This window comes from Engystomops pustulosus, chromosome 4 (assembly GCF_040894005.1).
Source record: "Engystomops pustulosus chromosome 4, aEngPut4.maternal, whole genome shotgun sequence".
Lineage (NCBI taxonomy): Eukaryota > Metazoa > Chordata > Amphibia > Anura > Leptodactylidae > Engystomops > Engystomops pustulosus.
In genome coordinates, this window is record NC_092414.1 from 212,263,187 (window position 1) to 212,335,275 (window position 72,089).

Consider the following 72,089-nt stretch of genomic DNA (forward strand, 5'->3'; position numbering starts at 1 on the left):
ATTTGTGTAATGAAAAGTTATACAATTTTGCAATATACTTTCTGTATCAGTTCCTCAAAGTTTCGTGGATCTCTGCTTGCTGTACTTCTATAGGAATCTTTTCTATTTACTCCCAGTAGATAGAAATGTATCCATGGTCTTGTGATGGACATACAGGAGAATGAGCTGTTATATCACAGAGAGGATCTCCCCTGTAAGAGTCACTCAAAAACACAATTCTAGTTACATACAAGATGGTTTTTGGCCGCGGCCTTATTGCAAATATGTATGAGGATTATTCAAGTCGATGTTGATGCGAGTGAAATCAGCCGGCAAATCGATCTCGTTGATAGTCGGAAAGTGTATATGTCCTCCAGATTTTATGGGACCATACAGTATATACAGAGATACGGCTTAAGTGACTTGAAATAACTACATTTTGGATGATAGGAGGGGAGGGGCCTATACAGTTATTACTAAATTTAATTCCAAATCAATCTCTTAGGCTGCATTCACACGAAGGTTTGAAAATGGCCGTATATACGGGTAGTATACGGCCCCATTCAATTCAGTGGGTAATACGGCCATCCATTTACATTTACCGCTCCGAACCGTAAGTGAGCCGTATAAAAGTATAGAGCATGTCCTATTTCCCACCGTATTTCCGTTCCGTACGACCCATAGAAACCAAAGGGAATGCACAAAATACGGGCTAAATACGCTCTGCATATATGCATACCGTATATACGTGCAGTATACAGAACCAGTGGGAGGAGCAATATGTCAGTCAGCCAATAGTCAGCCATCCATCATTTACCTGCCCACAGTATTTTGTACATATTGGGGCAGATTTACTTACCCGGTCCGTTCGCGATCCAGCGGCGCGTTCTCTGCGCTGGATTCGGGTCCGGCCGGGATTCATCAAAGCAGTTCCTCCGACGTCCACCAGGTGGCGCTGCTGCGCTGAAGTCCGCTGGAATGCTTCGAAATACACCGGCCTATCCAGGATGATGGTGAGTGAAATTTTCGCGACACAAATTTTTTTTTTTAAATGCGGCGGTTTTTCCGAATCCGTCGGGTTTTCGTTCGGCCACGCCCCCCGATTTCCGTCGCGTGCATGCCAGCGCCGATGCGCCACAATCCGATCGCGTGCGCCACAATCCCGGGGCAATTCAGCTACAATCGGCGCAAATCGGAAATATTCGGGTAACACGTCGGGAAAACGCGAATCGGGCCCTTAGTAAATGACCCCCATTGTCTCTATATATTTTTAGCTTCTTTTTTATTAATGTTGTTGTATATTTGAAATCAATATAAAAAAAAAAAAATACATTTCTAAAATTTTTTTTTTTTTGCTGAATCCCTGTTAAGAGAACTTTACTTTCAAAAAAATCTGGTGAAATACAAAATCTTTATTAAATGCATATAAAAGATCTAAGTACATGACAGCTTCGAAATTGTATATTTTATCATTGTAGTTCCAGACAAAAATATTTTTGCCCCGGTGACAATTGGAGTTTCACACTTTTTTGCTGTGATTGGATCAAGGATTATCAATAAAGCTTCATTACAGACACCTTACAGCTGATCATTGTAGTCTGGGAGTATAGTAACAATCAGAGAGGTCACCAGAGGTCACAGGGGTCAGAGGGGTCTGTCTGTAACTAGGGGCTGTCTGTAAGTCAGGTGTTCTTAAGTAGGGGACCACCTGTATATATGTATATCAATTTACTATGTAACATAGAGATAGTAGATCATATTTTGGGCTTCTTTAACTTATTTTAGCGGGTGAAATATATGGCATCTGAGCGAGTTGACTTTCGAATTTTTCCGAAAAAATTTGGGGAGTCTTGGCCTCCCCCATACCATTCTATTACCCACGTCTGCTCGGGACTAGAACCTATTTGTGCAAAAATTTTTGACTTTGTACCAGGATTGTGCACAAATTTGCAGCGTTTCCATATAACCACATTCTGCCTGGGAATTTGCAGAGCTATAGAGAAAGACCAGATTTCGGGCCCCGGGTGCAGGACTGATAGCCGACTCCATAGTTTGCAGGAACCTGGCGTAGAAGCAGAAATAACCCCCCCACCATACAATCTAGTGCAGTCACACACAGTGCAATCAGCTGAGGATGTACAATCTTATAGGCAGGGGCGTAACTACAGCGGTAGCAGCCATAGTAGCTGCTATGGGGCCCACTGTGTCATGGGGCCCCATCATCCAATCTGACAAACTAAAGAATGGAGGATGTACCCCATCAATATGTGAGCATATCAATATGTATATTTTTTAAGGGAGAAGGGGGCCCCATTCAGAAGTCTGCTGTGGGGCCCTGCCTCTCCTAGTTACACCACTGCTTATAGGGATGAGCTGAAGCTCACACCAAGGCAAACACTGAACTGAAAATTAAGGTAAATAGTTACTACATTCACTCATCCCCCAGTAACCCCTCAGATGCTGCAGGGAATAAATAATCGCATCTAAGTGGTTAAACACCCAGGGTGTATGAAGGTTATTACCAGTGCTCGGTTATGATGAGACCACAGAGCACATTACCGAATGACTAAATCATCTCCAATAACCTCCTTCTCCTTATACTCAGGTCTCGAATGTCTTAATGGAGGAACGTTAATAGGAATAAAGTGTGAATGTCTTCCAGATTTTATAGGACCACAGTGTGAGGAAGTCGTAGCCCGACCAGGTACAGTATATACAGAGATTGTACAGTATATAGATACCCAAACCTAGAGAGCAATTTATTTTTGGTAAATAGGGGCAGTATTATAGTAGTTATATTCCTGTACATAGGAGGCAGTATTATAGTAGTTATATTCTTGTACATAGGGGGCAGTATTATAGTAGTTATATTCTTGTACATAGGGGGCAGTATTATAGTAATTATATTCTTGTACATAGGGGGCAGTATTATAGTAGTTATATTCTTGTACATAGGGGGCAGTATTATAGTAGTTATATTCTTGTACATAGGGGGCAGTATTATAGTAGTTATATTCCTGTACATAGGGGGCAGTATTATAGTAATTATATTCTTGTACATAGGAGCAGTATTATAGTAGTTATATTCTTGTACATAGGGGGCAGTATTATAGTAATTATATTCTTGTACATAGGGGAAGTATTATAGTAGTTATATTCTTGTACATAGGGGGCAGTAGTATAGTAGTTATATTCTTGTACATAGAGGGCAGTATTATAGTAGTTATATTCTTGTACATAGGGGCAGTATTATAGTAGTTATATTCTTGTACATAGGGGGCAGTATTATAGTAGTTATATTCTTGTACATAGGGGCAGTATTATAGTAGTTATATTCTTGTACATAGGGGGTAATATTATAGTAGTTATATTCCTGTACATAGGGCAGTATTATAGTAGTGATATTCTTGTACATAGGGGGCAGTATTATAGTAGTTATATTCTTGTACATAGGGGGCAGTATTATAGTAGTTATATTCTTGTACATAGGGGGCAGGATTATAGTAGTTATATTCTTGTACATAGGGGGCAGTATTATAGTAGTTATATTCTTGTACATAGGGGGCAGGATTATAGTAGTTATATTCTTGTACATAGGGGGCAGGATTATAGTAGTTATATTCTTGTACATAGAGGGCAGTATTATAGTAGTTATATTCTTGTACATAGGGGCAGTATTATAGTAGTTATATTCTTGTACATAGGGGGTAATATTATAGTAGTTATATTCCTGTACATAGGGCAGTATTATAGTAGTTATATTCTTGTACATAGGGGGCAGGATTATAGTAGTTATATTCTTGTACATAGGGGGCAGTATTATAGTAGTTATATTCTTGTACATAGGGGGCAGTATTATAGTAGTTATATTCTTGTACATAGGGGGCAGTATTATAGTAGTTATATTCCTGTACATAGGGGGCAGTATTATAGTAGTTATATTCTTGTACATAGGAGGCAGTATTATAGTAGTTATATTCTTGTACATAGGGGGCAGTATTATAGTAGTTATATTCTTGTACATAGGGGCAGTATTATAGTAGTTATATTCCTGTACATAGGGGCAGTATTATAGTAGTTATATTCCTGTACATAGGGGGCAGTATTATAGTAGTTATATTCTTGTACATAGGGGGCAGTATTATAGTAGTTATATTCTTGTACATAGGGGACAGTATTATAGTAGTTATATTCCTGTACATAGGGGGCAGTATTATAGTAGTTATATTCCTGTACATAGGGGGCAGTATTATAGTAGTTATATTCTTGTACATAGGGGGCAGTATTATAGTAGTTATATTCCTGTACATAGGGGGCAGTATTATAGTAGTTATATTCTTATACATAGGGGGCAGTATTATAGTAGTTATATACTTGTACATAGGGGGCAGTATTATAGTATTTATATTCCTGTACATAGGGAGCAGTATTATAGTAGTTATATTCTTGTACATAGGGGGCAGTATTATAGTAGTTATATTCTTGTACATAGAGGGCAGTATTATAGTAGTTATATTCCTGTACATAGGGGGCAGTATTATAGTAGTTATATTCCTGTACATAGGGGGCAGTATTATAGTAGTTATATTCCTGTACATAGGGGGCAGTATTATAGTAGTTATATTCCTGTACATAGGGGGCAGTATTATAGTAGTTATATTCCTGTACATAGGAGGCAGTATTATAGTAGTTATATTCCTATACATAGGGGGCAGTATTATAGTAGTTATATTCTAGTACATAGGGGGCAGTATTATAGTAGTTATATTCTTGTACATAGGGGGCAGTATTATAGTAGTTATATTCTTGTACATAGGGGGCAGTATTATAGTAGTTATATTCTAGTACATAGGGGGCAGTATTATAGTAGTTATATTCCTGTACATAGGGGGCAGTATTATAGTAGTTATATTCTTGTACATAGGGGGCAGTATTATAGTAGTTATATTCTTGTACATAGGGGGCAGTATTATAGTAGTTATATTCTTGTACATAGGGGGCAGTATTATAGTAGTTATATTCCTGTACATAGGGGGCAGTATTATAGTAGTTATATTCTTGTACATAGGGGGCAGTATTATAGTAGTTATATTCTTGTACATAGGGGGCAGTATTATAGTAGTTATATTCTTGTACATAGGGGGCAGTATTATAATAGTTATATTCTTGTACATAGAGGGCAGTATTATAGTAGTTATCTTCCTGTACATAGGGAGCAGTATTATAGTAGTTATCTTCCTGTACATAGGGGGCAGTATTATAGTAGTTATATCCTTGTACATAGGGGACAGTATTATAGTAGTTATATTCCTGTACGTAGGGGGCAGTATTATAGTAGTTATATTCTGGTACATAGGGGCAGTATTATAGTAGTTATATTCTTGTACATAGGGGGCAGTATTATAGTAGTTATATTCTTGTACATAGGGGGCAGTATTATAGTAGTTATATTCCTGTACATAGGGGACAGTATTATAGCAGTTATATTCCTGTACATAGGGGGCAGTAATATAGTAGTTATATTCTTGTACATAGAGGGCAGTATTATAGTAGTTATATTCCTGTACATAGGGGGCAGTATTTTAGAAGTTATATTCTTGTAAATAGGGGGCAGTATTATAGTAGTTATATTCTTGTACATAGGAGGCAGTATTATAGTAGTTATATTCTTGTACATAGGGGGCAGTATTATAGTAGTTATCTTCATATTCTTGTACATAGGGGGCAGTATTATAGTAGTTATATTCCTGTACATAGGGGGCAGTATTATAGTAGTTATATTCCTGTACATAGGGGGCAGTATTATAGTAGTTATCTTCATATTCTTGTACATAGGGGGCAGTATTATAGTAGTTATATTCTTGTACATAGGGGGCAGTATTATAGTAGTTATATTCCTGTACATAGGGGGCAGTATTATAGTAGTTATATTCTTGTGCATAGGGGGGGCAGTAATATAATAGTAATATTCTTGTACATAGGGGGCAGTATTATAGTAGTTATATTCCTGTACATAGGGGGCAGTATTATAGTAGTTATATTCCTGTACATAAGGGGCAGTATTATAGTAGTTATATTCTTGTACATAGGGAGCAGTATTATAGTAGTTATATTCCTGTACATAGGGGGCAGTATTATAGTAGTTATATTCTTGTACATAGGGGCAGTATTATAGTAGTTATATTCTTGTACATAGGGGGCAGTATTATAGTAGTTATATTCCTGTACACAGGGGGCAGTATTATAGTAGTTATATTCTTGTACATAGGGGGCAGTATTATAGTAGTTATATTTCTGTACATAGGGGGCAGTATTATAGTAGTTATATTCCTGTACATAGGGGGCAGTATTATAGTAGTTATATTCCTGTACATAGGGGCAGTATTATAGTAGTTATATTCCTGTACATAGGGGGCAGTATTATAGTAGTTATATTCCTGTACATAAGGGGCAGTATTATAGTAGTTATATTCTTGTACATAGGGGCAGTATTATAGTAGTTATATTCCTGTACATAGGGGGCAGTATTATAGTAGTTATATTCTTGTACATAGGGGGCAGTATTATAGTAGTTATATTCTTGTTCATACGGGGGCAGTATTATAGTAGTTATATTCTTGTACATAGGGGCAGTATTATAGTAGTTATATTCCTGTACATAGGGGGCAGTATTATAGTAGTTATATTCTTGTACATAGGGGCAGTATTATAGTAGTTATATTCCTGTACATAGGGGGCAGTATTATAGTAGTTATATTCTTGTACATAGGGGGCTGTATTATAGTAGTTATATTCTTGTTCATACGGGGGCAGTATTCAACTAGTCGAATATATATTATTATGATGGCAATTAACTTTTGTCTTTGTTTTTTGGCTCAGGGGAATGCCCTCCTGTCGGTGGTACGCTTATTGATGGGGTTTGTGTATGTAAACCAGGATTTTATGGCCCAGCTTGCGCAAGTACGGTGACTACAACACAAGGTATTGCCTTTTTAAAATTAAAAAAATTATAATAATTGTTTTTTTTATAGGCCTAAACATTTTTTTTCTGTAGAATGGCTTTAATAGTTAGTAGTAGTTAATCAGTCCAATTTAGAGCAAAATTAAAAAATTGCAGTCAGAATAAACATAATTGAAAATTGTATACAGTTTAATATCCTTTAATAATTGTTACCTTTTTTCCTGGCTGAATTATTTGTTCACCAGCCCCCACCATTCTATAACATCAATGCCTTCTCCATTGTGGTATATGGTAATTGGTGTCTCTATTGTCAGCTGGGAGGTCCTGGGGGGGGACAGGCTGGATCCACACATTGCACTGGGTCTAATGGACTAATTAGAGTACTTCACAGGGTTGCGTGCCCGGGAATGGTGGGGTCTAGAGAAAACAAATCCATTCCTGCCATAATCAGAGGAACATTGGGGCATATTTACTTACATTCCCGCTTTAGTTCACAGAAAGTACACTGTCCGTGTATAATGCCCTGTGCCGCGATTTACTAAGATCCTGCACCCGATATCCTGCATGTGTCGCTTCCCCGCTCAGGTCCGCCCGGGTTCATCTTCTTCTTCCTGGTGCATGTAAGTGCATTGTCCGTGTATAATGCGCTGTGCGGGGAGTCACTAAGATCGTGCACCCGATATCCTGCATGTGTCGCTTCCCCGCTCAGGTCCCCGGAGTTCACCTTCTTCTTCCTGGTGCATGTAAGTGCATTGTCCGTGTATAATGCGCTGTGTGGGGAGTCACTAAGATCGTGCACCCGATATCCTGCATGTGTCACTTCCCCGCTCAGGTCCCTGGAGTTCACCTTCTTCTTCCTGGTGCATGTAAGTGCATTGTCCGTGTATAATGCGCTGTGCGGGGAGTCACTAAGATCCTGTGCCCGATATCCTGCATGTGTCGCTTCCCCGCTCAGGTCCCCGGAGTTCACCTTCTTCTTCCTGGTGCATGTAAGTGCTTGGGCTTGTGACACAATTTGAAAGTAAAAGCCCGCACTCAGTCTGAATCCGTCGGACCGTCCAACGCCATTTAACTAAATTGTGTCCCATGGAAGCAGCGCAGCTGCGCCAAACACAGGTTGTGCGCGCCAAAATTCTGGCACAGAAACCTGTTAAATACCTATGCAAGCCATGTAATCCCCAAAAAAGGTGCACAATCTGACAAAAGTGAGCAGCACGAAAATTATTGAATGACCCCCAATGGGGCAGATTTACTTACTCGGTCCATTCGCGATCCAGCGGTGCGTTCTCTGCGGTGGATTCGGGTCCGGCCGGGATTCACTAAGGCAGTTCCTCTGACATCCACCAGGTGGCGCTGCTGCGCTGAAGAGCATCGGAACGCACTGATCTTCACCAAGCCGGACTGAGTGAAGGTAAGCGCGAATCCAGCAACACCTTTTTTTTTTAAAAGCGGCGGTTTTTCTGAATCCGTTGAGTTTTCGTGCAGCCACGCCCTCCGATTTCCGTCGCGTGCATGCCAGTGCCGATGCGCCACAATCCGATCGCGTGCGCCAAAATCCCGGGGCTATTCAGGGGAAATCGGCGCAAATCAGAAATATTCGGGTAACACGTCGGGAAAACGCGAATCGGGCCCTTAGTAAATGACCCCCAATGTGTTGTACTTAGGGGCTTATTTACTAAGTGTCGCAGATTGCACTATTGTCTGACATTTTCGTGATTTGCACAGCTTTGACAGGTATTTAACATTTGCCTGCGATTGTCTCGCACGCGATCCGATTGTGGCGGCGCTGCTTTCATGCGAAAGAAATCAGGGGATGGGCCGTCGGACAATCCGACTGATTCGGGCTGAGCGTGGGATTTAACTTTAATATTGGGTCGCAAGCCCAAGCACTTACATGCAGTGGGAAGAAGAAGGTGAACCCCGGCGGACCTGAACGGGGAAGTGACACATGCAGGATATCAGGTGCACGGTCTTAGTGAATCGCGGCACAGCGCATTATACACGGACAATGCACTTACATGCACCAGGAAGAAGAAGGTGAACCCCGGCGGACCTGAACGGGGAAGTGACACATGCAGGATATCAGGTGCACGGTCTTAGTGAATCGCGGCACAGTGCATTATTGCAGGATAATGCACTTTCGGGGAACTCACTGGACCGGGTAAGTAAATGTGCCCCATAATGTTTGGAGCTGGATCTCCAGGGGGCGGTGAAAGGTGTTTACTAAAAACAATAGAACATTCTAACAATCTTATTATTAAATCATAAAATGATGAACACAATGACGTCTTTTGTACTCCTGAACTTAACTCCCTTGAAGTCTAAGCAATAAATGCTGTGCTCGGACGTCAGTGATAGCGCACACAAGCATCGCGCCTGATAATACAGTCCTGTTACCATCCGGGATATTCTGTAAATAGCCGTCATTGCTGAATTCCATAGATTATCACATCATAAACATTGTATATGAAGGAATGGATACACCACACAGCAAACAAACAAAGATACACAAATGGAAAAACACTGAAAAAAACTGCCAAATAAACATCAGAGATAATATAAAGGTGCATCAAAATATCCCGTATCGTAGTGTCTACTGCTTAGGCTCCGTGCACACGACCATATGTGGTGGCCGTCAACTGGGCGCACAAACTACATCCGTCTCCCATCCTCCATTATACAGGTCACCTCATTGTGACTGAGCGCGGCCTCACGGCCCCCTATGGAGGCTGGAGAGTTGGAGAACGCTCAACACTCCCATCCTCAATGGGCCACAAACCTCCCCGATTTTCAGTCCTTAACCTTACATATAGCTTGAGGCTCCAAAATATTTATAAACTGTGTAAGACTACCCGCAGAAAGCCTACACAGGACCTTACACCACTTCAACATATAAAGATGAACATAACATAATGTAGGGGGGCGCTACGAGGTGCAATGAAACTTAGAATTTTCTTTCTAGCCCCCACAGTTGCTGAGATATCAGTAAAGACATTTGACCATTATAATCCTCTCCACAGTCAGAGAGGAGGTGCTGGAGAAGAAGAGGGGGTGTGTTATCCTAATTCTCTTCACAGTCAGAGAGGAGGAGCTGGAGAAGAAGATGGGGTGTGTTAAATTAATTATCTTCACTGTCAGAGAAGAGGAGCTGTAGAAGAAGAGGGGGTGTGTTATGCTAATTCTCTCCAATGCCAGAGAGGAGGAGCTGGAGAAGAAGAGGGGTGTGTTATATTAATTCTCTCCAATGTCAGAGAGGAGGAGCTGGAAAAGAAGAGGGGTGTGTTATATTAATTCTCTCCACTGTCAGAGAAGAGGAGCTGGAGAAGAAGAGGGGTGTGTTATATGAATTCTCTCCACTGTCAGAGAGGAGGAGCTGGAGAAGAAGAGGGGTGTGTTATATTAATTCTCTCCACTGTCAGAGAGGAGGAGCTGGAGAAGAAGAGGGCGTGTGTTATATTAATTCTCTCCACTGCCAGAGAGGAGGAGCTGGGGAAGAAGAGGGGGTGTGTTATATGAATTCTCTCCACTGTGAGAGAAGAGGAGCTGTAGAAGAAGAGAGGCGGGGGGGGGGAGTGTTATCCTAATTCTCTCCACTGCCAGAGAGGAGGAGCTGGAGAATAAGAGGGGTGTGTTATATTAATTCACTCCACTGCCAGAGAGGAGGAGCTGGAGAAGAAGAGGGATGTGTTATATTAATTCTCTCCACTGTCAGAGAGGAGGAGCTGGGGAAGAAGAGGGGGTGTGTTATATGAATTCTCTCCACTGTCAGAGAGGAGGAGCGGTAGAAGAAGAGGGCGTGTGTTAATCTAATTCTCTCCACTGCCAGAGAGGAGGAGCTGGAGAAGAAGAGGGGCGTGTTATATTAATTCTCTCTGCTGTCAGAGAGGAGTAGCTGGAGAAGAAGAGGGGTGTGTTATATTAATTCTCTCCACAGTCAGAGAGGAGGAGCTTGAGGAGAAGAGGGGGTGTGTTTCCCTAATTCTCTCCAGAGTTAGAGAGGAGTAGCTGGAGAAGAAGAGGGGTGTGTTATATTAATTCACTCCACTGTCAGAGAGGAGGAGCGGTAGAAGAAGAGGGGTGTGTTATATTAATTCTCTCCACTGTCAGAGAAGAAGAGCTGGAGAAGAAAAGGGGGTGTGTTATTCTAATTCTCTTCACTGCCAGAGAGGAGGAGCTGGAGAAGAAGAGGGGGTGTGTTATCCTAATTCTCTCCACAGTCAGAGAGGAAGTGCCGGGAGGGCGCGTGTGTTATGATAATCTTCTCTGCCCCTGCTCCAGCGCCTCCTCTCAGACAGTGGAGAGGATTATCTGCTGTGAGCGATAAAAAGCAACTGTGGGGGATAGAAAGTCCCCTTGAATCTGTGTAGGATGAACATTATGTTGTGTTCACCTCTAAATACTCTTCAATATAAATCAAAAATAAAAATGTATTTATAAAAAAGTAATATGTACCAAAGCTACTTTTGACGCCCTCTAACATCTTCAATGATAGAAAAATAATACTTAAGTGAAAGTTGGTGATTGTTTTTTTTTCGGGAAAGTAGTAAAACAATGGGGCAAATTTACTTACCCGGCCCATTCTCGATCCAGCGGCGCGTTCTCTGCTCTGGATTCGGGTCCGGCCGGGATTCATGAAGGCAGTTCCTCCGCCGTCCACCAGGTGGCGCTGCTGCGCTAAAAGTCATCTCATCGCGCCGGAATGCACCACCTCGGACCAGGTGAAGGTAAGCGCTCCCCAAGCGACACTTTTTCATTTTTTAAATGCGGCGGTTTTTACGAATACGTCGGGTTTTCATTCGGCCACGCCCCCCGATTTCCGTTGCATGCATGCCAGCGCCGATGCGCCACAATCCGATCACGTGCACCAAAATCCCGGGGCAATACAGGGAAAATCAGCGCAAATCGGAAATATTCGGGTAACACGTCGGAAAAACGCGAATTGGGCCCTTAGTAAATGACCCCCAAAGACTTCCTAATAAAAACTTACATTAGTGGTTATGACGTGGACTTGTAGGACCTGCAGGGTAACTTACTGTAAGTAGTCAGCAAGGGCAGAGAACTACTATTGCTACTATTGCTACACAGACAGAAAGAGAGAGAATTTTTTTCTAAACCTGTAAAAGTAATGTAAAAGTTCTATTCTTTTATCTGTGCAGCAACAACCGTCAGATCAACAACGAAACCATCTACAGCCGAGAAGATCCCAACCGAACCGGCCACCAGAAACACTGGCACCGGGTCCACCAGTACAACTGAGGCTACTACTCATATAACAAGGACTGCAGCACAGTCCACTGACTTACCTACTACAGAATCTACTCACTTACCTACCACAGAATCTACTGATTTACCTACCACAGAATCTGCTCACCTACCTACTACAGGGTCTACTGACTTACCTACCACAGAATCTACTCACTTACCTACCACAGAATATACTGATTTACCTACCACAGAATCTACTCACCTACCTACTACAGGGTCTACTGACTTACCTATTACAGAATCTACTAACCCGCCCATAACATCAGACACAAGTACTGAGTATACTACTGACTCCATAACATCAGACACAAGCACTGAGTATACTACCGACTCCATAACATCAGACACAAGCACTGAGTATACTACCGACTACATAACATCAGACACAAGCACTGAGTATACTACCGACTCCATAACATCAGACACAAGTACTGAGTATACTACTGACTCCATAACATCAGACACAAGTACTGAGTATACTACCGGCTCCATAACATCAGACACCAGCACTGAGTATACTACCGACTCCATAACATCAGACACAAGCACTGAGTATTCTACCGACTCCATAACATCAGACACAAGCACTGATTATACTACCGACTCCATAACATCAGACACTAGTACTGAGTATACTACCGACTACATAACATCAGACACAAGCACTGAGTATACTACTGACTCCATAACATCAGACACAAGTACTGAGTATACTACCGACTCCATATCATCAGACACAAGTACTGAGTATACTACCGACTCCATAACATCAGACACAAGCACTGAGTATACTACCGACTCCATAACATCAGACACAAGTACTGAGTATACTACTGGCTCCATAACATCAGACACAAGCACTGAGTATACTACCGACTCCATAACATCAGACACAAGCACTGAGTATACTACCGACTCCATAACATCAGACACCAGCACTGAGTATACTACTGACTCCATAACATCAGACACAAGTACTGAGTATACTACCGACTCCATAACATCAGACACAAGCTATGAGTATACTACCGACTCCATAACATCAGACACCAGCACTGAGTATACTACCGACTCCATAGCATCAGACACAAGTACTGAGTATACTACTGACTCCATAACATCAGACACAAGTACTGAGAATACTACCGACTCCATAACATCAGACACAAGCACTGAGTATACTACGGACTCCATAACATCAGACACAAGCACTGAGTATACTACCGACTCCATAACATCAGACACAAGCACTGAGTATACTACCGACTCCATATCATCAGACACAAGTACTGAGTATACTACCGACTCCATAACATCAGACACAAGCACTGAGTATACTACCGACTCCATAACATCAGAAACAAGCACTGAGTATACTACCGACTCCATAACATCAGACACAAGTACTGAGTATAATACCGACTCCATAACATCAGACACAAGCACTGAGTATACTACCGAATCCATAACATCAGACACAAGAACTGAGTATACTACCAACTCCATAACATCAGACACAAGTACTGAGTATACTACCGACTCCATATCATCAGACACAAGTACTGAGTATACTACCGACTCCATATCATCAGACACAAGTACTGAGTATACTACCGACTCCATATCATCAGACACAAGCACTGAGTATACTACCGACTCCATAACATCAGCCACAAGCACTGATTATACTACCAACTCCATAACATCAGACACAAGCACTGAGTATACTACCGACTCCATATCATCAGACACAAGTACTGAGTATACTACCGACTCCATAACCTCAGACATAAGCACTGAGTATACTACCGACTCCATAACATCAGACACAAGTACTGAGTATACTACCGACCCCATAACATCAGACACAAGTACTGAGTATACTACTGACTCCATAACATCAGACACAAGTACTGAGAATACTACCGACTCCATAACATCAGACACAAGCACTGAGTATACTACGGACTCCATAACATCAGACACAAGCACTGAGTATACTACCGACTCCATAACATCAGACACAAGCACTGAGTATACTACCGACTCCATATCATCAGACACAAGTACTGAGTATACTACCGACTCCATAACATCAGACACAAGCACTGAGTATACTACCGACTCCATAACATCAGACACAAGCACTGAGTATACTACCGACTCCATAACATCAGACACAAGTACTGAGTATAATACCGACTCCATAACATCAGACACAAGCACTGAGTATACTACCGAATCCATAACATCAGACACAAGAACTGAGTATACTACCAACTCCATAACATCAGACACAAGTACTGAGTATACTACCGACTCCATATCATCAGACACAAGTACTGAGTATACTACCGACTCCATATCATCAGACACAAGCACTGAGTATACTACCGACTCCATAACATCAGTCACAAGCACTGATTATACTACCGACTCCATAACATCAGATACAATCACTGAGTATACTACCAACTCCATAACATCAGACACAAGCACTGAGTATACTACTGACCCCATAACATCAGACACAAGCACTGAGTATACTACTGACTACATAACATCAGACACAAGTAGTGAGTATACTACCGACTACATAACATCAGACACAAGTACTGAGTATACTACCGACTCCATAACATCAGACACAAGTACTGAGTATACTACCGACTCCATAACATCAGACACAAGCACTGAGTATACTACCGACTCCATATCATCAGACACAAGCACTGAGTATACTACTGACCCCATAACATCAGACACAAGCACTGAGTATACTACTGACTACATAACATCAGACACAAGTAGTGAGTATACTACCGACTACATAACATCAGACACAAGTACTGAGTATACTACCGACTCCATAACATCAGACACAAGTACTGAGTATACTACCGACTCCATAACATCAGACACAAGCACTGAGTATACTACCGACTCCATATCATCAGACACAAGCACTGAGTATACTACCGACTCCATAACATCAGACACAAGCACTGAGTATACTACCGACTCCATAACATCAGACACAAGCACTGAGTATACTACCGACTCCATAACAACAGACACAAGTACTGAGTATACTACTGACTCCATAACATCAGACACAAGCACTGAGTATACTACCGACTCCATAACAACAGACACAAGTACCGAGTATACTACTAACTCCATAACATCCGACACAAGTACTGAGTATTTTACCGACTCCATAACATCAGACACAAGTACTGAGTATACTACCGGCTCCATAACATCAGACACAAGCACTGAGTATACTACCGACTCCATAACATCAGCCACAAGTACTGAGTATTTTACCGACTCCATAACATCAGACACAAGTACTGAGTATACTACCGACTCCATAACATCAGACACAAGCACTGAGTATACTACCGACTCCATAACATCCGACACAAGCACTGAGTATACTACCGACTCCATAACATCAGATACAATCACTGAGTATACTACCGACTCCATAACATCAGACACAAGCACTGAGTATATTACCTACTCCATAACATCCGACACAAGCACTGAGTATACTACTGACTCTATAACATCAGACACAAGTACTGAGTATACTACCGACTCCATAACATCAGACACAAGCACTGAGTATACTACCGACTCCATAACATCAGACACAAGCACTGAGTATACTACCGACTCCATAACATCAGATACAATCACTGAGTATACTACCGACTCCATAACATCAGACACAAGCACTGAGTATACTACCGACTCCATAACATCAGACACAAGCACTGAGTATACTACCGACTCCATAACATCAGATACAATCACTGAGTATACTACCGACTCCATAACATCAGACACAAGCACTGAGTATACTACCGACTCCATAACATCAGACACAAGCACTGAGTATACTACTGACTCCATAATATCAGACACAAGCACTGAGTATACTACCGACTACATAACCTCAGACACAAGCACTGAGTATACTACCGACCCCATAACATCAGACACAAGCACTGAGTATACTACCGACTCCATAACATCAGCCACAAGTACTGAGTATACTACCAACTCCATAACATCAGACACAAGCACTGAGTATACTACCGACTCCATAACATCAGACACAAGCACTGAGTATACTACCGACTCCATAACATCAGACACAAGCACTGAGTATACTACTGACTCCATAACATCAGACACAAGCACTGAGTATACTACCGACTCCATAACATCAGACACAAGTACCGAGTATACTACCGACTCCATAACATCAGACACAAGTACTGAGTATACTACCGACTCCATAACATCAGACACAAGCACTGAGTATACTACCGACTCCATAACATCAGACACAAGTACTGAGTATACTACCGACTCCATAACATCAGACACAAGCACTGAGTATACTACCGACTCCATAACATCAGACACAAGTACTGAGTATACTACCAACTCCATAACATCAGACACAAGCACTGAGTATACTACCGACTCCATAACATCAGACACAAGTACTGAGTATACTACCGACTCCATAACATCAGACACAAGTACTGAGTATACTACCGACCCCATAACATCAGACACAAGTACTGATTATACTACCGACTCCATAACATCAGACACAAGTACTGAGTATACTACCGACTCCATAACATCAGACACAAGCACTGAGTATACTACCGACTCCATAACATCAGACACAAGTACTGAGTATACTACCGACTCCATAACATCAGACACAAGCACTGAGTATACTACCGACTCCATAACATCAGACACAAGCACTGAGTATACTACCGACTCCATAACATCAGACACAAGCACTGAGTATACTACCGACTACATAACATCAGACACAAGTACTGAGTATACTACCGACTCCATAACATCAGACACTAGTACTGAGTATAATACCGACTCCATAGCATCAGACACAAGCACTGAGTATACTACCGACTCCATAACATCAGACACAAGCACTGAGTATACTACCGACTCCATAACATCAGACACAAGCACTGAGTATACTACCGACTACATAACATCAGACAAAAGTACTGAGTATACTACCGACTCCATAACATCAGACACAAGCACTGAGTATACTACCGACTCCATATCATCAGACACAACTACTGAGTATACTACCGACTCCATAACATCAGACACAAGCACTGAGTATACTACCGACTCCATAACATCAGACACAAGCACTGAGTATACTACCGACTCCATAACATCAGACACAAGCACTGAGTATACTACCGACTCCATAACATCAGACACAAGCACTGAGTATACTACCGACTACATAACATCAGACACAAGTACTGAGTATACTACCGACTCCATAACATCAGACACAAGCACTGAGTATACTACCGACTCCATATCATCAGACACAACTACTGAGTATACTACCGACTCCATAACATCAGACAAAAGTACTGAGTATACTACCGACTCCATAACATCAGACACAAGCACTGAGTATACTACCGACTCCATAACATCAGACACAAGCACTGAGTATACTACCGACTCCATAACATCAGACACAAGCACTGAGTATACTACCGACTCCATAACATCAGACACAAGCACTGAGTATACTACCGACTACATAACATCAGACACAAGTACTGAGTATACTACTGACTCCATAACATCAGACACAAGTACTGAGTATACTACTGACTCCATAACATCAGACACAAGTACTGAGTATACTACTGACTCCATAACATCAGACACAAGTACTGAGTATACTACCGACTCCATAATATCAGACACAAGCACTGAGTATACTACCAACTCCATATCATCAGACACAAGTACCGAGTATACTACCGACTCCATAACATCAGACACAAGTAGTGAGTATACTACCGACTCCATAACATCAGACACAAGTACTGAGTATACTACCGACTCCATAACATCAGACACAAGCACTGAGTATACTACCGACTCCATATCATCAGACACAAGCACTGAGTATACTACCGACTCCATAACATCAGACACAAGTACTGAGTATACTACCGACTCCATAACATCAGACACAAGTACTGATTATACTACCGACTCCATAACATCAGACACAAGTACTGATTATACTACCGACTCCATAACATCAGACACAAGCACTGAGTATACTACCGACTCCATAACATCAGACACAAGCAGTGAGTATACTACCGACTCCATAACATCCGACACAAGCACTGAGTATACTACTGACCCCATAACCTCAGACACAAGCACTGAGTATACTACTGACCCCATAACATCAGATACAAGCACTGAGTATACTACTGACTCCATAACATCAGCCACAAGTACTGAGTATACTACCAACTCCATAACATCAGACACAAGCACTGAGTATACTACCGACTCCATAACATCAGACACAAGCACTGAGTATACTACCGACTCCATAACATCAGACACAAGTACTGAGTATTTTACCGACTCCATAACATCAGACACAAGCACTGAGTATACTACTGACTCCATAACATCAGACACAAGCACTGAGTATACTACCGACTCCATAACATCCGACACAAGCACTGAGTATACTACCGACTCCATAACATCAGATACAATCACTGATTATACTACCGACTCCATAACATCAGACACAAGCACTGAGTATACTACCTACTCCATAACATCCGACACAAGCACTGAGTATACTACCGACTCCATAACATCCGACACAAGCACTGAGTATACTACCGACTCCATAACATCAGACACAAGTACTGAGTATACTACCGACTCCATAACATCAGACACAAGCACTGAGTATACTACCGATTCTATAACATCAGACACAAGCACTGAGTATACTACTGACTCCATAACATCAAAAACAAGCACTGAGTATACTACCGACTCCATAACATCAGACACAAGTACTGAGTATACTACCGACTCCATAACATCAGACACAAGCACTGAGTATACTACCGACTCCATAACATCAGACACAAGTACTGAGTATACTACCAACTCCATAACATCAGACACAAGTACTGAGTATACTACCGACTCCATAACAACAGACACAAGTACTGAGTATAATACTGACTCCATAACATCAGACACAAGCACTGAGTATACTACTGACTCTATAACATCAGACACAAGTACTGAGTATACTACCGACTCCATAACATCAGACACAAGCACTGAGTATACTACCGACTCCATAACATCAGACACAAGCACGGAGTATACTACCGACTCCATAACATCAGACACAAGCACTGAGTATACTACCGACTCCATATCATCAGACACAAGCACTGAGTATACTACCGACTCCATAACATCAGACACAAGTACTGAGTATACTACCGACTCCATAACATCAGACACAAGCACTGAGTATACTACCGATTCTATAACATCAGACACAAGCACTGAGTATACTACTGACTCCATAACATCAAAAACAAGCACTAAATATACTACCGACTCCATAACATCAGACACAAGTACTGAGTATACTACCGACTCCATAACATCAGACACAAGCACTGAGTATACTACCGAGTCCATAACAACAGACACAAGTACTGAGTATAATACTGACTCCATAACATCAGACACAAGCACTGAGTATACTACTGACTCTATAACATCAGACACAAGTACTGAGTATACTACCGACTCCATAACATCAGACACAAGCACTGAGTATACTACCGAGTCCATAACAACAGACACAAGCACTGAGTATACTACCGACTCCATAACATCAGACACAAGCACGGAGTATACTACCGACTCCATAACATCAGACACAAGCACTGAGTATACTACCGACTCCATAACATCAGACACAAGCACTGAGTATACTACCGAATCCATTACATCAGACACAAGTACTGAGTATTTTACCGACTCCATAACATCAGACACAAGTACTGAGTATACTACCGGCTCCATAACATCAGACACAAGCACTGAGTATACTACCGACTCCATAACATCAGCCACAAGTACTGAGTATACTACCGACTACATAACATCAGATACAAGCACTGAGTATACTACCAACTCCATAACATCAGCCACAAGCACTGAGTATACTACTGACTCCATAATATCAGCCACAAGCAGTGAGTATACTACCAACTCCATAACATCAGCCACAAGCACTGAGTATACTACTGACTCCATAACATCAGACACAAGTACTGAGTATACTACCGACTACATAACATCAGATACAAGCACTGAGTATACTACCAACTCCATAACATCAGACACAAGCACTGAGTATACTACTGACTCCATAACATCAGCCACAAGCAGTGAGTATACTACCAACTCCATAACATCAGCCACAAGCACTGAGTATACTACTGACTCCATAACATCAGCCACAAGCACTGAGTATACTACCGACTCCATAACATCAGACACAAGTACTGAGCATACTACTGACTCCATAACATCAAAAACAAGCACTGAGTATACTACCGACTCCATAACATCAGACACAAGTACTGAGTATACTACTGACTCCATAACATCAGACACAAGTACTGAGCATACTACTGACTCCATAACATCAAAAACAAGCACTGAGTATACTACCGACTCCATAACATCAGACACAAGCACTGAGTATACTACTGACTCCATAACATCAGACACAAGTACTGAGCATACTACCGACTCCATAACATCAGACACAAGTACTGAGTATACTACCGACTCCATAACATCAGACACAAGCACTGAGTATACTACCGACTCCATAACATCAGACACAAGCACTGAGTATACTACCGACTCCATAACATCAGACACAAGCACTGAGTATACTACCGACTCCATAACATCAGACACAAGCACTGAGTATACTACCGACTCCATAACATCAGACACAAGTACTGAGTATACTACCGGCTCCATAACATCAGACACAAGCACTGAGTATACTACCGACTCCATAACATCAGACACAAGTACTGAGTATACTACTGACTCCATAACATCAGACACAAGCACTGAGTATACTACCGACTACATAACATCAGACACAAGCACTGAGTATACTACTGACTCTATAACATCAGACACAAGCACTGAGTATACTACTGACTCTATAACATCAGACACAAGTACTGAGTATACTACTGACTCCATAACATCAGACAGAAGCACTGAGTATACTACCGACTCCATAACATCAGACACAAGCACTGAGTATACTACCGACTCCATAACATCAGACACAAGCACTGAGTATACTACTGACTCCATAACATCAGACACAAGTACTGAGTATAATACCGACTCCATAACATCAGACACAAGCACTGAGTATACTACCGACTACATAACATCAGACACAAGCACTGAGTATACTACTGACTCTATAACATCAGACACAAGCACTGAGTATACTACTGACTCCATATTATCAGCCACAAGCACTGAGTATACTACCGGCTGCATAACATCAGACACAAGCACTGAGTATACTACCGACTACATAACATCAGACACAAGCACTGAGTACTCTACTGACTCTATAACATCAGACACAAGCACTGAGTATACTACTGACTCCATATTATCAGCCACAAGCACTGAGTATACTACCGGCTGCATAACATCAGACACCAGCACTGAGTATACTACTGACTACATAACATCAGACACAAGCACTGAGTATACTACCGACTCCATAACATCAGACACAAGTACTGAGTATACTACTGGCTCCATAACATCAGACACAAGCACTGAGTATACTACCGACTCCATAACATCAGACACAAGTACTGAGTATACTACTGGCTCCATAACATCAGACACAAGCACTGAGTATACTACCGACTCCATAACATCAGACACAAGCACTGAGTATACTACTGACTCCATAACATCAGACACAAGCACTGAGTATACTACCGACTCCATAACATCAGACACAAGCACTGAGTATACTACCGACTCCATAACATCAGACACAAGCACTGAGTATACTACCGACTCCATAACATCAGACACAAGTACTGAGTATACTACCGACTCCATAACATCAGACACAAGCACTGAGTATACTACCGACTCCATAACATCAGACACAAGCACTGAGTATACTACCGACTCCATAACACCAGACACAAGCACTGAGTATACTACCGACTCCATAACATCAGACACAAGCACTGAGTATACTACCGACTCCATAACACCAGACACAAGCACTGCGTATACTACCGACTCCATAACAACAGACACAAGTACTGAGTATACTACTGACTCCATAACATCAGACACAAGCACTGAGTATACTACCGACTCCATAACAACAGACACAAGTACCGAGTATACTACTAACTCCATAACATCCGACACAAGTACTGAGTATACTACCAACTCCATAACATCAGACACAAGTACTGAGTATACTACCGGCTCCATAACATCAGACACAAGCACTGAGTATACTACCGAATCCATAACATCAGACACAAGCAGTGAGTATACCACCGACTCCATAACATCAGACACAAGTACTGAGTATACTACCGACCCCATAACATCAGACACAAGTACTGAGTCTACTACCGATTTCATAACATCAGACACAAGCACTGAGTATACTACCGACTCCATAACATCAGACACAAGTACTGAATATACTACTGACTCCATAACATCAGACACAAGTACTGAGTATACTACCGACCCCATAACATCAGACACAAGTACTGAGTCTACTACCGATTTCATAACATCAGACACAAGCACTGAGTATACTACCGACTCCATAACATCAGACACAAGTACTGAGTATACTACCGACTCCATAACATCAGACACAAGCACGGAGTATACTACCGACTCTATAACATCAGACACAAGCACTGAGTATACTACCGACTCCATAACATCAGACACAAGCACTGAGTATACTACCGACTCCATAACAACAGACACAAGTACTGAGTATACTACTGACTCCATAACATCAGACACAAGCACTGAGTATACTACCGACTCCATAACAACAGACACAAGTACCGAGTATACTACTAACTCCATAACATCCGACACAAGTACTGAGTATACTACCAACTCCATAACATCAGACACAAGTACTGAGTATACTACCGGCTCCATAACATCAGACACAAGCACTGAGTATTTTACCGACTCCATAACATCAGACACAAGTACTGAGTATACTACCGACTCCATAACATCAGACACAAGCACTGAGTATACTACCGACTCCATAACATCCGACACAAGCACTGAGTATACTACCGACTCCATAACATCAGATACAATCACTGAGTATACTACCGACTCCATAACATCAGACACAAGCACTGAGTATACTACCTACTCCATAACATCCGACACAAGCACTGAGTATACTACCGACTCCATAACATCCGACACAAGCACTGAGTATACTACCGACTCCATAACATCAGACACAAGTACTGAGTATACTACCGACTCCAGAACATCAGACACAAGCACTGAGTATACTACCGATTCTATAACATCAGACACAAGCACTGAGTATAATACCGACTCCATAACATCAGGCACAAGTACTGAGTATAATACCGACTCCATAACATCAGACACAAGCACTGAGTATACTACCGACTCCATAACATCAGACACAAGCACTGAGTATACTACCGACTCCATAACATCAGACACAAGTACTGAGTATACTACTGACTCCATAACATCAAAAACAAGCACTGAGTATACTACCGACTCCATAACATCAGACACAAGTACTGAGTATACTACCGACTCCATAACATCAGACAAAAGTACTGAGTATACTACCGAGTCCATAACAACAGACACAAGTACTGAGTATACTACCGACTCCATAACATCAGACACAAGCAATGAGTATACTACCGACTCTATAACATCAGACACAAGTACTGAGTATACTACCGACTCCATAACATCAGACACAAGCACGGAGTATACTACCGACTCTATAACATCAGACACAAGCACTGAGTATACTACCGACTACATAACATCAGACACAAGCACGGAGTATACTACTGACTCCATAACATCAGACACAAGCACTGAGTATACTACCGACTCCATAACATCAGACACAAGCACTGAGTATACTACTGACTACATAACATCAGACACAAGCACTGAGTATAATACCGACTACATAACCTCAGACACAAGCACTGAGTATACTACCGACTCCATATCATCAGACACAAGCACTGAGTATACTACCGACTACATAACATCAGACACCAGCACTGAGTATACTACCGACTCCATAACATCAGACACCAGCACTGAGTATACTACCGACTCCATAACATCAGACACAAGTACTGATTATACTACCGACTCCATAACATCAGACACAAGTAGTGAGTATACTACCGACTCCATAACATCAGACACAAGCACTGAGTATACTACCGACTCAATAACATCAGACACCAGCACTGAGTATACTACTGACCCCATAACATCAGACACAAGTACTGAGTATACTACCGACTCCATAACATCAGACACAAGCACTGAGTATACTACTGACTCCATAACATCAGACACAAGCACTGAGTATACTACCGACTCCATAACATCAGACACAAGTACTGAGTATACTACCGACTCCATAACATCAGACACAAGTACTGAGTATACTACCAACTCCATAACATCAGACACAAGTACTGAGTATACTACCGACTCCATAACATCAGACACCAGCACTGAGTATACTACTGACCCCATAACATCAGACACAAGTACTGAGTATACTACCGACTCCATAACATCAGACACCAGCACTGAGTATACTACTGACCCCATAACATCAGACACAAGTACTGAGTATACTACCGACTCCATAACATCAGACACCAGCACTGAGTATACTACCGACTCCATAACATCAGACACCAGCACTGAGTATACTACCGACTCCATAACATCAGACACAAGCACTGAGTATACTACTGACCCCATAACATCAGACACAAGCACTGAGTCTACTACCGATTTCATAACATCAGACACAAGCACTGAGTATACTACTGACTCCATAACATCAGACACAAGCACTGAGTATACTACCGACTCTATAACATCAGACACAAGCACTGAGTATACTACCGACTACATAACATCAGACACAAGCACGGAGTATACTACCGACTCTATAACATCAGACACAAGCACTGAGTATACTACCGACTCCATAACATCAGAAATAAGTACTGAGTATACTACCGACTCCATAACATCAGACACAAGCACTGAGTATACTACTGACTCCATAACATCAGACACAAGCACTGAGTATACTACTGACTCCATAACATCAGACACAAGCACTGAGTATACTACCGACTCCATAACATCAGACACAAGCACTGAGTATACTACCGATTCCATAACATCCGACACAAGCACTGAGTATACTACCGACTCCATAACATCAGACACAAGCACTGAGTATACTACCGATTCCATAACATCCGACACAAGCACGGAGTATACTACCGACTCTATAACATCAGACACAAGCACTGAGTATACTACCGACTACATAACATCAGACACAAGCACGGAGTATACTACTGACTCCATAACATCAGACACAAGCACTGAGTATACTACTGACTCCATAACATCAGACACAAGCACTGAGTATACTACCGACTCCATAACATCAGACACAAGCACTGAGTATACTACCGATTCCATAACATCCGACACAAGCACGGAGTATACTACCGACTCTATAACATCAGACACAAGCACTGAGTATACTACCGACTCCATAACATCAGAAATAAGTACTGAGTATACTACCGACTCCATAACATCAGACACAAGCACTGAGTATACTACTGACTCCATAACATCAGACACCAGCACTGAGTATACTACTGACCCCATAACATCAGACACAAGTACTGAGTATACTACCGACTCCATAACATCAGACACCAGCACTGAGTATACTACTGACCCCATAACATCAGACACAAGCACTGAGTCTACTACCGATTTCATAACATCAGACACAAGCACTGAGTATACTACTAACTCCATAACATCAGACACAAGCACTGAGTATACTACCGACTCTATAACATCAGACACAAGCACTGAGTATACTACCGACTACATAACATCAGACACAAGCACGGAGTATACTACCGACTCTATAACATCAGACACAAGCACTGAGTATACTACCGACTACATAACATCAGACACAAGCACGGAGTATACTACTGACTCCATAACATCAGACACAAGCACTGAGTATACTACTGACTCCATAACATCAGACACAAGCACTGAGTATACTACCGACTCCATAACATCAGACACAAGCACTGAGTATACTACTGACTCCATAACATCAGACACAAGCACTGAGTATACTACTGACTCCATAACATCCGACACAAGCACTGAGTATACTACCGACTCCATAACATCAGACACAAGCACTGAGTATACTACCGACTCCATAACATCAGACACAAGCACTGAGTATACTACCGACTCCATAACATCAGACACAAGCACTGAGTATACTACCGATTCCATAACATCCGACACAAGCACGGAGTATACTACCGACTCTATAACATCAGACACAAGCACTGAGTATACTACCGACTACATAACATCAGACACAAGCACGGATTATACTACTGACTCCATAACATCAGACACAAGCACTGAGTATACTACTGACTCCATAACATCAGACACAAGCACTGAGTATACTACCGACTCCATAACATCAGACACAAGCACTGAGTATACTACCGATTCCATAACATCCGACACAAGCACTGAGTATACTACCGACTCCATAACATCAGACACAAGCACTGAGTATACTACCGACTCCATAACATCAGACACAAGCACTGAGTATACTACCGATTCCATAACATCCGACACAAGCACTGAGTATACTACCGACTCCATAACATCAGACACAAGCACTGAGTATACTACCGACTCCATAACATCAGACACAAGCACTGAGTATACTACCGACTCCATAACATCAGACACAAGCACTGAGTATACTACTGACTCCATAACATCAGACACAAGCACTGAGTATACTACCGACTCCATAACATCAGACACAAGCACTGAGTATACTACCGATTCCATAACATCCGACACAAGCACTGAGTATACTACCGACTCCATAACATCAGACACAAGCACTGAGTATACTACCGACTCCATAACATCAGACACAAGCACTGAGTATACTACCGACTACATAACATCAGACACAAGCACGGAGTATACTACTGACTCCATAACATCAGACACAAGCACTGAGTATACTACTGACTCCATAACATCAGACACAAGCACTGAGTATACTACCGACTCCATAACATCAGTCACAAGCACTGAGTATACTACCGACTCCATAACATCAGACACAAGTACTGAGTATACTACCGACTCCATAACATCAGACACAAGTACTGAGTATACTACCGACTCCATAACATCAGACACAAGTACTGAGTATACTACTGACTCCATAACATCAGACACAAGCACTGAGTATACTACTGACACCATAACATCAGACACAAGTACTGAGTCTACTACCGACTCCATAACATCAGACACAAGTACTGAGTCTACTACCGATTTCATAACATCAGACACAAGCACTGAGTATACTACCGACTCCATAACATCAGACACAAGTACTGAGTATACTACTGACCCCATAACATCAGACACAAGCACTGAGTATACTACCGACTCCATAACATCAGACACAAGTACTGAGTATACTACCGACTCCATAACATCAGACACAAGCACGGAGTATACTACCGACTCTATAACATCAGACACAAGCACTGAGTATACTACCGACTCCATAACAACAGACACAAGTACTGAGTATACTACTGACTCCATAACATCAGACACAAGCACTGAGTATACTACCGACTCCATAACAACAGACACAAGTACCGGGTATACTACTAACTCCATAACATCCGACACAAGTACTGAGTATACTACCAACTCCATAACATCAGACACAAGTACTGAGTATACTACCGGCTCCATAACATCAGACACAAGCACTGAGTATTTTACCGACTCCATAACATCAGACACAAGTACTGAGTATACTACCGACTCCATAACATCAGACACAAGCACTGAGTATACTACCGACTCCATAACATCCGACACAAGCACTGAGTATACTACCGACTCCATAACATCAGATACAATCACTGAGTATACTACCGACTCCATAACATCAGACACAAGCACTGAGTATACTACCGACTCCATAACATCAGACACAAGTACTGAGTATACTACCGACTCCATAACATCAGACACAAGTACTGAGTATACTACCGACTCCATAACATCCGACACAAGCACTGAGTATACTACCGACTCCATAACATCAGATACAATCACTGAGTATACTACCGACTCCATAACATCAGACACAAGCACTGAGTATACTACCGACTCCATAACATCAGACACAAGTACTGAGTATACTACCTACTCCATAACATCCGACACAAGCACTGAGTATACTACCGACTCCATAACATCAGACACAAGTACTGAGTATACTACCGACTCCAGAACATCAGACACAAGCACTGAGTATACTACCGATTCTATAACATCAGACACAAGCACTGAGTATACTACCGACTCCATAACATCAGACACAAGCACTGAGTATACTACCGAGTCCATAACAACAGACACAAGTACTGAGTATAATACTGACTCCATAACATCAGACACAAGCACTGAGTATACTACCGACTCCATAACATCAGACACAAGCACTGAGTATACTACTGACTCCATAACATCAGACACAAGTACTGAGTATACTACCGACTCCATAACATCCGACACAAGCACTGAGTATACTACCGACTCCATAACATCAGTCACAAGCACTGAGTATACTACCGACTCCATAACATCAGACACAAGCACTGAGTATACTACCGACTCCATAACATCAGACACAAGTACTGAGTATACTACCAACTCCATAACATCAGACACAAGCACTGAGTATACTACCGACTACATAACAACAGATACAAGTACTGAGTATACTACCGACTCCATAACATCAGACACAAGCACTGAGTATACTACTGACTCCATAACATCAGCCACAAGCACTGAGTATAATACCGACTACATAACATCAGCCACAAGTACTGAGTATTTTACCGACTCCATAACATCAGACACAAGCACTGAGTATACTACCGACTCCATAACATCAGACACAAGTACTGAGTATACTACCGACTCCATAACATCAGCCACAAGTACTGAGTATTTTACCGACTCCATAACATCAGACACAAGCACTGAGTATACTACCGAATCCATAACATCAGACACAAGTACTGAGTATACTACCGACTCCATAACATCAGACACAAGTACTGAGTATACTACCGACTCCATAACATCAGACACCAGCACTGAGTATACTACCGACTCCATAACATCAGCCACAAGTACTGAGTATACTACCGACCCCATAACATCAGACACAAGTACTGAGTATACTACCGACCCCATAACATCAGACACAAGCACTGAGTATACTACCGACTACATAACTTCCACCACAAGCACTGAGTATACTACCGACTCCATAACATCAGACACAAGTACTGAGTATACTACCGACTCCATAACATCAGACACAAGTACTGAGTATACTACCGACTACATAACATCAGATACAAGCACTGAGTATACTACCGACTCCATAACATCAGACACAAGCACTGAGTATACTACCGACTCCATAACATCAGACACAAGTACTGAGTATACTACCGACTACATAACATCAGACAAAAGTACTGAGTATACTACCGACTCCATAACATCAGACACAAGCACTGAGTATACTACCGACTCCATAACATCAGACACAAGCACTGAGTATACTACCGACTCCATAACATCAGACACAAGCACTGAGTATACTACCGACTCCATAACATCAGACACAAGTACTGAGTATACTACCGACTCCATAACATCAGACACAAGCACTGAGTATACTACTGACTCCATAACATCAGCCACAAGCAGTGAGTATACTACTGACTCCATAACATCAGACACAAGCACTGAGTATACTACCAACTCCATAACATCAGACACAAGCACTGAGTATACTACTGACTCCATAACATCAGACACAAGTACCGAGTATACTACTGACTCCATAACATCAGACACAAGCACTGAGTATACTACTGACTCCATAACATCAGCCACAAGCAGTGAGTATACTACCGACTCCATAACATCAGACACAAGTACTGAGTATACTACTGACTCCATAACATCAAAAACAAGCACTGAGTATACTACCGACTCCATAACAACAGACACAAGTACTGAGTATACTACCGACTCCATAGCATCAGACACAAGCACTGAGTATACTACAGACTACATAACATCAGACACAAGTACTGAGTATACTACCGACTCCATAACATCCGACACAAGCACTGAGTATACTACCGACTCCATAACATCAGATACAATCACTGAGTATACTACCGACTCCATAACATCAGACACAAGCACTGAGTATACTACCGACTCCATAACATCAGACACAAGCACTGAGTATACTACCGACTACATAACATCAGACACAAGTACTGAGTATACTACTGACTCCATAACATCAGACACAAGCACTGAGTATACTACCGACTCCATAACATCAGACACAAGCACTGAGTATACTACCGATTCTATAACATCAGACACAAGCACTGAGTATACTACCGACTCCATAACATCAGACACAAGCACTGAGTATACTACCGACTCCATAACATCAGACACAAACACTGAGTATACTACCGATTCTATAACATCAGACACAAGTACTGAGTATACTACTGACTCCATAACATCAGACACAAGCACTGAGTATACTACTGACTCCATAACATCAGACACAAGTACTGAGTATACTACCGACTCCATAACATCAGACACAAGCACTGAGTATACTACCGACTCCATAACATCAGACACAAGCACTGAGTATACTACTGACTCCATAACATCAGACACAAGTAGTGAGTATACTACTGACTCCATAACATCAGACACCAGCACTGAGTATACTAGCGACTCCATAACATCAGACACAAGCACTGAGTATACTACCGACTCCATAACATCAGACACAAGCACTGAGTATACTACCGACTCCATAACATCAGACACAAGTACTGAGTATACTACTGACTCCATAACATCAGACACAAGCACTGAGTATAATACTGACTCCATAACATCAGACACAAGCACTGAGTATACTACCGACTCCATAACATCAGACACAAGCACTGAGTATACTACTGACTCCATAACATCAGACACAAGTACTGAGTATACTACCGACCCCATAACATCAGACACAACTACTGAGTATACTACCGACTCCATAACATCAGACACAAGCACTGAGTATACTACAGACCCCATAACATCAGACACAAGCACTGAGTATAATACTGACTCCATAACATCAGACACAAGCACTGAGTATAATACTGACTCCATAACATCAGACACAAGCACTGAGTATACTACTGACTCCATAACATCAGACACCAGCACTGAGTATACTACCGACTACATAACATCAGACACCAGCACTGAGTATACTACCGACTCCATAACATCAGACACCAGCACTGAGTATACTTCCGACTACATAACATCAGACACAAGCACTGAGTATACTACCGACTACATAACATCAGACACCAGCACTGAGTATACTACCGACTCCATAACATCAGACACCAGCACTGAGTATACTTCCGATTACATAACATCAGACACAAGCACTGAGTATACTACCGACTACATAACATCAGACACCAGCACTGAGTATACTACCGACTCCATAACATCAGCCACAAGCACTGAGCATACTACCGACTCCATAACATCAGACATAAGCACTGAGTATACTACCGACTCCATAACATCAGACACAAGCACTGAGTATACTACCGACTCCATAACATCAGACATAAGCACTCAGTATACTACAGACTCCATAACATCAGACACAAGCACTGAGTATACTACCGACTCCATAGCATCAGACACAAGTACTGAGTATACTACCGACTCCATAACATCAGACACAAGTACTGAGTATACTACCGACTCCATAACAACAGACACAAGCACTGAGTATACTACCGACTCCATAACATCAGACATAAGCACTGAGTATACTACCGACTCCATAACAACAGACACAAGCACTGAGTATACTACCGACTCCATAACATCAGACACAAGCACTGAGTATACTACAGACTCCATAACATCAGACACAAGCACTGAGTATACTACCGACTCCATAGCATCAGACACAAGTACAGAGTATACTACCGACTCCATAACATCAGACACAAGTACTGAGTATACTACCGACTCCATAACAACAGACACAAGCACTGAGTATACTACCGACTCCATAACATCAGACATAAGCACTGAGTATACTACCGACTCCATAACATCAGACACAAGTACTGAGTATACCACCAACTCCATAACATCAGACACAAGTACTGAGTATACTACCGACTCCATAACATCAGACACAAGCACTGAGTATACTACCGACTCCATAACATCAGACACAAGCACTGAGTATACTACCGAATCCATAACATCAGACACAAGCACTGAGTATACTACAGACTCCATAACATCAGACATAAGCACTGAGTATACTACCGACTCCATAACATCAGACACAAGTACTGAGTATACTACCGACTCCATAGCATCAGACACAAGTACTGAGTATACTACTGACTCCATAACATCAGACATAAGCACTGAGTATACTACTGACTCCATAACATCAGACACAAGCACTGAATATACTACTGACTCCATAACATCAGACACAAGCACTGAGTATACTACCGACTCTATAACATCAGACACAAGCACTGAGTATACTACCGACTCCATAACATCAGACACAATCACTGAGTATACTACCGACTACATAACATCAGACACAAGCACGGAGTATACTACCGACTCCATAACATCAGACACAAGCACTGAGTATACTACCGACTCCATAACATCAGACACAAGCACTGAGTATACTACCGACTCCATAACATCAGACACAAGCACTGAGTATACTACCGACTCCATAACATCAGACACAAGCACTGAGTATACTACTGACTCCATAACATCAGACACAAGCACTGAGTATACTACTGACTCCATAACATCAGACACAAGCACTGAGTATACTACTGACTCCATAACATCAGACACAAGCACTGAGTATACTACCGACTCCATAACATCAGACACAAGCACTGAGTATACTACCAACTCCATAACATCAGAAATAAGTACTGAGTATACTACCGACTACATAACATCAGACACAAGCACTGAGTATACTACTGACTCCATAACATCAGACACAAGCACTGAGTATACTACTGACTCCATAACATCAGACACAAGCACTGAGTATACTACCGACTCCATAACATCAGACACAAGCACTGAGTATACTACCGATTCCATAACATCCGACACAAGCACTGAGTATACTACCGACTCCATAACATCAGACACAAGCACTGAGTATACTACCGACTCCATAACATCAGACACAAGTACTGAGTATACTACCGACTCCATAACATCAGACACAAGTACTGAGTATACTACCGACTCCATAACATCAGACACCAGCACTGAGTATACTACTGACCCCATAACATCAGACACAAGTACTGAGTCTACTACCGATTTCATAACATCAGACACAAGCACTGAGTATACTACCGACTCCATAACATCAGACACAAGCACGGAGTATACTACTGACTCTATAACATCAGACACAAGCACTGAGTATACTACCAACTCCATAACATCAGAAATATGTACTGAGTATACTACCGACTCCATAACATCAGACACAAGCACTGAGTATACTACCGACTCCATAACATCAGACACAAGCACTGAGTATACTACAGACCCCATAACATCGGACACAAGCACTGAGTATACTACCGACTCCATAACATCAGACACAAGCACTGAGTATACTACCGACTCCATAACATCAGACACAAGCACTGAGTATACTACCGACTCCATAACATCAGACACAAGTACTGAGTATACTACCGACTCCATAACATCAGACACAAGCACTGAGTATACTACCGACTTTCTAACATTGGACACAAGTAATGAGTATACTACTGACTACATAACATCGGACAAAAGCACTGAGTATACTACTGACTCCATAACATCAGACATAAGCACTGAGTATACTACTGACTCCATAACATCAGACACAAGTACTGAGTATACTACCGACTCCATAACATCAGACACTAGCACTGAGTATACTACCGACTCCATAACATCAGACACTAGCACTGAGTATACTACCGACTCCATAACATCAGACACAAGCACTGAGTATACTACCGACTCCATAACATCAGACACTAGCACTGAGTATACTACCGACTCCATAACATCAGACACAAGCACTGAGTATACTACCGACTCCATAACATCAGACACAAGCACTAAGTATACTACCGACTCCATAACATCAGACACTAGCACTGAGTATACTACCGACTCCATAATATCAGACACAAGTACTGAGTATACTACCGACTCCATAACATCAGACATAAGCAGTGAGTATACTACCGACTCCATAACATCAGACATAAGCACTGAGTCTACTACCGACTCCATAACATCAGACACAAGCACTGAGTATACTACCGACTCCATAACATCAGACATAAGCAGTGAGTATACTACCGACTCCATAACATCAGACATAAGCACTGAGTATACTACCGACTCCATAACATCAGACACAAGTACTGAGTATACTACCGACTCCATAACATCAGACATAAGCAGTGAGTATACTACCGACTCCATAACATCAGACATAAGCACTGAGTATACTACCGACTCCATAACATCAGACACAAGTACTGAGTATACTACCGACTCCATAACATCAGACATAAGCACTGAGTATACTACCGACTCCATAACATCAGACATAAGCACTGAGTATACTACCGACTCCATAACATCAGACACAAGTACTGAGTATACTACCGACTCCGTAACATCAGACACAAGTACTGAGTATACTACCGACTCCATAACATCGGACACAAGCACTGAGTATACTACCGACTCCATAACAGCAGACACAAGCACTGAGTATACTACTGACTCCATATCATCAGACACAAGCACTGAGTATACTACCGACTCCATATCATCAGACACAAGTACTGAGTATACTACTGACTCCATAACATCAGACACAAGTACTGAGTATACTACTGACTCCATAACATCAGACACAAGTACTGAGTATACTACCGACTCCATAACATCAGACACAAGCACTGAGTATACTACCGACTCCATAACATCAGACACAAGTACTGAGTATACTACCGACTTTCTAACATTGGACACAAGTAATGAGTATACTACCGACTCCATAACATCAGACACAAGTACTGAGTATACTACCGACTTTCTAACATTGGACACAAGTAATGAGTATACTACCGACTCCATAACATCGGACACAAGTACTGAGTATACTACTGACTCCATAACATCAGACACAAGTACTGAGTATACTACTGACTCCATAACATCAGACACAAGTACTGAGTATACTACCGACTCCATAACATCAGACACAAGCACTGAGTATACTACCGACTCCATAACATCAGACACAAGTACTGAGTATACTACCGACTTTCTAACATTGGACACAAGTAATGAGTATACTACCGACTACATAACATCGGACACAAGCACTGAGTATACTACCGACTCCATAACATCAGACACAAGCACTGAGTATACTACCGACTCCATAACATCAGACACAAGCACTGAGTATACTACCGACTCCATAACATCAGACACCAGGACTGAGTATATTACCAACTCCATAACATCAGACACAAGTACTGAGTATACTACCGACTCCATAACATCAGATATAAGCACTGAGTATACTACCGACTCCATAACACCTGACTCAAATACTGACCTAATTACATCTGAAAGCATTGACAGACATACAACTGCATCTGATTGGACTGGTGGACGTACAACAGACCCCATTCCATTTGAGAGACCTGAAGGACATACATCTGACCCCTATACATCTGAGAGGATTGAGGGATATACAACTAACCCCTTTACATCTACGATGATTAGTGGACACACAACTGACTCCGAGAACAATGAGAAATATTCAACCCTCTCTATTATACCTGAGAGAACCGAAAAATATTCAACTGACCCCTTTACATATGGGATAACTAGTGGACATTTATCTAAGAGGACTAATGGACTATCATCCAACCCCATTACATTAGGGAAGACTGATGGACCATCAACTGGCACTATTACATTGGGAAAGACTGATCAACATACAACTGACCCCAATATATCCGAGAGAACTTACGGATATACAGCTGACCCCATTGCATCAGAGTCAGCTGATGGGCATACAACCAACCCCATTACATCTCAGACAGCTGATGGGCATACAACCAACCCCATTACATCTCAGACAGCTGATGGGCATACAACCAACCCCATTACATCTGAGACAGCTGATGGGCATACAACCAACCCCATTACATCTGAGACAGCTGAGGGGCATACAACCAACCCCATTACATCTGAGACAGCTGATGTGCATACAACCAACCCCATTACATCTGAGACAGCTGATGGGCATACAACCAACCCCATTACATCTGAGACAGCTGATGGGCATACAACCAATCCCATTACATTTGAGACAGCTGATGGGCATACAACCAACCCCATTACATCTGAGACAGCTGATGGGCATACAACCAATCCCATTACATTTGAGACAGCTGATGGGCATACAACCAACCCCATTACATCTGAGACAGCTGATGGGCATACAACCAACCCCATTACATCTGAGACAGCTGATGCGCATACAACCAACCCCATCGCATCTGAGACAGCTGATGGGCATACAACCAACCCCATCACATCTGAGACAGCTGATGTGCATACAACCAACCCCATTACATCTGAGACAGCTGATGGGCATACAACCAATCCCATTACATTTGAGACAGCTGATGGGCATACAACCAACCCCATTACATCTGAGACAGCTGATGGGCATACAACCAACCCCATTACATCTGAGACAGCTGATGCGCATACAACCAACCCCATCGCATCTGAGACAGCTGATGGGCATACAACCAACCCCATCACATCTGAGACAGCTGATGGGCATACAACTAACCCCATTACATCTGAGACAGCTGATGGGCATACAACTAACCCCATTACATCTGAGACAGCTGATGGGCATACAACCAACCCCATTACATCTGAGACAGCTGATGGGCATACAACCAACCCCATTACATCTGAGACAGCTGATGGGCATACAACTAACCCCATTACATCTGAGACAGCTGATGGGCATACAACTAACCCCATTACATCTGAGACTGCTGATGGGCATACAACCGACCCCATTACATCTGAGACAGCTGATGGGCATACAACCAACCCCATTACATCTGAGACAGCTGATGGGCATACAACCAACCCCATTACATCTGAGACAGCTGATGGGCATACAACCAACCCCATTACATCGGAAACAGCTGATGGGCATACAACCAACCCCATCACATCTGAGACAGCTGATGGGCATACAACCAACCCCATTACATCTGAGACAGCTGATGGGCATACAACCAACCCCATTGCATCGGAGACTGCTGATGGGCATACAACCAACCCCATCACATCTGAGACAGCTGATGGGCATACAATAAACCCCATTACATCTGAGACAGCTGATGGGCATACAACCAACCCCATCACATCTGAGACAGCTGATGGGCATACAACCAACCCCATTACATCTGAGACAGCTGATGGGCATACAACCAACCCCATTACATCGCAGACAGCTGATGGGCATACAACCAACCCCATTACATCGGAGACAGCTGATGGCCATACAACCAACCCTATTACATCTAAGACAGCTGATGGCCATACAACCAACCCAATTACATCTGTGAAGACTGATCGGCATACCACCAACCCCATTGCATCAGAGTCAGCTGATGGGCATACAACCAACCCCATTACATCGCAGACAGCTGATGGGCATACAACCAACCCCATTACATCGGAGACAGCTGATGGGCATACAACCAACCCTATTACATCTAAGACAGCTGATGGTCATACAACCAACCCCATTACATCTAAGACAGCTGATGGCCATACAACCAAACCAATTACATCTGTGAAGACTGATCGGCATACAACCCATCCCATTACATCTGTAAAGACTAATGGGCCTACAACCAACCCCATTACATCTGTGAAGACTGATGGGCATACAACCAACCCCATTACATCTGTGAAGACTGATGAGCATACAATCAATCCCACTGCATCTAAGACATCTGATGGGCCTACCACCAACCCAATTACATCTAAGACAGCTGTTGGGCATACAACCAACCCCATTACATCTAAGAAAGCTGTTGGGCATACAACCAACCCCATTACATCTAAGACAGCTGATTGGCCCACAACCAACCCCATTTTATCTTTGAAGACTAATGGATACACAACAAACCACATTACATCTAAGAAGACCAATGTAAATTCAACTGGCTATGTAACATCTAAGAATACCTCTGAGCAGACAGATGGAAACACTTCCAACAGCACACCTGTTATTACTTATCCACATACTACTAAACATACATCTGCACCTACTACTGACTCCACATCACCTATCTTCTCCACTGATGGAATCTCCCCATCATCATCCAGAGCCACTGCTGGAATCACCACCTCTGGATCTACAGATGAACTCCACACAAAACCTTACATATCAAGAACTACAGAGCCGGCAGTGCCCAAAACATCTGGACATCCTGCGTACACGTACACTCAAGATCCCAATAATGGTAAGTCACATCTACCTATAATAAATTCTTAGTGGGCTCAGACCTGGGAGAGGTATGTCTGTTTAGTGTAGGATGATCATATATGAATTCGGCCAACTGGTTGTGGTAGATTCTCAACATTCTCAATCAATTTGTTTTGGGGTTGTTGCAGATTTTTACCATCACAATTTTTCATATGTGGCCCTATCTTGTGATCCCCCTCTATAGATGATATCTGTGGCACTGGTGGAGCTTATAATGGAAGATACTGTGTGTGTGAAAAGCTCTTTAATGGAAACAAATGTGAATTCATAGCTGATGAGATAACAGCTGGTAAGTTTACTTTTTTACGTGTTAAATCATTACTATGAAGTTATGACGATTGTACCAAAATTTTCATATGTTATCCCACCTGTAAAATCAAACAGAACGATGTCCATATAGCATTACTCACCCTTTTCTTTTCAAAGTAAGGGCATTTTCTGTCCTGAAATTGACAAAAATCTTTCTCACAAGCAATGAAGTGTGTGTAGACAAACCTCTTCCTGTATCTCCCCCGAAAATGAGTTTAACTCACTCTGACCACAGATCCCATGATATCTTGTGTTCTCTGATTCATTAATTTAGCATTAAATTCAGTTAGATATCTAAAAGTAAATCTACTGAACACTGCATAGTGTACATAAAGGATATACATGGCTGTGCACTGTGCAATACAAGGTGAGGAGCTGATGCAGCATGAGGTGAAGAGAGAGACAGAGAAAGTTCTGTAGAATCACAGACTGGGGCGAAGGGACTGATACTGAAGAGGTGAGATCTTTTACCTCACTATTCTGTGAAGGAGACATGTATATCTACAGCCTTGAACACATTCAGCTCTGCTTTACTCAAAGAAAGCTCTGTCACATGACCTCCCCCTCCTTCCTCCTCTTTGAGTAGAGAGGACAAGCCCTCCCCCCCCCTTCGCTCCTTATTTAGCTTACAAATGTAAAGTTCATAAGAGAAAGCGCCAAATACAGGGGATCCTAGGCTAAACTGAGGAGGATAGCAAAAAAAAAAAAAAAAACGCTGGAGAAAGGTTACAAAGATAATAGGCAAAGTTCTTCTACATCCCAAGAACTATTGCTGTTAAAGTTGCGCTTTAAGCTAATGTACATTGGGATTAAAAGAAATCTGCAGCACTATGTAAGTGAGCGGATCTTTCGGAGAAGAATCTGTGCAGCTAAAGCCTGGAAACGGTGCGTTTATGTAGAAAAAGACTTTCAAAATCCCCGGAGCACCAGATGGAGGCTGAGGACAGTCTGGGCTTATGCGCGCCTCTCGCAGGTCAGGGGTGCTTCTTCCCTCCTCTCTCTCCTCCCCATGTAGGAGCTCCAGCCGCGAGAGGAGTTGGTTATTGGAATTTGGCCTTTCAATACCAAAAAAGCTCGTAGCCAATTGGTCCCTTGCACAATTGGGCAAAATTATTTACCTTGAAAACGAAGAAAATTCCCTACTGCAACTTTTGACTTCCTACCTGTAAATTGAAGCACAATACACTTTAAAAATAATTTATGATTCAATGACGGAGCAGATTTGATCATTTTTCTGATATAATCATAAAAAATATGTTTTTAGATAAAGTCATCGTCAAGATAAACGTCACCGTCTTTGTTGTGAATGAGGCCTTCACAGATGACCTGAGTGATCCGAGCTCCTCCGTATACAGGGATTTCTCTTCCAGGTTTACTGAACAGGTAAGTCTTACGTCTTCAGGGGCTGGATGAGGGGGTGAGGGGCTTCCTGATGTTTTTATGCCTATATATTTATGCCATGGATAATACCAATAGCCTCTTCACCATCTTAACCCCTTAAGGACGGAGGGTTTTTTTTGCTCATTTCGAGCTCTCCACCTTCAAAAATCCATAACTTTTTCATTTTTCCGTGTACAGAGCTGCGTGAGGGCTTATTTTGTGCGTTACAAATTTTACTTTCCAGTGATGTTACTTATTATTCCATGCTGTGTACTGGGAAGCAGCAAAAAAATTCCAAATGTAGAAAAATTTGAAAAAAAAAAACATTTTACGACTTTCACTCTTCGCTCTGAATAACACCTCTGCTTTATTCTTTGGTTCGGTGCGATCGCGGTGATTGTATACAGGTTTTATTGCGTTTTAATACATTTTCAAAAATTAAACAAATGTGTACGAAAAAGGAAAAAAAAAAATTGCCATCTTCTGACGCTAATAACGTTTTCATACTTCGGTGTGCGGAGATGGGGGAGGTGTTGTTTTTTTGTGAAATGAGCCGACGTTTTCATTGCTACCATTTTGAGGTCTGTGCGACATTTTGATCACTTTTCATTACATTTTTTTATGTCATGTATAAAGGTGTAAAAGTCACATTTTGGACATTTGGGCGCCATTTCCCGTCTCGGAGGTCACCGCCAGTTAGAACCATTTTTATATTTTGATAGATCGGGCATTTGGGGATGCGGCGATACCTAATGGGGCAGATTTACTTACCCGGTCCATTCACGATCCAGCGGTGCATTCTCTGCGGTGGATTCTGCACTGAAGTACACCGGCCTATTCCTAGAACTCATATAAAATATAATACACAGTAGAAATCACAGACACATTGGGGGTCATTTACTAAGGGCCCGATTCGCGTTTTACCGACGTGTTACCCGAATATTTCCAATTTGCGCCGATTTCCTCTGAATTGCCACAGGATTTTGGCGCAGGCGATTGGATTGTGGCGCATCGGCGCTGGCATGCACGCAACGGAAATCGGGGGGCGTGGCCGAACGAAAACCCGAAGTATGCGGAAAAACCACCGCATTTAAAAACAGAAAATCTGTCGCGGAGCTTGCACTTACCTTCACTCAGCCGACCTCGGTGTACTCAAGTGTGTTCCGATGCTCTTCAGTGCAGCAGCGCCACCTGGTGGACGGCGGAGGAACTGCCTTAGCGAATGGACCGGGTAAGTAAATCTGCCCCACTATGTTGCCTTCTGTTGGGGAAGAATGAACAATGCTATCTAACGTAGGGGATCCTAGGGCGTAATGGTCATGTGACTCTTGTGTAACTCCTATAATACATTTTATAAGTCATGAATATTCTTCTCCTGCAGATAAACCATTTTTATGGACTGCGAGTTCCCCACTTCATGCAGGCCAGGATCTCCTCTATAAGGTGAGACATCACACAAATAATGGCCTGTGCCTAGGGGGATCAGTTAAGGATGGGCGTAGTCAGGAGTATGTTTTTTTTTTAAGCAAATTTATACATTTTTATGTATAATAATAATTATTTATTTATAGCGCACACAGATTACGCAGAACTTCACAAAGCATGACAAATTGGTCCCTGTCCCCATGGGGCTCACAATCTAAATGACCTAACGGTATATTTTTGGAGTGTGGGAGGAAACCGGAGGACCCGGTAGAAACCCCCGCCAACACGGAGAGAACATACAAACTTTTTGCAGATGTTGGCCTGGGTGGGATTTGAACCCAGGACCCCAGCGCTGCAAGGCAGAAGTGCTACTCACTCAGACAGAATGAAGGTACCATAAACCCTTCACCCTGCCGGCAGCATGTAGCAGACAACAGCACATGGGTGGTGCCATCTTGGCTGTGATCGTCGCTCCCGGACACTTCCCCTGGGAACAGTAGTGGTAGAGGTGAGGGGGTCAGAGTCTACTTTTCTTTCCTCTTGGTAAACACTAATCAAATATCATTATAATAATATAATTATAGAAACAAGGAAATCATGAGAATTATTGAGTATAAACAGGGGCACGGCCTGACTCCTAGGGCAGCGTGAGGTGTAATTACTGCCCTGACCAGGGACCATATGTGATTTTGGTGCATGTGGCTTCTTAGGCCCACAGTATGATTGAAGGTGAGTTAGTTTCTGTATGGATCAGTCCCCTGGAAACTACCACAATAAGGGGTGAGCAGACGCTTCCATGTTTGGGTTTGGCCAAACCTGATCTTGAAAGTTTGTTTCAGGTCCGGGTACCCTCATTGGTAATATGCTGCATTTAACCCCTTACTACAAACCGATGTAAGAATATGTCAGTGTGTGGCAAGAGGTGTATGGAGAGGGGTCATGGGCTGAGCCTACTCCATATTGGGATTGGGTACTTGTTGCATATTGCACCAAAAACCCATTGGTAACCACACTTTGTAGTGACAACGATCGCGGGTGTTAACCCATTACAAGCCAGTGGTGCCATCTTGGCAGTGATCATTGCTCCCTGTGGCATTATCAGAAAGCAACAATCCATCAACATGACAGCCTGGAGTCGGTCATGTCTGAAGATCTGTAACAGTGTGCTGGTGGCATACATAAGTACATAATAAGCTACTGATGTCACTGTCCCTGGTAAGGGATTGTACAGGATGTGACACTATAACATGTGACAGGATGTGACATGACATCACATACATTACTACTGTCCCTCTTCTCCCTAGTCAGGGAAGTATCCGTGTGGACCATGAGGTTCTCCTGAGCGTGGACTCTAACAACGTCCAGGAACAACATTCAGCCGCTGTGGGAAGTATAAGAGAGGCGCTAAGGACCGAGAACTGCACCAAGAAGGTCACATCTGAAGGTAAGTGATAAGGACACAACATGACAAAAGCCTTAAAAAAATTGTACATGGTAGAAAAAAATGGAAAACATCTTAAAGGGGCGATAAAATGTATAAAATTGGTTTCTATGACATCTGGTTTATGTCACTGAGCTGATCATAGAACCACAATCACTAAATAAATGCTGAGTATGTTATCATAGCTATAAAATATAGATATATAAATCAGAGGTTGTAACAGCACAAGGTATATATGTATAATATGGCATCACTGTAATATTCTGTATTTCTTATTAGGAATCTTATGTTTCAATTCAAGCAAAGCGACTATCAGTGATCAAGTGGACATATCAGGTAATACATAATTATTAAACCAGATAATCCCATAATATGTAAGTTTTATGCTGCCCCCTATGTACAGGAATATAACTACTATAATACTGCCCCCTATGTACAATAATATAACTACTATAATACTGCCCCCTATGTACAAGAATATAACTACTATAATACTGCCCCCTATGTACAAGAATATAACTACTATAATACTGCCCCCTATGTACAGGAATATAACTACTATAATACTGCCCCCTATGTACAGGAATATAACTACTATAATACTGCCCCCTATGTACAATAATATAACTACTATAATACTGCCCCCTATGTACAAGAATATAACTACTATAATACTTCCCCTATGTACAGGAATATAACTACTATAATACTGCCCCCTATGTACAATAATATAACTACTATAATACTGCCCCCTATGTACAGGAATATAACTACTATAATAATACCCGCTATGTACAATAATATAACTACTATAATACTGCCCCCTATGTACAATAATATAACTACTATAATACTGCCCCCTATGTACAAGAATATAACTACTATAATACTGCCCCTATGTACAAGAATATAACTACTATAATACTGCCCCTATGTACAAGAATATAACTACTATAATACTGCCCCTATGTACAATAATATAACTACTATAATACTGCCCCCTATGTACAAGAATATAACTACTATAATACTGCCCCCTATGTACAAGAATATAACTACTATAATACTGCCCCCTATGTACAAGACTATAACTACTATAATACTGCCCCCTATGTACAAGAATATAACTACTATAATACTGCCCCCTATGTACAAGAATATAACTACTATAATACTGCCCCCTATGTACAAGAATATAACTTCTATAATACTGTCCCCTATGTACAGGAATATAACTACTATAATACTGCCCGCTATATACAAGAATATAACTACTATAATACTGCCCCCTATGTACAGGGATATAACTCCTATAATACTGCCCCCTATGTACAAGAATATAACTACTATAATACTGCCCCTATGTACAAGAATATAACTACTATAATACTGCCCCCTATGTACAAGAATATAACTACTATAATACTGCCTCCTATGTACAGGAATATAACTACTATAATACTGCTCCCTATGTACAGGAATATAACTACTATAATACTGCCCCCTATGTACAGGAATATAACTACTATAATACTGCCCCATATGTACAGGAATATAACTACTATAATACTGCTCCCTATGTACAGGAATATAACTACTATAATACTGCCCCCTATGTACAGGAATATAACTACTATACTACTGCCCCCTATGTACAAGAATATAACTACTATAATACTGCCCCCTATATACAGGAATATAACTACTATAATACTGCCCCCTATGTACAGGAATATAACTACTATAATACTGCCTCCTATGTACAAGAATATAACTACTATAATACTGCCCCCTAAACAAGAATATAACTACTATAATACTGCCCCCTATGTACAAGAATATAACTACTATAATACTGCCCCCTATGTACAAGAATATAACTACTATAATACTGCCCTCTATGTACAAGAATATAACTACTATAATACTGCCCCCTATGTACAAGAATATAACTACTATAATACTGCCCCTATGTACAAGAATATAACTACTATAATACTGCCCTCTATGTACAAGAATATAACTACTATAATACTGCCCCCTATGTACAAGAATATAACTACTATAATACTGCCCTCTATGTACAGGAATATAACTACTATAATTCTGCCCCCTAAGTACAAGAATATACCTACTATAATACTGCCCCCTATGTACAGGAATATAACTACTATAATACTGCCCCATATGTACAAGAATATAACTACTATAATCCTGCCCCCTTGCTGTGAGGACGTGTATGAGCTGAGCTCTTGACCCTCCTCATGTCTGGAGCTAGCCCAGGGCGGGGCCACCCCAGGCAAGGCCCAGGCAAGGCCCAGGCTTCTAGGCCTACACCGGGAGTGAACTCCCAAAAACCTTCTAGGGATGCAAATCCCAAAGTACCCAGTAAAGATTGTGGACAGATTGCAGACAATGCGATTGTGATGAGAAAGAATGAAGAAGTGGAAGTAACTGAAGCAGCAATGAAAGCAGCAAGTGCTATCACCAGCCATCGTGGAGGAGCACAGGTGATGCAGCAGAGTGAGAGATCAGCAGCAGGTGCACAGCCCCCCACTCCTGCACCAAGACAGAGGAGAACATCATTGGAGAGACAGACCCTGCGAGAGAACCTGCAGCAGAGGGATGTGGTGTCCAGCATGGCCGCTACAGGCCGCACCAGGTCAGCAGTAAAGCCGCAGACTGTAACTACAAGCCCTGCTAAGTGTGAACAGGCCCCTGCCAGTGCAAGCCCCAAGCCTGGGAAGGAGACGGGTGCACCAAAACCATCTGGAGCTGCACCCCGACCAGCACAGCAGGGGAAGGAGACTGCAGGGACACCGGAGCTGCAGATGGCGGAGGACATACCTACCCTGGTAAGGAGGATGGGGGAGCTGACTAACCACAAGAAAATGCTGCAATTGCAAATAGACTGTATGTACTCTCTTAGAACTGCGCACCCTGAAAACAGCACCCTGTATAACTCCAAGCTGCAGGGACTAGGCATAGAGCTGGCACAGGTGGTCAGGGATATGGACTGTGTCCTGGAGAGGATGGGACCCCTGGCCGAGTCATACAGGAACCAGGAGCGCTTCTCCCAGCAGAGGCAGAGCTGTGACTCTGGGCCCCGGGCCCCTACAGCACAAGCAGGGCCTGTCCCCCCAGATGTCTCCCCACGTGTGACACAGATTATCAAGCCTGCAAGCTTCTCATTCCAGAAGGGACAGACACTAGATCAGCCGCAGACCTCTGCAGCGGTCCCAGAGCAGGTGTATGGACCTGTAGTACCACAAGTCCCAGCAGTGTCTGTGCAGCAGCAAGATGGTGAACTTTCATTTATGGGTCAGGGTGATGCGGTGACCCAGGAGAACTCTAACGTGCTTGAGACTGGGGACACTGTAGGACATTCTGCTGTACCTGAGGGGTTGAATAAATGTTGTCAGATAAACGGTTCACGTTCTTGTTTTGTAAATAGTAAATGACTGCCTGATTAGAACGTTTAAAAAATTTTTAATCTTTATTTCAAACAATAAGGTTAAAAGTTTGGACTACAAAATAGCCATATCAATAGTGGACTCAGGCTTTCCCACGTGATTATCCTTCACCCTCTATTTGCGATCGGTGCAGTTGGGCACCAAAGGGGTCCGGAGTTACACCTAGGAACAAAGTATGCCACACTCAGCACTGGTTTTGTCTGAGTAATGTCCAAAAATCAAGGACCGTCTGCTACTCGTTAATGCAGACAAGTTTAATGCCTATCTAAATATTACCCTGCCTGACGCGTTTCTGCATCGGTCCTTATAACCGATGCGTCATCAGAGGTATCTCACACACTTAGGCACATTCACACGTTTTTACAGCAGCACGGACATTGTGACTCCCGCTAGTTCATACTCGAGCAGTCACAAGCGTCCGGCTGCTTCTCCGGCTCTGTAGCGGCTCTGTACCTGAGGGGTTGGGGGATGGAGGGGACCCTCAGTCTATCTGGGAGGTACAGCCACTGGAGGATAACATAGAGGTGGATGAGGGGCAGGGGGTTGTACAAGATAATGTGCGTGACTTCCCCCCTTTAACATCGAGCCCCCTTGTAAAGTCAGGTCCCTCTAGATCAGACCCTCCCCCAAATACCCGTAGTGAGCCCCAACCGGAACCTCCTAAAAACGCCTGGAGCCGCGGCGCTCCCTCCTTCACCTCCGGCGCACACTACACAGGGCAGGCGTTCAAAAGGAGGAATGTGGTGCGCTTTAAGAACAGAGGCGCTAAGGAAGATCTCCCAGATAGGAGGTTTGTGGTGCGGGATCTCCTGTGCCGCCAGATGGGGTTCTCACCAGATGATATCCTAGCGTCATCAACCTTCCAGACAGACAGGGCTATGATGTCAGCTTTAAGCTCATGTCTAGTCTGGACAGGTTCTGGGATAAACTCCCCCGGTTCAGGGACACTGATGGCTGGTGTAGGTTTGTGTTTGTCCCCATATCCAGGCCAGGTACCGTGGTGGTCAATGTAATATTCTGGAATGAGTCTGTTCCCGCTCAGGACATTCTAGTGTGGCTCAGGCGCCATTGTGATCTGCTGTCAGACCTCACTAAGAACCGAGACGCTGATGGTATCTGGACTGGAGGGTGGAAGGTTCTGGTGAAGTTGAGGCAGTTTAACAACATCACCCTGCACCTCCCCAACTCCTTCTATATAGGCAGAGAAAAAGGCGTCTGCTTCTATCCCGGGCAACCACAAAAGTGCTTTAGGTGTGGTAGGATCGGTCATGTGGCCAAAGTATGTACATTAGTTAAATGCAACCTGTGTGGGGAGGTCGGTCATCTCAGTGCCACCTGTGAGACGGTCCGATGCAACCTCTGCGGAGAGATGGGCCACCCACACAAGGATTGCCCAGAGGCCTGGCATAACATCGCCAGGGACTTTTCTGATGATGAGATGGTGCAGGAGGCTGATGCCTAAGAGGAAGAAGCCTTGGTGTTGGGGCAAATTCTGACCAGGCGGGAGGTACAGGGGTCAGGTGATGCAGAACCCCAGCAGTCAGACAGTGCTCAGGGGAGTGTGGAGGTTGTAACCCACGACCAGCCTCAGGCAGCCACCTCTGTAACATCTACTGAATATGAGGAGGTGAAAAAGAATAAAAGGAAAAAAAAAGACAAATCCTCCCGTAGGCCTGAGGAGTATAGTGCGGAGCCTAAGACCAGGAGGAAGTCCAGTGGTGATGCCAGGGTCATGGTCCTTTCCAACAGGTTTGATGCTCTGTCAGAGTCTGATGGGGACTTTGAAAAAGAGCTAGAAAGAATTGATAATGAGTGTGAGGTGGACACAGGGGATCCTCCAACTAAGAAGAAACCCCCTCCTGTAGATACCGCGGAGGAGTCAGACATGGAGACTGGTGGAAGACAGGGGGAGGATGACTCTGACTCATGATGATGGGGGTCACTGCTCTGCTTTTTTTCATTGTGATGGCTGGGTTCTCTCTAAAAGTTGCTTCCAGCAACGTCAACAGCATTAAAGTAAGAAGGACTAGACACGCCGTGTATGACCACCTGAAATATCTGGACGCTGATGTCATCTTCCTGCAGGAGACCCGTCTGACCACTTTAGGGCATCCCCGTGAGGCTGAGCGTGAGTGGCGGTCTGGTCCTTCTTACTGGTCACTGGCTGTGGAGCCGTACGCCGGGGTCGCCATATTATTTAACACCACAGACGTGACGGTGCACAGGCTGACGGAGGTCACTATGGGGAGGTGCCTAGTGCTAGAGGTGACCATCCATGGTAGGCGGCTCCGGCTGATCAACATCTATGGCCCACAGACAGTGACAGAGAGAATCCAGCTGTTCAATGAGGTGCAGCAGCATTTATCCCTGTAGTAATGGCGGGTGACTTTAATGTTGTCATGACTTCAGGTGACAGGTCCTCAGGCAGAGCAGTGGTCAGGGACTCCAGGGTCCTACAGAGCATAATATCACAGGCAAACCTACGTGATGTATTTACCTTGGACGGGAGGAAGCCTCGGTACACCTATACGTGTGCTGACAGGCACAGCAGGATTGATATGGCATTTGTGAGTCCCTCAGAGAATGTTAGTGGTATAAGCGAGAAGGTTGTCCCATATTCTGACCATCTGGCCTTATTGTTTTCCATGGGAGCCACTAACCGCTCGGATATTGGTCGGGGGTTATGGAGGCTCAATTCTAGCATCCTGGATGATGCCTATGTCCAGAATTGTATCCACTCCCTTTTTCAGGACCAGCCCCAGAGAGTAGACTTCTATGACAACATATCTGACTGGTGGGAGAACGTCAAGGAGGAGATCAGGTCCCTCTTAAAGAGACTGTCAGTGAAGAAGGGTAAGAATAAGTACAGCCAGTATCTCAAGCTGCGGAAAGAATTGGAGTCACTGTATTCAGTGGGAGGGGGGGACAAACAAAAAATTGACCGACTGACCGCTACACGTCCCTGGTTATCGAGCGGGATTACGGAAAACTGAGCGTTCCTGATCCGTATGAAAATTTCCGGGAACGTGTGGCCAAGAAATCGATCACAGGTCTCACTGACTCCCAGGGAGTTTTGCAGGAATCTAGGGAGGGTATCCTGGGGGTGGTGAGATCCTACTATGCTGAGTTATTTCAGAAGAAGGTTTTGGATAAAGAGAAAATGGCTCAATTCTTGGAGGCAACTCCAGGCCCTGACACTAGAGATTTGGACTTTTCTCCTTTGACAGCAGGAATAACAGAGGAGGAGGTTAAAGAGGCCATTGATATGTTGCATCTGAAGAAGGCACCAGGTCCAGATGGTATTACATGTGAATTCTATAAGAAATTTAGAGACCTCTTAGCCCCGATCCTTGTGGATGTATTTACTAATTGTCTAGAAAATCACCTGATGCCTGCATCCATGAGAGTGTCCTCCCTTATTCTGCTGTCTAAAGGTAAGGAGCCTAGTGACATCAAGAACTGGAGGCCGATCGCCCTCTTGAATGTCGACAGGAAGATACTGGCAAAAATTCTGTTTTCTAGATTAGTCTGTTTGTCCCCGGCACTGTTGGCAGGCTCTCAGTACGGCACAGTAAAAGGGCGGAACATCTCTGGAGCAGTCATCTCGATTAGAGAGATGTTTGAGAGATGTAAAGCCCTGAGGTGTGGGAGATATGTTGTAGGTCTGGACCAGGCTAAAGCCTTTGACAGGGTTGATCACGATTATCTATGGGCAACTTTATCAAAGTATGGTATTCCGGGAGAATTTATAGATTGGCTGAGAACTTTGTACAGAGAGGCGAAGAGCTTTCCTCTGATCAATGGTTGGCAGGGGGACACTTTTTAAGTAGAGGCCGGGGTGCGACAGGGCTGTCCCCTGAGTCCACTGCTGTATGTGTTTGCCATCGATCCGTTCCTGAGATCACTGCAGCGGTGTGATTTTCAGGGGGTGCCGGTCCCCCATTGCTTGCCTTTGAAGGTAGTCGCCTACGCGGATGATGTGACTGTTGTGATATCTGAGCCTCGTGAGGTGGAGATGTTGTCTGCAGCCATCAGAAGTTACTCAGAGGCCTCCGGGTCTCTGGTCAATCTAGAGAAGAGTCAAGCTTTCTGGACATTGGATACTGCTCCTGGCTTTGATCTGCCACAATTCGCCAAGGCCTCCACCCATATTAAGATCCTTGGGGTGAAATTTGGGAGGGAAGATAATGCCAAACTAAATTGGGAAGAGAAGTTGGAAACCGGAAATGTAAAGGTTCAGCGATGGAAGAACTGGAGGCTGACCTATAGAGAAAGGGTTACTTTGATGAAGACTTACCTGGTCCCTGTCTTCCTCTACGTCTCTGTCCTTTTTTCCTTTGCCAGAATCTTTCTCCGCTAGGCTCTTAAGCCTGTTCTTCCAGCTTTTATGGGGGAACAGGTTGAACCCAGTTAAAAGAGGGATCACCTACCTGCAGAGGAGAGAGGGTGGACTGGATATGTTAAATCCAAGGGTATTTTTTGACTCCATGTTTCTGAAAGTAAATTTTGGTTGCCTGGACTCAAATAATGGTCTCCTGTGGGTGAGTAGTGTCAGAGACTGGATATTGCCTTTTGCAGAGTCTTGGGTGCGAGGCAGCAGTCTCAAGAGGGGCCGATGGACTCCTGGCTTCCTCCCCCAGTATCTGGAGTATGGTCTCAGGTGTTTGAAAAAGTGGAGGCTAGACAAGACATTTTTGGAGAATAAGACCAGGAAGGACCTTTATACCAATATCTGTAGGACCTTCTATGCTGTTCAACCAGCTCTGAGGGACTGCACAACGGCCACCCTGCAGGAAAGCCTGAGGTTCCTCAATAGTCCGAGGCTTCCCGCAAAGCTCTATGATATCGCCTGGTTGTCCTTGCATGGGAGGCTCTTTGTTAGGGGCAATTTAAAATTCTTGAGTCTCTCTGAGCGTTTGTGCCCCTTGGGATGTCAACAGGAGGAGACCATGGAGCATTTTATCACTGAGTGCCCGGGAGGGAGGCAGATATGGCAGGAGGTGTCCCACAGACTCAAAATAGGAAGACTGCAGTCTCTGACCTACCCAGAGATCATCTATGGGGTGACACCACAGGTAGCCGGCATAGACCAAGGGACCATGTACCTGATCATCAGTACAATTAAATACTATCACTGGCACACCAGGACCAGAGTGTCTGCACACAGCGAGTCCGTCCAGCCCATGACCGCTGTAACCCAAATACTCTCAGAGCTGAGGTGGATACGATCCATAGAGGTTAAAAAAAATGGTAATAATGTTAAGTTATGGAGGAACATATGTCTGGGGTAATTCTTCAAGTAATTATATTAATTTCCACATTTTTCTTTTTGCCAGTGATGGACTTTTTGAGTTAAGATTATTATGAATTTATTATTTTCTGATCTGTATATTTGTTAATTAACTGTTTGTTCATTCTGATGGGAATGTATTGTAATATTTTCTGTTTGTTTATACTAATAAAAATTGCCCCCTATGTACAAGAATATAACTACTATAAAACTGCCCCCTATGTACAAGAATATAACTACTATAATACTGCCCCCTATGTACAGGAATATAACTACTATAATACTGCTCCCTATGTACAGGAATATAACTACTATAAAACTGCCCCCTATGTACAAGAATATAACTACTATAATACTGCCCCCTATGTACAGGAATATAACTACTATAATACTGCCCCTATGTACAGGAATATAACTACTATAATACTGCCCCCAATGTACAAGAATATAACTACTATAATACTGCCCCCATGTACAAGAATATAACTACTATAATACTGCCCCCATGTACAAGAATATAACTAGTATAATACTGCCCCCTATGTACAGGAATATAACTACTATAATACTGCCCCCTATGTACATGAATATACCTACTATAATACTGCCCCCTATGTACAAGAATATAACTACTATAATACTGCCCCCATGTACAAGAATATAACTACTATAATACTGCCCCCTATGTACAGGAATATAACTACTATAATACTGCCCCCTATGTACAAGAATATACCTACTATAATACTGCCCCCTATGTACAAGAATATAACTACTATAATACTGCCCCCTATGTACAAGAATACAACTACTATAATACTGCCCCCTATGTACAAGAATATAACTACTATAATACTGCCTCCTATGTACAAGAATATAACTACTATTATACTGCCCCCTATGTACAGGAATATAACTACTATAATACTGCCCCCATGTACAAGAATATAACTACTATAATACTGCCCCCTATGTACAGGATTAGAACTACTATAATACTGCCTCCTATGTACAAGAATATAACTACTATAATACTGCCCCCTATGTACAAGAATATAACTACTATAATACTGCCCCCTATGTACAAGAATATACCTACTATAATACTGCCCCCTATGTACAAGAATATAACTACTATAATACTGCCCCCTATGTACAAGAATATAACTACTATAATACTGCCCCCTATGTACAAGAATATAACTACTATAATACTGCCTCCTATGTACAAGAATATAACTACTATAATACTGCCCCCTATGTTCAGGAATACAACTACTATAATACTGCCCCCTATGTACAAGAATATAACTACTATAAAACTGCCCCCTATGTACAAGAATATAACTACTATAATACTGCCCCCTATGTACAGGAATATAACTACTATAATACTGCCCCTATGTACAGGAATATAACTACTATAATACTGCCCCCAATGTACAAGAATATAACTACTATAATACTGCCCCCATGTACAAGAATATAACTACTATAATACTGCCCCCATGTACAAGAATATAACTACTATAATACTGCCCCCTATGTACAGGAATATAACTACTATAATACTGCCCCCTATGTACAAGAATATACCTACTATAATACTGCCCCCTATGTACAAGAATATAACTACTATAATACTGCCCCCATGTACAAGAATATAACTACTATAATACTGCCCCCTATGTACAGGAATATAACTACTATAATACTGCCCCCTATGTACAAGAATATACCTACTATAATACTGCCCCCTATGTACAAGAATATAACTACTATAATACTGCCCCCTATGTACAAGAATATAACTACTATAATACTGCCCCCTATGTACAAGAATATAACTACTATAATACTGCCTCCTATGTACAAGAATATAACTACTATTATACTGCCCCCTATGTACAGGAATATAACTACTATAATACTGCCCCCATGTACAAGAATATAACTACTATAATACTGCCCCCTATGTACAGGATTAGAACTACTATAATACTGCCTCCTATGTACAAGAATATAACTACTATAATACTGCCCCCTATGTACAAGAATATAACTACTATAATACTGCCCCCTATGTACAAGAATATACCTACTATAATATTGCCCCCTATGTACAAGAATATAACTACTATAATACTGCCCCCATGTACAAGAATATAACTACTATAATACTGCCCCCAATGTACAAGAATATAACTACTATAATACTGCCCCCATGTACAAGAATATAACTACTATAATACTGCCCCCATGTACAAGAATACAACTACTATAATACTGCCCCCTATGTACAGGAATATAACTACTATAATACTGCCCCCTATGTACAAGAATATACCTACTATAATACTGCCCCCTATGTACAAGAATATAACTACTATAATACTGCCCCCATGTACAAGAATATAACTACTATAATACTGCCCCCTATGTACAAGAATATACCTACTATAATACTGCCCCCTATGTACAAGAATATAACTACTATAATACTGCCCCCTATGTACAGGATTAGAACTACTATAATACTGCCTCCTATGTACAAGAATATAACTACTATAATACTGCCTCCTATGTACAGGAATATAACTACTATAATACTGCCTCCTATGTACAAGAATATAACTACTATAATACTGCCTCCTATGTACAAGAAAATAACCACTATAATACTGCCCCCTATGTACAGGAATATAACTACTATAATACTGCCCCCTATGTACAAGAATATACCTACTATAATACTGCCCCCTATGTACAAGAATATAACTACTATAATACTGCCCCCTATGTACAAGAATATAACTACTATAATACTGCCCCCTATGTACAAGAATATAACTACTATAATACTGCCTCCTATGTACAAGAATATAACTACTATTATACTGCCCCCTATGTACAGGAATATAACTACTATAATGCTGCCCCCATGTACAAGAATATAACTACTATAATACTGCCCCCTATGTACAGGATTAGAACTACTATAATACTGCCTCCTATGTACAAGAATATAACTACTATAATACTGCCCCCTATGTACAAGAATATAACTACTATAATACTGCCCCCTATGTACAAGAATATACCTACTATAATACTGCCCCCTATGTACAAGAATATAACTACTATAATACTGCCCCCTATGTACAAGAATATAACTACTATAATACTGCCCCCTATGTACAAGAATATAACTACTATAATACTGCCCCCTATGTACAAGAATATAACTACTATAATACTGCCCCCATGTACAAGAATATAACTACTATAATACTGCCCCCTATGTACAAGAATATAACTACTATAATACTGCCCCCTATGTACAAGAATATAACTACTATAATACTGCCCCCTATGTACAAGAATATAACTACTATAATACTGCCCCCTATGTACAAGAATATAACTACTATAATACTGCCCCCTATGTACAAGAATATAACTACTATAATACTGCCCCCTATGTACAGGAATATAACTACTATAATACTGCCCCCTATGTACAAGAATATAACTACTATAATACTGCCCCCTTATTGTTGGAACTTACTAACTATAATACTGCCCCCTATGTACAAGAATATAACTACTATAATACTGCCCCCTATGTACAAGAATATAACTACTATAATACTGCCCCCTATGTACAAGAATATACCTACTATAATACTGCCCCCTATGTACAAGAATATAACTACTATAATACTGCCCCCTATGTACAAGAATATAACTACTATAATACTGCCCCCTATGTACAAGAATATAACTACTATAATACTGCCCCCTATGTACAAGAATATAACTACTATAATACTGCCCCCATGTACAAGAATATAACTACTATAATACTGCCCCCTATGTACAAGAATATAACTACTATAATACTGCCCCCTATGTACAAGAATATAACTACTATAATACTGCCCCCTATGTACAAGAATATAACTACTATAATACTGCCCCCTATGTACAAGAATATAACTACTATAATACTGCCCCCTATGTACAAGAATATAACTACTATAATACTGCCCCCTATGTACAGGAATATAACTACTATAATACTGCCCCCTATGTACAAGAATATAACTACTATAATACTGCCCCCTATGTACAAGAATATAACTACTATAATACTGCCCCCTATGTACAAGAATATAACTACTATAATACTGCCCCCTTATTGTTGGAACTTACTAACTATAATAATAGTGTGTATAACTTTTTTTTTGCTCTCTCTTTCTAGGTCTGTGCTCGGGCCTTGACACAATCCCTGTACAGTTCCAGCAGTATTTCTCCGGGATTATTACTTCCTCCAATCAGTTCCTATGTGTCTCCAGGTGCAGTGAGAATAGTCCACATTTCATGGACTGTAATCATGGACAATGTCTGGTGTCAGTAAAGGGCCCCAACTGCTAGTAAGTCCCATTCCTCTGTCTTCCTATGAGATGTAGCTTTGCCTTTTTTGGAGTTTAACAAAATCTTTGTTTACTCATTCAACAAAGTCCATAAAATGTATAAAAACCTAAAGATCACACACAGGGGAGGTTTCGTTTACAGAAGCTCCAATTTTTGCTGCGCCCCTTGAGCACTTGAGTGTAACTGGTTGTACAATTTAAAGCTACGAGGGTAACTAATACAAGTAGCTGACGACAAATCCTCTGTCCAAGAAAAACATCACCAAACCAGCAGCCAAAAACATCTAAATTATTTGTGCCTCCACGAAATTCCCCTGTTACATATTTGTTCCCTACTTAAAACAGGAGTAAATGTTAATTTTATAATGTCAACAAAATGATCCATCTAGTGTAGTTATGTAGACTCGTGGCCAGACAAGCGGTGTCATGTGATCATTGCAACCAATCAGTGCCCTTTAGCTCTTCCCACACTTGGAGAGGTAACCTATCAGCATCCTCAATGGTCAATCCAAACTTCTGGCCCTGGCGATGAGACTGATCGTGAGGGAGCCAGAATAAAAATGGTGCTGTGAAACCTCTATACTTGACAGAAAACTCTATGGTCACAGAAAATTTTGCTAAAAAAAAATCCAACTCGTTTTCAACCTTAAACTCAATTGCGTGTTTTTCTCCATAGTTGTGAATCTTCCAGCCGGTTCTGGTACAGAGGAGACCGGTGCCAGGTGGTGGTCAGTAAGCCGGGGGTTGTTGGCGGTGTGGCTGCCGGTGTTGCTGTTCTTCTGATTATCATTTTCTTGCTGGCATTTCTTCTGTATCACCAGCGACATAGAAAGGACAATCAAAGGTAAGTACCGGGCACTGAAGAATTTGTTTTATGAATAATCGTGTTACTTGGGTAGATGGAACTTCTACTTCCCATTCTCACTAGATTATTGTTTTGCTTGTATGGAATTATTTTTTGACTCCTTAATGAGGATGAACGCCCAACTGCTAAACGAGTTGGGCTTAACCCAATCATGAAAGTTCAGTTCTGGTCCGGTTACCTGTAGACAAATGGTAACCCCCACTGGTAACCATTTATATGCCACCACCGAAGCAGTTCCTAGGTGTTACCGACAGAGGATGACCAAAATGTCAGGTCCACACCCCAGGCTGTTTTTTACTACTCGATTTCTGAATGGTGGATTGTCAGATGACTGGCTTTTTGCTAATGGTATTAGGATTACCATTACCCATTGTACCATAGTGTGAACACTGGTCTATCTCAGTATTCCGGTTACCTGTCCGCTCCATCATCCAGCAGCTGCCAGGTGAAGTAAGTCTTCCCTCTCATCTTGTAGGGTCGCTCAGGGACCATCAGTTAGGTTCATGATAGTGGGTTCACCCTTGTCAGGGCGGTTTATCTGCTTTAGGCAGGGCCTTAGCCTGCAGGGACGTCGTAGGATGAGTTTGCCACCACTTACCTAGTCTGGCAGCTAGCGCCAAGCCTGGTTGTGGTTGCACGGTTGCTGGACGGGGATCTGACACTACCATAAAAAATTGAGTCGTTTTTACATGGAAGGTGGTCGTTTGGACTGACCAGAGGCACTAAGGTCCCAGTATGACTATTACTTCTCAACTGGTCACCTGGTTATTGTTCTATGGGAGTATAATCCAGAAATTTATTTTTCAAGCAATAAAATACTTTTGTTAAGTTTTTTAGACATTGTGAGACATATTGGGACTCATTTACTAAGGGTCTGAACGCCGCACTTTCATCGAGTTTTTTGAATATTTTTGATATTGATTATTTTTTTTTGCATGGATTAAAAATAGTAATTTTTGTCTTAAATTTCCCCTTAACTTGTGATCTTCCTAAACTAACAAGACAGCTTTTTTTCCCAAAGGTTAATTGATCCTTGGGAGGAGGAGAGGGTTTATACCACTGAAGAACCCAAATTCATCAACCCCAGTTGTGTTTTGGAGACCACATCTGAGAGTGATGCAGCATCGATAACTCTTCCATCTTCTGGATCTCTGAGTTCTAGACCCGGGAGAGAAAACTTTCATCTTTCCTTAGGAAATATTGACCTTAACAAGGTAAGTTTTAGGATGAGCCTTAATTATATAAATCTAAAATTAATAAAAAAAAATAAAGAGTTGGACAATCCCTTAAGGGTTCCCTCCCAGTAATGGAGCCTTCAGAAATTAGTAGTAGTCACCCGTAATCTGTGGACTGTAGAAACATGTCAGATCCTTCTAGATCAAGGGAGGTTCTTTAAATAACAGCTACTCGTCACTGCCTAATGATGACCTTAAAGGGAGTCTTTGACCAAATTTTACCCCTTTAAACTCCCAGCCCCCTCAGGTGGGGTATGAAATGTTCATTCTCGAATTTCGCCTTTTTTTGTGAAATCTCACCTCATAAAAAATACTCTCCCAAAGTCATGTGACAATGATCCGAGGAGAGTCGTACCATAAGATGTTTGGATACTGCTGCGGGAGTTTCCCTTCATAAGTTCATATCTTCTATAGTACTTAGAAACCACCATTTCATCGTGTAATAAAGATAATAATCTTCTCCGTCTGACATAAACAAGATTCGATGAGCTACAGAAGCGGAGATAAACACAGTTAGAGACAAACAGTAGTTGGAAATGTGATCTGCCAATAAAGATCCTGTCCCTGCCTATTTCCTTAACGGTCTTTATATCCGGTATTATAAAACCAACCTCATGAGTTCTGAAATTTTTATAGGTAGAGTTAGATTTTACATAAACGAGGGAAATCTAGAATGGACATTTCATACTCAACCTGAGATGACCAGTAGATTAATGGGGTAATTTCTGGTGACACGGTCTCCAAAGCCAACGCAGAGATAGTGAGGGTTTTTTCTCAGAATTATTTCTATATTTTAGATTAGAGAGATCGACACAAGTATCTAGGACCGTCCAAGTATTCCGGCTTCTATGATAAAGGTCTTTGTTGGTTCCAATTCTGAAATAAATGTGCCATTAGAGTTTTAAAGTTATTGTATGAGACTCAAAGACGTTACATTAAGAATGTATCGTATTTACGAATATCGTAGACTCTTGAGATCTATGATGAGGGCAAAATCCCAATGTGTTTTGAGGACCTCTTTATGGGACAGGAACCCTGCCTCCATTGACTTTATTGCTCTTGAAGGAGGGAAGAGCAGACCCATTAAGGTTCGGCTATAGTTGGGGTACCGCCACGCTCACCCATATTGGTATCACCCATGGTCAGGACTAGCACTGATTGTGGGTGTTTCCTTTGAAATACTGAAGGCAAATCCACTGGCAAATTCGCACCACCATTTTATGAGGATCATCAGTCCCTGATGACATCTTGGGGCCAATGGTGGCATGGCCATTCAACGAGTTACAGTTACAGATGAGCGAGCACTAAAATGCTTGAGTGCTCGTTACTCGAAGTCGAACTTATCCCGATGCTCGGTTGCTCGTTTCAAATAACAAACCCCATTGAAGTCAATGCGAGACTCAAGCATTTTTCAAGGGGACCAAGGCTCTGCAATAAAATGTGTCTGATAAGATTCTTCACACATATTGTTCTTCACATACTATTGTGATGAACACCATTTTGCACTAATGTCTTCGGATAAGTTAGCAGATGTACAGAAACATCTGCAATGTGTTCTTCACTGTGTTCTTCACTTAAATGATTCTTAATGATCCTTTGTTCACTGTGTTCTTTGTGTTCTTTGTGTTCTTCACTGTTCTTCACTGTGTTTCCTTAAGTGAAAGCTCGTTATCGAGCAGGCGAAATACTCGTCCGAGCAACGACACGTTTCGAGTACGCTAATACTCGCTCATCTCTAGCTACAGTAATTCCCGCGAGCAGTGCCAGCAATGATTACGGGTGTTAATGGGGGAAGGTGAGCCCGAATTTCTGGCTAAAGTCCAGGTTTTCAGACCACAATGTTCAGCACGGAACCAAACCTGGTGGATTCAGATCCACTCATTCCATTACCCCAGAGGTGTAGCTAGTATTCTTCTGAAGCATCCTATTTTATATATTTTATGCCTTTCTCAAATTATATTCTTGTGTCTTCATTTTTCTTTAGATGAACATACCCAGATGGAACATCCAGGACAGAACTTTACAAAGAGCCACCAGCAGCCCCGTCCAAACGCATATACAGTAACTTATGGTAGACTAAGCTGGGACTGGGTACAACTACCTCCCTGAATAATATAAAATCCTAGATATCTAACTTTCCACCCCACATCGTGTGCATGCAGATGTGATGGATGGTGCACAGGTTTTCACAAGATGGGGATCATAATGGGGGGAGAATAAAACATTCTGGACATTATCCCACGTCTTGCTTGAAATTGCGAGACCCCAGCAGAGAACCCTACACATACAATCGGAAATTACATAGGAAATTGCAATGATCAGACTCTATCTATACAGTCATCGTGATTCAGAGCTGTAATAAATCCTTCATCAGGAGTCGCCATCACATAATTTGTCTGCATCACTTACCTCAGGAGATCTGCACGCTCCATACCTGCGGAGAATCGAAATGTTATTGTTTATATATATTTATATAACCATTTAGGGGAATTTATTTATAATTATTTAATTTTATTTATAAAAGCACTTTTTTATATTGTATTTAATTTCAGGAGCTCAACTCGCACTTTCATCAAGATTGTAGTAATAAATAAAGGAAATAACATCATAATTCATGGAATTGTGAGGTTTTCGTTTTCTTTTTACGATTGTGTACATTTACATTTGGACCCTGTTATGATGAATTATTATGAGCTGCACTGTAGCTTGCACTTTACTCTCCTCAGGATGTGGACATGCCGGCAGGAAGTCACTGGGGCAGATTTACTTTCCCGGTCCATTCGCGATCCAGCGGCGAGTTCTCTGCGGTGGATTCGGGTCCGGCCGGGATTCATTAAGGCAGTTCCTCCGACTTCCACCAGGTGGCGCTGCTGCGCTGAAGAGCATCGGAACGCGCTCAAGTTCACCGGCCTATTCCTAGTGAAGGTAAGTGCAAGCTCCGCAACACTTTTTTTGTTTTAAATGCGGCGTTTTTTCCGAATCCATTAGGTTTTTCGTTCGGCCACGCCCCCCGATTTCCATCGCGTGCATGCCAGCGCTGATGCGCCACAATCCGATCGCGTGCGCCAAAATCCAGGGGAAATCGGCGCAAATCGGAAATATTCGGGTAACACGTCGGGAAAACGCGAATCGGGTCCTTAGTAAATGACCCCCAGTGTGTGTCAGTGTGAGCTCTGTCCTGGAATGCAGGAAGCAGAGGGAGAGAGGAGCGTCCCTAAAGCTGACCCTAAACTCATAATATACAGGGTCGGCACTAGGCGCAACCAAAATTGTGTACAGCAGGACTGATAGAGACAGGTTGGACTTATATCTGTGAAATTCTGTATTTTTGTTAGAGATTGTGATATTTTGTCATTCTGAGTATATTTAAGAAACTTGTCTTCATGGGAGGAATACCCCTTTATGTTGCAGTTGTTACAATTATTCAACAAATGATCAACAAGGTTTGTACGTGTGGGGGGAGGGGGAAGCTGACACTAATGCCCTGTTGTTTATCCAGTACCTGGTAGCAAGTTGGTTTATCAGTGATGGCTATTTGTAGCGATTTTGGATTAGTACACAGGCTGTTTACGATTTAAGAACACCCGATTTACAGACAACACCTAGTTTGAAACTAAATTTGTAACTTTTAAATTCCAATTGTCACAGAGACCAAAAAAAATCTGTCTGGGGTTACAATGATAAAATATCATAGTTCCAACTTACATACAAATTCAACTTAAGAACAAACCTACAGAACCTATCCTGTACATGACCCGGGATTGCCTGTACTTATTCTCTGATTAACTTGTGTCAGAATTCGGGATGAGTGGATCCTCTGGACCACTGCGGGAGATGTAACTAGCCGACACCTGGGACCGGAAGCTAAGTGGCACCTGGTCTTCACCAGAGCCCGCCGCAAAGCAGGCTGGTCTTGCTGCAGCAGGGTACCACCAGGTCGTTCCACAGGTGCGACTAGCCCGCAGTGGCAGCCAAGGTCGAGGTATCTTAGCCGAAGACAGTCTCGTGGTCAGGTTCAGGCATGGGGTCAGGGCAGACGGCAGAGGTGCAAGGTCAAGTCCAATCCGGGGTCAGCAATGGAAGGTCCAGGCAGATGGGAACGGGAACACAGAAACAGAAACAGACTGGAACACATGGAAGCACGGGAACAAGAACACGGGAATGCAGGAACACAGGAGCAGGAACACACAGGAACGCAGGAATACTCAGGAATGTCGCAGGGGAGCTTTCTCAATGGCATAGTCTCAAAGATCCGGCAGGGTGTTATGGGCAGGGTGTTATGGGAGAGGCAGATTTAAATAGCCTTCTGGGAAATGGGCAGCGCCAATTAACGGCGCACCTTCCCTTTAAATTTCCTGAAGCCAGTGAGCACGTGCCCTAGGAGACAGGGATAGGCGCACACGGACCGCTATGGGTCGCAGGAGCACTCGTGACACCATGTATGATGCCAATTGGGATCAGGAAGGATATTTTAGGGAAGATTATCTCATTCTACTAAAATTACCTGAAATTCTGCATTTAATGCCGAGGCCCTTTTTGTGTTTTGATTTTACATTCCCCACCTTCAAAAATCTATAACTTTTTTTTTCATGTACATAGCTGTGTGATGGCTTGTTTTCTGCCAAATTGCACTTCATAGTGACGGTATTTACTATTCCATGCCATGTACTGGGAAGCAGGAAAAAATTTCCAAATGCAGTGAAATTGGTAAAAAAAACACATTTGCGCCATTTTCTTGTGGGCTTGGATTTTACAGCTTTCACTGAGTGCCCCAAATCACATGTCTACTTTATTCTTTGGGTTGTAACGATCACCAGGATCCCAAATTTATATAGGTTTTATAATGTTTTCATACATCAAAATTAAAACCTCCTGAAAAAAAAAAAAGTCTACATTTTTCCATCTTCTGGCGTTAATAACTTCAGTGTACGGAGTTGTGTGACATAGCGTTTCTTGTGAGATGAGAAGTCGTTTTCAATGCTACCATTTTCAGGACTGTACTTTTGGTCACTTTTTTATTCCATTTTTAGTATGTTGCAAAATTGCAAAAAAGGGGCATTTTCGACTTTCTGTTACGGGGTTAAACGCCCGGAATACCCGTTATTATACTTTAGATAAGTCGGGCATTTTCGGATGCGTGAATACCTAATGGGGCACATTTACTTACCTGGTCCTGTCGCGATCCAGCAGCGCGTTCTCCATCGAGGATTTGGGTATTTCGGCAATTCACTAAGGTCGTGCGCCCGATGTCCACTAGGTGTCGCTGCTGCGCTGAAGTCTGCCGGAGTTCACCGCCCTATCTTGGGTGCAGGTAAGCGCGTATCAAGCAACACTTTTTTTTTATTCTTAAATTCCGCAGTTTTTCCGAATCCGTCGGGTTTTTTACGACTGCCACGCCCCCCCGATATCCTTCGCATGCATGCCAGCGCCGATGTGCCACAATCCGATCGCGTGCGGGGCAATTCAGCGAAAAACGGCGCAAATCGGTAATATTCTGTAAACCCGACAAAAAATAGCGCTTCGGCCCCTTACTAAATGACCCCCAATGTGTTTATGATTTTTACTGTTTATTTATATTTATATCATTTCTAGGGAAAGGGGTTTTTAATTTTTATTTTTTACTTTTTTTTTTACTGTTTTTCAGACCCACTAGGGTACTTTAACCCTAGGTTGTCTGATTGATCCTACCAAATACTGACATACTACAGAATGGCAGCAAATGTGGCGATGGGCACCTTGTAACGAATGATCAGACTCTATACAGCTTCCGGTCCGATTTTATCAAGAAAGATTTACTTCTATGCATTTAGCCTTGTGTTTAGAAAACATGTTATAGAGTTGCAGAAAATATTTCTGAAGACCTGGATATAGCACATCCCATAAGTCTATGCAAGTTAATGACTTTCACTTTATATCTTTATACCAGTATAATATGTCATAAAACATCCTCTAGGAGGATTATCTCATTATATAGGATTGTAAACTCGTCTACCAGTAATTAGATTGGTCACACTTCAGTCCACACTGCTATCTGCCTGTCCTTACACTGACAACCTGCTGTGGATATATCCAGAATACAACAGAAAGCTGACAACTTCAATCAGATCCTCTAACTGGATATAAAGAGAGTACTGTTGGAGTTCAAGCTCGACAAGTTTGTAGAACTTTTAGAAAAATGTTTGGTTCGAAGCTGCACGTCGCCATTTTGGGAGGATTGCCGCTCCCGATGATATCAGATCATTAACTCTTCAAATGCAGCTGGCAAAATCACCAGTTGCGTGTTAATTATTAAAACTTGTGTGCCGGCACCAGGGCTGCATCCGCCATGAGGCAAGATGAGAATCTCCCCTCAGGCGGCAGATGTCCAGGCCCTAAAGGAGGCGGCAAAAGATGGGCCCATAATCGGGGTAATTCAGGAAGCCATTGCCGCCCGAATCACCCACATGAAAACTCAATCGTGCCTGTATCTTGAAGATATAGATATTTATTTACATTTTCGCTTAGCAAATAGGCAAGAATCAGCACTGGCCGGCACCAGTGTTCCACATGCAAGTGGGTGTGAGCCAAAGCCAGAGATGGAAGTTCGTGGTTCGGTCTGGGGGTTTGAATCCCGTTGTTTGGGTCTGTTTTCAAACAATTTTCAACCCAGTCTCAATGAGACGGCTCTAACCAAAGTCTCTAAAGACCTTCTGTCTCCTAAGGCAAACCATCCCTCTCGATCTGTCCACTGCATTTGATATTGTCGACAATTCTCTCCTGTCATCACATATCTGATCTTTTTCCTGAACTTCCTCATACTCTCCAACAGCGCCTGCAGGGTCTGTCACATAACAACTACTCACCTCATCCCATCTCTGTTATTTCATCACTTCAGTATATCACAATTTAGCACAGAGTGCACAGTTGATGTCTGTATACTTGATTTACATTATGGTATAAACCTTGTTGTATTTGATTGGAGCAATGAACTACATGGATAGATAATTATTTTGAGATCTCGGATACAACTGGTATTATCCAAGTGAGGTTAAGAAACAATATATAGGAGTTCTAGATTTACATTTTTACACATGATGAGAGTGGTGGTCCCGTCATTGTATAGTGCGTCACCTTAAAGAGGGCTTGTTACCCTAAAAATGGTAGCCCAACCCCAGATATAGCAGTGTTAAACTGCTAGTTTTATGGGAACCTTCTGATAAAGCTAGCGAACACTGCAGTGCCATAGCCTCAGAAAGGGGCAGGGCGGTGGTGACTGCCGCATAAATTGTGGCAGTCACCGCTGGCCTATAGTGTGGGAGTGTCCGGGGGCGAAGCACAGGAGAGGGCACCACTTTAGACCGCCCCTTCATGAATATACCGGACCGCTGTAAGCTCGGTCCGGTGTTCTGAGTGTCAGGACAACTGTCACAGTCCCGGAGGGTACTAGGAAGAACCGTTAGGGAGAGTCGGTGGACTCTCTGGAAAACCGTGGGAGATGATGGTACTAGCCGACACCCTGGAACGGAGTCTAAGTTGCACCTAGTCTTCACCAGAGCCCGCCGCAATACTGGAATCTCAGGAACAGGAAGGAACACTGAAGGCTTTCACTTAGCAAGAAACGATGCTGAAGATCCGGCGAGGCTGAAAGGGAGGTGCTGGATTATAAGGGCGAGCCGGATTAGCCAGCGCCAATCAGAAGGACGCTGGCCCTTTAAGGCTAGGAGAGCCAGCGTGCTGAGGCCTAGGAGCGGGGACTTGCACGGCCTAATTGGATGGGAAGCAGGCTCGTGGAAAGGTGAGTCCGGGCCGGGGGCGCCACGCCACACCCACAAGGATCGTGGGTGCATCTGTGACACTGAGGATATGGCAGTGCAGTGTTCACTAGGTTTATCAGAAGGTTAAAGTAAGTGATTTGACACTGCTATTACTGGGGCAGCGCTAGTAAGCAGCTCCTAGAGTGTTTTTTTAGGGTGGCAGGTCCTTTTTAAGTGTTCCATCTGGCTAATATTAGCTACAAATTCTTCTCTTTAGAATATTGTAATATTTCTATTTTATATGTTGCAAATGTTTCCAATTAAAATTTGACCGTTTTTGAGATACGTGGGTCAATGCTTTGCGTTTTGTTTGGTAGATGAAATATATTTAGAAGGACTTGGATTATTGTGCATGAGGTGTGTTTCTAGGCGATCCACACCATGTTCCCTATTTCTGTGACCTAAAATTACATGTCCAAATTTAACACGGCTTTTAATATAATCAATTTCATATCCACAAAAGAAGAAACAAAAGTTTTACTGTATATACAAAATCCCAGCTAGAGAAGGGTATTGATTGGAATCAGACTGCCCTCTATTGGTAGGGAGAGGGAAATGCTCAGAGAAATCTATGATTGGTTTGTACCGGAAAATGGATCGGGACAGTGTCACAAGAATTTTGTTACATGAACTGGAATTTTTATAAGATTTCACTCGGTACCACAGACAGTTGTAAATAAAGAACTAATAACTCAGTTAGTAGCCCTAAGGAGAGTCTTTCATCCTCACACTCTTCCTGAAAATCCGAGACTGTTGGAGGCTGCAGTGATGAGAGAAGGTTCCACAAAGTCACCTATCTCCCTACTGCATTTCTGTTATTGAACACTATTAAAATCCATAACAATAAATCTAAAACTGGTTACAGCAGCAGATGAGGTACATAGAGAAAGATCTCTGCCCATTCAGTCACAACATGATATTCCACATATATCTTGACATCGTATTATATCAAATCATTGTATCAAATGCCCTTGGCCTATGCAATATGTAGTCTGTTATGTTAACAAAAGTGTATCCTTACCCATGAGGATGGTACCAATGAGCGTGACCCGGATGGCTTCTACCCCGACGCGCGTTTTGGCTTGGACAAGCCTTCGTCTGGGGGTGGCATTTCTAGAGTTCAGCCACAGTGATCTTGGGGTTCTTCTTTAACTCTCTCACTCTGAAGGAATCTTAAGTGCTGCAGAAATTCTTTTGTAACCTTGGCCAGATATGTGCCAAAATGTCATGGGTGCTCCCGCGATCCCCCGTGTACCCCCACTGCAGCCCTGCCAGTTCTCTTACCTCTCCCGGATCCTGCTCTTCCCCGGACTGCCTGCCGAAAATTTAAAGGGCCGGCGCATCGCTAATTGGTGCACTGGCTGAACACCTCACCTTTAAGAATCCTGCCTCTTCCTGTCACCCCTTCCGGATCTTTGTGCCTCATAGCCTAAGAGAAAGCTTCCAAGCGAGTATTCCTGCGTTCCTGTGTATTCCTGCTTCCTGTGTGTCCCTGCTCCTGAGCCCTGTGTTGCCGTGTTACCCGAGTTCCTCCGTGCTGCTGTGTTCCGTGTGCCTGTGTTCCCGTTCCCACCTGCCTGGACCTCCCGTTGCTGACCCCGGACTTGGACTGATCTCGACAGTAAAATCCGGCCATGGATCCCGCCGCGGTTCTGCCTCCCAGTCAGCCTGATCTTGCCACCATCGTGATCCACCAATCCCGGCAGATCGCTGCACAGCGGAATCAGCTTGAACAAGTCACCGCCATGCTGCAACAGCTGCTAGCTACAGTCTCTTGAGGCTGCTCCTGCGACTCCTGCTACCTCGGCTTGCCTTCCTGCTGCTGAACCCATGCTACATCTCTCCTTGCCCGGCAAGTATGATGGAGATCCCAAGATGTGCAGGGGCTTTATAACTCAGTGCTCACTGCACATAGAACTCATGCCATCACAATTTGTCACCGAGCGGTCCAAGGTGGCCTTTTTCCTCAGTCTCCTTTCCGGGAAAGCCCTGGCCTGGGCTACTCCTCTTTGGGACAGAGATGACCCAGTTAGGTCTACCTTCATGGCATTTCTGGCAGAGTTTCGGTCAGTCTTCGAGGAACTGGCATGGGCCTCCTCTGAGGAGACTGCATTATTGAACCTGCGCCAGGGCAACTCGTCTGTGGGAGAGTACGCAGTTCAGTTCCGCACCCTGGCTTCCAAACTGCCTGGAACGATGCAGCCCTCATAGCTACATTTAAGAAAGGACTCTCTGCACAAGTCAAGGAGGCGCTTGCGGCTCGGGACCTACCGTCAACTCTGAGTGGTCTCATCACCCTGGCCACTCGAATTGACGTTCAGTTTAGGGAGCATGCTGATGAACTACACTTCGAGTACCCCAAAGGCCGTGCTAGACGTCTTCCTCGCCTGGCACCTGTCTTCCAAAAGCCGCTCCAGCCCCCACCTGACTCTTCTGCTGCGGAACTGTGGACCGAATCCGGCTTTTGCTACAAGAGCGTTCCAGACGACATCAGGAGAACCTCTGCATGTATTGTGCCAGCCCGGAGCACTTTGTCGGGTCTTGTCCAGCCCGTCCCCAACGTCCGGGAAACGCCAGCACCTAGGGTTCTTAGGAGAGGTGTGAGCAAAGCTTCTCCACGCTTGATGATTCCTGTGCTCCTCAGCGCTGGTACCGGCACCCCGATTCAGGTCTCTGCTTGCCTGGATTCAGGCTCTACAGCAAACTTTGTGGACGCAGCCCTGGTCTCCCAGCACCACTTCCCGGTGGTTCATCTCAAGAAGCCATTGTCCATTGCCTCGGTTAATGGCCAGATCCTTTCTGTACCCATCTGGTTTCAGACTGAACCCCTGCTCTTGCAAGTTGGCGCTCTACATAAGGAGAGACTTTCTTTGTTTGTTCTACCCCGAAGCACTTCCGCTCTCCTGTTAGGCCTCCCCTGGTTACAACGTCATGCCCCCGTGCTGGACTGGTCTTCTGGGGAGATTCTCAGATGGGGCCCGGACTGTTCTCACTGTATGGAGATCCCTCATCTGCTTCCTGTCAGGACTTCCAGTCCATATCTTGACTTCGCAGATGTGTTCTCCAAGAAACAGGCTGAAGCCCTTCCTCCACATCGTCCCTACGACTGCCCCATTGATCTGCTGCCAGGTACTTCTCCTCCACGGGGTCGGGTGTACCCGCTCTCAGTACCTGAGACTGCCGCTATGCCTGAATATGTAAAAGAGAATCTGCAATGAGGCTTCATCCGCAAATCCTCCTCACCAGCTGGCGCTGGTTTCTTTTTTGTCACTAAGAAGGATGGCTCTCTCCGCCCCTGTATAGACTATCGCGGTCTTAACAAAGTCACTGTTAAGAATCGCTACCCTCTGTTTGACCGTCTGCGGGGTGCAAGAATTTTTTCCAAATTGGATCTCCGTGGGGCCTACAACCTCATCCGTATCAGGAAGGGTGATGAATGGAAGACCGCCCGTGATGGGCATTTTGAATATCTAGTTATGCCCTTCGGACTTTGTAATGCACCAGCCGTTTTTCAGGAATTTGTTAATGATATCTTCCGCGATTTATTGTACAGTTGTGTGGTGGTTTACCTGGATGACATTCTAGTGTATTCTGCGGATCTCAAGTCCCACCAGTCCCACGTACGGCAAGTGCTCAGCCGCCTCAGGATGAACCATCTCTACGCTAAACTGGAGAAGTGCTAGTTTCATCGGAAGAGCCTTCCATTCCTGGGCTACCTAGTTTCTGATAAAGGCTTGCAGATGGATCCTGAAAGTTGTCTGCGGTTCTTCAGTGGCCACGCCCAGTGGGACTGCGAGCTATACAAAGATTTCTGGGCTTTGCTAATTATTATAGACAATTTATCCCACATTTTTCATCTCTGGTCGCGCCGATGGTGGCGCTTCCGAAGAAGGGTGCTAATTCCTGTGTCTGGCCACCAGTGGCAGAAGAGGCCTTCACGAAATTAAAGACGGCTTTTTCCTCTTTTCACTTCTTGCCCGACCTGATACTGAAAAGCCGTTCCTTGTGGAAGTTGATGCCTCCTCCGTGTGCGCTGGGGCCGTCCTTACCCAGAAGGGGTCTAGGGGCCGTACTCTCACTTGCGGCTTCTTCTCCAAGACCTTCTCCTCCGGGGAGAGAAATTATTCTATTGAAGATCGGGAGCTTCTAGCTATCAAGCTTGCTTTGGAAGAGTGGCGCCATCTGCTGGAGGGAGCCCGATTTCCAGTCAGCATTTTCAACGGACCACAAAAACCTCCAATACCTACAGACGGCTCAGCGATTGAATCCACGTCAAGCCCGGTGGTCCCTCTTCTTTTCTCGCTGTGACTTTCAAATCCATTTTCGTCCTGCAGAGAAAAACATCAAGGCTGACGCCATTTTGTTCCTCCAGAGAGACTTGTGCTTGCAGCGCCGGTGGACCTCCGGCAGCTGCCTCCCGGCAAGACTTATGTGCGACCTGGTCTTCGAAAGAGGATCCTGACCTGGGGACATTATTCTCGTGTGGCTGGGCACCCTGTGGTGCAGCGCTCTGTGGCCTTAATTTCCCGATTCTACTGGTGGCCTGATTTGGTCAAGGACGTTCGGGATTTTGTGGGTTCCTGTGCCTCCTGTGCCCGCAACAAGCCCTCACGACTAAAATCTGCTGGTCTTCTGTTGCCGTTACCCCTGCCTACCAGCCCATGGTCTCATGGGGCTATGGACTTTGTTACGGATCTGCCGCATCTGGCAATACCGTTATCTGGGTGGTGACTGACCGCTTTTCAGAGATGTCTCATTTTGTCCCTCTGCCAGGTTTGCCTTCTGCTCCACGTCTCGCCAGCCTCTTCTTCCAGCTTATTTTCCGGCTTCATGGTCTCCCCCGACACATCGGGGTTCAGTTCGTGTCCAAATTCTGGGGATCTCTGTGCAACCAGTTGCAGGTGAAATTGGACTTTTCTTCTGCCTATCACCCACAGACTAACGGCCATGTGGA